Source organism: Malurus melanocephalus, unplaced genomic scaffold, assembly GCF_030028575.1.
Source record: "Malurus melanocephalus ecotype Western Australia unplaced genomic scaffold, MMel_1.1 scaffold_198, whole genome shotgun sequence".
Lineage (NCBI taxonomy): Eukaryota > Metazoa > Chordata > Aves > Passeriformes > Maluridae > Malurus > Malurus melanocephalus.
In genome coordinates, this window is record NW_026623430.1 from 136474 (window position 1) to 208562 (window position 72089).

The following is a 72089-nucleotide window of genomic DNA, read 5'->3' on the forward strand; positions in this document are numbered from 1 at the left end:
TGTCTGCATAATACACGTCAAGGAGTTAAAGGGTGCAAGGGGAATAGAGGTGACATACAAACTGCTTCTATCTACATTAGTCAACTAATTCCATCATTATACCTAAGATTCCTACAGAGACMAGTGTGCATCATGTACACAGGTAACTGCAGCCATTGCTCACATTCTGATGGTTACTGGGTTCTCTTTCTGTGRTTCTGTGAATCACTAGTAATTCAACATTTGCAAATTATATTTGTAAACTGTAACTTGCTCAGAAATCATAACGTAATATATATACTTTCAATTTTCTAAATCCTACCCTAGGTAAGTGAGACTGAAAATGTAACAAATGATAATTTGATAAAGCATTTTAGCACATAATGAAAGAGCTCAAGATACATTAACAGTTGGTTGTAGCTCTGCTGCACACCCCCTAGCTACGGGAGAAAAGTATCTCAACCAGGTAGACACTGTGAAACTAGTCCTTCTCACAGAGATGAAGTCAGGACAAAAGAGGAATGCTCTCAGCCACTCAGCATTACAACAYGCTCCCAGTCAGTTTTCCACATGGCAGTCAACATGTGACAGGTTCTAGCTCCTGTCCAAATTCCTTCTCCATCTCTTTGGTGCTCCGGTGATTCAATTTCCCTTCATGACACTTGTACACAACAGGAGATAAYCACAACTTCAACAGAGCTATATAGAGGTGTCTGAAGGACAGATATGGCTTAGCACCCATGGATTTATATGCAACTCTCAACCCCTAAAGCTTGCTATTAAAGATTTTGACATGCTTTTTTCTTGTTCAATTGAAATATTTATTCATTTACATATAACTAAAAAAAAAAAACAAAAACAACAAAACAAACATACAAAACCCCAAAATCTTCCCCAAAAACWTCAGGCTAATACTTCTTCTGTCTTTAATTACTTTGACAAACAGTAGTATAACTGCATAAATTTTGCCTGAGGTGAAAGTTGGAGTTGAGCCTAATCACTAGCTGGAGACATTGTTCTGGCTAACTTAGGCAGAACACATTTGTACAATATGCCTGGACAATAGTTAGGCACTACAGTTAAGGATTGCTTTGAGCAGTTGTCGATTTTGATTAACTCTTTTCTAGATTATCTAGGAACACAGTTTTTATGTTCTACATTATTTAATTTGCATTAAAGTATAAAGGCCGAGGCAGTGAGTRTGCTGTGAGCTCAGCAGAGTGTAAACATATCACAGAGACATGATTACCCTTCAGAGAAAGTATATGTGACTTTCTGAAGTGCAAACTAGCACCTTCTCCTTACTCACTATACAATGCACACAACGGTACTGGTTTTATTTCCAGAATAAACCACACGTCTTCCTATTTGCCTGTCCTGAAGTAAGGAGTCAAAAGTGAAGCCATGAAAGCATACAAAGGTATCGACATTGAAAAAAACAARCAGCGACAACATGAATGTGAGTAGAATATATATTAAAAAGATGCTTTTCATTTGAGAAAGATTAAGATTCATTTGGATTAAAGATTATTTTGGTCAGCATTTATTGAAAGATAATTTAATTCTTCCAYAAAAGGGAATTATATTTTCTCAAAGTTACATATGGTTCTTAAAATGCCCAAGTCATTTCATTCTAGTGTTTTTTTGGTTTTAGTGTGTGAGTCAAAAATTCTCATGTTATACCACTGTGTAGGTAGGATGTACTTAATTTCAAGAGATCAACAAAACTATCCAAACTTTACTAGAATTAAAACTTTTCACCACCATTGTGACGCCCCAACATCCTTGCAGCATCCTGCACAATAAATCCTTGCCCGTTTCCACCAGTATCTGTTTATATAAGCCTTTAAACTCAAACTTGATGTCCAGTCTTGAACTACCCCTCAATGTTCAAGAGCATCACTGGTCAGGATATATCATAATATGTTTAGAAGTAGTCTGTTCTGATTTTCTAATAAATTACAGAGGAATTTTTCCTCAGGTAAGCATTTTCTCATTTATTTTCTTTCTAAAGTATGTTAGTACTTCTGAAAAAAGCAATTCCTGTATTTCCTCATTTTTCACCACTGAAAAAGGCCTAAATGAAAACCACAGAAGGAACCAAATTTGCAGCACTACTGTGCTGCAGCACTACTAGTGCTAGAAGGCAAATTTAGATCTGAGTTTCCAGTAGTTACTTCATCTGAAGTACAGCACACTGAGCCAATTTAACACATGATGGTTTTGCAGACTGGGCCCATCATATCAAAATCAATGCACAGAAGACGGATAGCAATGAAGGCTCCTATTGGTATATGTAAACATAAATGACAGAGGTCTCTCCCCTTTACATCAAACAGCATTTCAAGAAGAAGGGAAAAAAGGAGGAAACATAAAAGAATTGTGCTTACTAGTGAAGAACATGTCCACTGCTTCCAACACTAAAGTAAATATTAAACATTTTTCTTCTACCAAAAAAGTGTGTTTAGCACTGCCAAAGTCAGCTTAGGAGTCTGTACTGAGGCACTCCAGTTGGAACTCATAGTGAGAGACACATATTTTTCACAAATGCAAATTTCCCACAATCAGTCCACCCTTCACCTCCAAACCTGCAATTTACAGCTTAATTAGTATTTTAAAAAGTGTTTGTAAAAGGTAAAAGGTGACGATTTTCTCTGAGTATTAGAGAACATGTTCTTTCTCCCATTCTTTAGCATTGTTACATCTGGAAATCAATCATTAAAAACAAATAAATGTAAATATAATATAAATATAATTTCAAATACTGGCAAACTTGCAGCAGCATACCCACATATGCATAACCCATACATRCAGCAATGACCTTCTAAAATTACTTAAATTCAAATCCTTAAAAAAGCAATCCATTAAGAACTTTACAAGAAAAGTGCCCAAGGCTAGTTTAGAGGCTGATTGATTTAACTGAGACACGTTACAAAAACAGAGGTTAAAAAATACATAATAAAAATCTTATGCTTGATAAAAAATGTAACGCTATGACATGTAACTTCCAGATAAAATATAGTATTCCACTGTATTTTTATGCCRATCTCTGCTGTTATGCTTTTACTGAACTAACAGGAGTATGAACTCTGTATACTCCATTTCATGTAAAACATTTTAGAAGCCCGTAGTATGCAGCAAGAAATTTTACAGACAGGAACACTGATTCTGTAACATCTTCAGACTCATAGTTCTGTTTTCACTTTTATACACTTTATGGCAATTTTTGGACAAAAAAATACAAAGCACAACTACAAGGACCACTAAAGAACGCTGTCGTAGGTGGAAGTAAATTTGGGAACATGCGAAAGCCAGGGAGACGAGAGGGGTGAGAAGCTGGGTGAAGATTTTTAGGTCCTGGGTGGCCCGAAGTTGAAAGATACGCTCTCAAGCGCCCAAGTGAAGGGGCGGGGCAGGGGGCGGAGGTGAAGCCAACTCATGGGCACGCACACATAGAGGAGGCAGAACAGGAGCAGTGTACAGCCCTGATCTCCCCTTGGTTTTCTGGGACTTTCTTCTGGAAATCTGGTGAGCAAAAGAACACAAGAATCAAACCTCTGTYTCCTCAGGTTTTAGCGAGCACCCTCCACACTGGCAAGCAACTGTATACAGTGCTTTCAAAGGCATATTGCTGTGTAGGAGTGATGACTGAGTGCCCTCCAGGCACCTCAAACGCAATGCTGTCACTTCTAGTCACTACTCAGCAGGGCTAATGCCATACCTGTTATGACAAGAATCAGCCACTTAAAGGCACCACACCTCTGCCCCCACAACACATACTTGGAAGAATGTATGAGCCGTGCAATAATGTTTTAGGTGTTGCCAAGGAGAAGCAATCTTTCCTATAAACACAGCAGAGGTGAGGAGCAAGAAATTTAATAAACTCAAAGGAGGACTTCTTAGTCTGAGTCCAAATAACTGCTATGATTTTGTAGTAGTTCCTCTTGTGTAAGGTCAGAGAAAGTAAAAGATTAAGATGCCATTTGATGAGGCTAAACCAGGTTTTAGTTGTCAGCCTAAACCTGCCATCTGGTGTCAAGATACAGCAGATCACACCCCAGATGTGATCCTTCAAACAAATGGCATTTCTACCCCCTTCCTCTCTTTCTGCAGAGCAAGCAGAGAAGAGAATCTATCAAAGATGCAAATTAGCAGAAGTTTGTTTCTAAATAGAGCAACTGTTAATAAGAACAATCACATCAAGAGGTAAAATTTCACATACATGCAGGGAAAAAAAAAAAAATCAATTACTGCTCACAATCTCCATCTGTCAGTATTCAGTGCCACGGAAATATGTCTGCGGTTGAGGAAGAAGGTATGAATTTCTTGCTAGCAAAATATGCAGGTTGGCCCACCTCAGCCATTTGAAAATCTGAAAAACCCCGTATTTGTTTCAGGGCAGTGTAAGTTTTGAAATCTTTGTCTGATTTCTTTACTTCTTTCTGTCGCAATATCTCATTCCACAATTGGGGTGGAGAAGGGTTATGCAGCGCTATCATTTGCACCTCATTAGTCTTGGGCTGGAGCTTTGAGAAAGCTGATACTCCCTCTAAATTTTTACAGATGCTTCTAGTTTACCAGTTCATGACTGCACTACTAGAAAAGACTTCCTGCCACTAAACTGCTTGCTGGCATGTAAGCTGAATTTCAAAATCCCTGAAAAAAGTAAAGCCCTGTGCGGCTCACTTGCCTGATTCTTGAGGAAAAAAAAAAAAAAAAAAGGTATCCTGAAAAAACACAGTAAAACTCTTCACTCCTAACCTGTGAGAGTAAAGCCCTTGGAAATACTTCCTTAAAATTGCAGCACATCTTGATTTTGAAACTCCCCACAAAAATGTTCATTAACAGGAAGGTATTTGTGGAGGTGTTCATGTTGTAAATTAGTCCTATGACACATTAAATAAGTTGGGAGAATAATTCATCAACAGATACTTTTTTTAAACCAAAATCTATGTATTTTTCCTAATTTCCTACATGTCACATGCATAATCTTTCACTTGGCATTAGGGGATTTATACAGAAGATTCTTCCTTCTCCACAATGTCATGTGCTATACTCCCTTCCCTAAAGGGTGAGAACTCCTTTAGGTGGTTTGTTGTTTTGTTTTGGTTTGCTTTTAAATCACTTTTCATTTTGCTTTGTTTATAATAGTTCTGGAGAGTTTTCTGTAGTTCGGAGCAGGTGACACTGGTCTGTTCTTAATCTTTAGTGCTTTAGTAATGTTAAGGCTAATGACGAGGGACACAAATCCCCTGATGGAACTGAATGCATTCCAAGCTCCCCGACCCACTCAGAGCAGTAATCCCCTGCAGCTGGAACTTACTTACCACCATGCACAGCTAATACATTTTTTAAAAGCTAGTCACTAGTGACAAATGTAAACTGGACTGAACAGCTCTCATGTCCTATCCCCAATCTTCTCTCATAACCCTGAGACTTGCTATTTCAATGATGGATATGATCTGCCTTTTAAAGCTAGCAAACCGAAGTTGTATAGCTCCACTCTAAGTGACTAGAAGGTTTTAAAAGCATCTTCAGCTGTCAGACTTGAACAAAAACAAAAAAGGTCATTCTTTACACAAACATTTCACAACTGGGAAAACCATCTTGGTTGGCTTTATCACTACCATTCTGAACCCACTATTTATTTAGATGTTACATGCAAGCCATCTGTACAACACAATTACACTATCTGCTTGATGCTATTAAGCTGCTTGCTGCTTTCTGTTGTCTTAATAAAACTCCTACTTGACATGGGAATGAAATCCAAGACCAGGATTCAGTTCTGCTGGTGGTATTCTGATGCTAGTAAAAGAGCAGTCTGAAGTTACAGCCTCATAGTACAAATTCTGTGTGCTATGGCATACTTCCATGCACATTCCCTTGGTTTACTGACTGCAGAGGGCTACCCACACTTGCATGTGGGCAAATTATAACAGAACCAATTTTTCTACATATTCCTAGGATGGGGAGGATGTTCCCAAATAAGCATCCTCTTCTTACCAGCTTTCATAGAATTATACAACTGAACAACCCAACATTAAAAGTATGTTCCAAAGAAAGCAGTGAAATTAAGAGGGAAAGCTGAAGTCTAAAGATGAAGAAAAAGATTAGATCACTTGGAGGAAAGGAAAAAAAAATTCCAGTGATGACATAATTATAACAAAATATCCCTGACAGGAATGAAAATAGAAAGGGCTTGATGGTAGTTTAATTGTTTGATATAGCTTTTTTTTCTTTTTTTTTTTCTTTTCTTTTAATAAAGTAGAATAGTACTTTATTTCTGTTTGCTAAATTTCCCAGATAACCAGCATTAATTACCATGATTTAACTGGTATTACTGATAGGACTTGGAAATAGCTACCAAAACACTGACTACAATACCTAAATTTCATTAGGTTTAATTACTGCAAAGTTACATCTGGTGAGGGAAACATAATTGTCTCGCTATCCTCAGCATTCTAACTTGAGTTCAGCCTCTGCATATTACATACTTAAGTATCTAATTTAAATCCTAAAATTCAGTGCAGTTAATAACGTGTAACTAGCAGAAACATAAAGAGACAGTGACAAACAGGTCTCTATGAATTAAAATCAGGTCTAATTATGTGACCTTTCTGTGTCCCTTAGAGCCCTCCTGAGGGCAGGTATTTCAAGCAGCCTTAGTGACCAGTCTCAACAGTAACCATGTAAATGGAATGTGTAAGATGGGGAAAAACCAACTCCAGTTCTAATTAAGAAAGCGTTTGCTTTATAATCTAAGTTTTGTTATATTTTCTTCCATCTCCTTCTGCATGTGACTGTCTGTCATATTTCTCTAATTTAAAAGCAATCAGACAGCCTCCAAATAATTAAACAAAAACCTTTATCTCTCTAATTTTTACTTTGAATACAGCACCRTGGGATTTCAACATAGTGCATGCAATTATAAAGGCACACACTTTTCTTTGCATGTTGTTACAGTCAGAAATTAATCCAACACCAACACAAGGTTTAGAAATGGACTGGACTGCCAATATGCTAATGATGGGTAAATGGAGCTTTATGGCAAGAATGTCCCCACTGCCATGGGCAATGCTGTTTGTTAATATTGCTACTTTCAAAAGGATTAAWAGTACCAAACATTTTTAAGGACTGCTTTCTCAATTTATGGTAACATGTACACGTTTATAATTCCTGTCATGATCTTGGATAACTTATTGTAACCCACACACACTCCTCACTATTACACTAGTTACTAATCAAAAATAAAACCTGGCATGAAGTTTATCATAATGGAATTGAGCTAAGGCAACAGCATTCTGTAAGTACAGAAAAAAAAAAAAAAAAAAAAAAAAAAAAAAAAAAAAAAAAAANAAAAAAAAAAAAAAAAAAAAAAAAAAAAAAGCAGTTCATATCATATTAGAAAAACGAGATCAAAGTAAACTTGGAATTTTTTGTTAACAAAATATAATTTAAAAATAGCATCCAGTGTTCTCTTTTTTATCCGCAGTAAAAGTGCTAATGTAAACAAAATAGAAACTGTAACAAGTTAAAAAAATGTAGGAAACACTCTAAGAAAGCTGAAATGTAAGATTTTTGTAGAACTCACAACTAATATAAACAAAGACGTGTGAAAAACACGGATGGCTCTGCAGAGTTCATGTACTAGACCAGTGCTAGCTGACAAGAAAACCCTCAAAGCTGTGACTTTACTAATAATCTTCTATATGTTTCTGAGTTCATTCAAACTCTAAGAAGCAGATTTACAGACAGTCACAGAGTACAAAATGGAAATTCCTAGCCCTGTATGAAACCCCACACCGCCACTGGCAGACCTTGTGTGAAATGAGCACTGTYTCTTTAAGCTCCAGGACCTGCTACACTTAAGCAGTCTGCAGCCAAGGAAAAGTTCTGAAGTTAAACTCTCAGGAGCAAACATTTTCTACTTGTGAAGTAAACTCTGTTGAAAGACAGCAGACTATGGTCCCACCAGTAAAAACAGGAAAGTTTTCAGCCAGTGACAGCTCTGCCTACAGACGAGGAAAAAAAATAAAAAAAACTGTCACAGACTCACTTTATTAAACCATATGCTCATTGCCCTGTGAAGAAAGCAGGGTCACTAATTAGTTCATTCTGTGAAAGAAGCCCCTCCTGATCCCGTTGACTTTTGTCCCCCTGGTTAGCTCAAGCTATTTCTGTCATGCAACTTGAAAATCACTGGAGGGAAGAAGATCGCCATAACAACCGCTGAAATGATCTTGTGGAATGTGTCTAGTGGCACTGGAATAACCTGAATATGTGCTCCAGATGTGTCGGCTGTCACGGAAAAAGTAAACACATCTGATGGACAACGTATGACTGGATGGCCTCACAGTTGACTCCAGAGAGTTGGGATGGAGGGGAGGGAAAGGAAAGGAGGCAGGGAAATGGAGTCAAGGGCCAGGCAAGAGTCACCCTGTGGACCTGTGCAGCCTGGCAGGCTGAGAGGGGCGAGGACTGGGCTTGATTGTTCCATTTCTGTCCCTCCTCTGAGTGGCCTCTGTGGGACTGCTGCAGCCTCTGTGCGTTTCTGTCTGGCACAGACTTGTGAGCTTTTGGGAGCAAACTGAAATATGAACTTCTAGGGGGAGGGGGAGAGGAAGAGGGGTTTCATGATGCTTGCTTCCTAAAGCTGGTGTGTCAATAGATGGTTTTATTTTTTTTTTTAAGGCATTCTGCTTCTTCATTCCCGGTCCCTTCTCGCAGAAATAACTTGGCCTGTCGCCTTCACTATACTGTAAAGCAACACATTTTTCATGTTGCTGCAAAAAAGCAAGCCTGAAGATAAGTTGGATTTTCAAAATGAGTTTAAGTTGTCCCCTCAGCACAGATAGGTTGATAATGTGGGGGCCTTTCTCAACATTGCTTTTAGTAAGTAATAAATACTATCTATTAACAATTATCAACAGCACGTATATTTATTTTTAAGAAAAAGAAAACTTAAGGAAATAATCTTGGTTGTCCTTTGGGTTTTCCTCCTGCCCCCCTCCCCCCCAAAAAAAAAAAAAAAAAGATGGAGTAGCTGATCAACAGTTAAGAGTATATATGTAAAGGCAGTTTCTACTATTTGGCCTTTATGATCCCAATCTAAAAACTGTCATTATCATGAACACACACAAAATCTTCAAGGAAAATCATGCACCTGTGTGAGGCACTTATGAGGATACCATAGACTGCAAAACAGTCTGCCTGGGTTAATGAAGCTGTGGCATCAGGAGACCAGAACAACATACTGCTAAGCCAATGTTTTGCCATAATTTCACAGAAGCGCGAGTAATTCATCRGCAAAACATCAAGAAAAGTTGTCTTGAATTTATTCTGTACARTCAAGATGGGCTCAGCCCAAGACTTCAGACAGGAACACACACAACCTCTGCTTTTGGAAGAAGTACTCTATGTTCAGGCACTCTGGAGCTGGATAAAGAAAACTTACAGCTGGGGCCAATTTTTGTTAAACTCAAGTGAAATTAACATGTCGTAGGGATTCCTCCATACATTCCATAATTTCAAGAGAGAGAAAATAAGTATTAAATTTTTTTTAAATAAAAATCTTATGTTAAAAACATTACAAACTCCATAATACAGTCATAAAATAAATCCACATGGTCTTTTAAAAAATAGTTATCTATTTGTTTTGCTAAAAGTCTTTAAAATAAAAATTTAAGTACTGCAAGTCATCAATTTTATAATCATGCCTCAATTATAAATTTACAAAAATAGTGCATACTGCCTGCTTCCTTATTTCTTCATTTATCTTGGTTCACAATCTCTCAGACAATCTAAATCTGGAAGAGAAAACCAAATGTCAACTCCCTCTTCCAAAAAACACATTCCAGAAATTTTATTACAAATGTATAGGAAACAGAATATAGTTAATTAGAGATAATTGCACTTACAACTAACTTCAAACAATTCCCAGTGCTTGTTTGAATAAAAATGAAGCAGGTTTTTTCAAAACTCAGTATTTTAATTAAATCTTGAGAAAAGATCTCATGGTGGCACTTCCAAGATAGCTGACATGAAGAGGTTCCAAATGTTTTGTCATAGCCTCTTTTTGAGTGAGATTTCAGCAAATTGATGACAAAGAAACATTACCAGCCTACAGTAATGAAAGTCRTGGTGTACTAGCTTTGATAAGCAGCAAATTAGTAAATCTTCAGCAGGGTTCCCTGTTTCCATATTTAGGCATAGTTTAACAATATTGCCCAGACAACCACAGAACTAATCATTTGGAAAGATGTATGGCAAGAAGACAAAGTTGCATCACTGCTGATCTCGCCACATAATCTTCCACATAAGGGGACCTCATTGGGAAATTACTGCAAACAGCCAAAAATCTGCCTTTCACAGGAAACTCTTTGCCTTTCAAGCAAATACAGCAAAACATAACATTGCCAAACAGCAAGCCAAACGATGTAAAAGAACACAGTCTTCTATTAGTTAATGACYATCTGAGAAATAGTACATAACTCAACCAGAATAAAAACTTTAGAAGTCTCTCTCATGACTTTTTTAGCCTCRTATTGTCTAATGTTAAATTAGAATCATGGCAACAAGGCCTTAAGGCCCTAGATACCATACAGCCCTAATGGGTTAGACTCCCACATTCTGTGGGATAGAAATAAACCACATTTTTTGGTATAATCTGGAGTACTGGATACTAAGCATGGAATTTTTATTTAGCCTACATTCACTGCAACAGTTAAAAAAAATCTTAGTTACACCAAACAGTTCCTCTTCTTATAATCAGAGAACTCTTATGCTTGGTAGGAACGGGATTATGGTTACACCTGGAGTACTGGAGTATCTATTCCAGTAGATATTTGGCTGAACCAAGTCCTAAGTGAGGACCTGTATTGTTGAAAACCATACCTTCATAAATCTTTTTTCTTACACACATGCCTGGCTGCACAAATTCCAACATCAAAATGGTTATACAACAGACATACACAATTTTTGGGGGCAAATTTAGATTCTCTCCATATTAATTGGTGTGGGCAGCCAATCTGTAAATCGTGAAAGTGAAGGGATGAGTCAGAAGTTTGCCAAAAAACCCAGCTCATATACACTGCCACCACCACAAAACAGTAGAAGTTCACAGATCCTCAATCTTAAAAGAAAGCATAATGCAAAAGTACAAAAATTAAAAATACTTMTATTGCCTTACTCATCTGTCAGATTGCTTTATTCAACTTGTGCTSATGTAGTTGTGAAGGTGTTGGCAATGGACAGGTTGCCAGGTTGGCTCTGTGAGAAGAGGTCAAGGGCTGCCCTGTCCAATGGACTCACCACAGATGGGTGGTGTCTCAGGAAAAACATACTTAAGAGAGAGCAAAACACACTGAAGGGAGAGAGTGGGAAGGAAAAAATACTGAGGAGGAGCAGTGCAAACTCCAAAGTCAGAGAAGGAAGTAGAAGAGGTGCCCCAGGTACCAGATCTCCCTGTAGCTCAGGGGGACCATGCTGGAACAGATGACAACCCTACAGCCTGTGGAGGGCCCCAGACCAGAACAAGTGAATAATCCTTAAAGAAACCAAGGCCCGTGGAAATGCCAGATTGGAGGTGATTTTTTACAAAGATCTGCAGCACATGAAAGCATCCATGCTGGAATGGGGAAAACTTTGAGGAAGGAACAGCAGAGGGGAGCTGTTATGGGCTGACCATAAACTTCCTGTTATCCATCTTCCTGCACTTCTTGTGGGGAGAAGTCAGGAATGAAGACATGAGTGAGCAGCTGGGTGGGAGTTTGGCCCTTAGCCAATGCTAACTCATCAAATCAACAATGTAATAATCGTCTCAYGGACTGAACGAAGGGCAAGTGTGAGGTATCATCTTGCAATAGGGTTATTTAGTTTTTCCTAAACAATTCACAGAACCCATCTATCTAGGTTGCATTGTTCTGACTAAGCACTTCTGATACCCTGCACAGTCATTACTGGCAATCATTTCTATCTTTAACAAGCAATGGAAAAGTCTTTCAATTAGTTAAGTGGGATTGATAGGAATGAAAGTTTCATAGTAACTTTAAGTCTGAACTTTCAGTTCAATATGGCTAACTTACTTWATGTTACACTTGAGCATATTTTGGTAACCTCACTGACATCTTCATAGCAAAACTGAGGCTTACTCTGCAAAAACAATTCTTCTAAGGATTTTCACCTAACCAAAGATAGCTTTCAGATAATGTATAGAATGTTGGGAAAAATTTCCATTGCTTTTTACAGACATTCTGCAGACAACCTACTTTTTTCACCTCTTCAGTTTTGGCATGCATTTCCTATTCAAAAAAATCATGAAGGTGGGTTGATTCAAAGTTTAGCTAGGACAATAAAATAAGAAAAAATTACTCTTCAAATAAAACACCTATTTTAATTAAGAGTTCCAAAGAAGCACTTGAGCGTGCTGAGAGGCACAGGAGAACACTAATGCTATTAAACTAAGGCTCCATCTGGTGAAGGAAAAATTTTCATGTACAGAAACCACAGCACTAGCTAGTTGCATCTTATAAATCCATGTGCTATTTTTTTTTCACATGGCATAACAAAACAGAGCACAAGAAGTATGTGCAAGTTCATGCAGCACCAGAAGTATAYGCAAGTTCTAAGGAGGTACATACATGGTATGGCTTGGCAAAGTTCTAGGGCCAGATACCAATCTCTGAAAGTATTGGAGAGAAATTTGTATTTATATTAATACACTGACACAAAATCTGTCACAATACTCTATTTTAGAGTATTTTATATCGATTTATGGACTTTATTTGTTGGACTGTTTTTATTTTAATTTACTCTGACTTTATTCTTCGTCTCAAACCAGTGAAGACACTTGCTCCTGCCTGCACCTGTTGAATTTACTATGGTTCATTTCCCACTGATATAAATGTCCAGGCTTCAGGAAAGCACTGTTTCATTTAAAATAAATCCATTAGATGTTCCATGTCGCTAATTTGGTTTGTTCCTGCTGCCTCTTGCTTATTGACACCTGAAGCTTGCTCATCTCCCTCTCACAGCTCATCATTTATCAGAGGGGATGCAGCTGGAGTTCAGGCACTCCAAAATACTAAAGATGAACAAGACATATTGTAGTCCTCTGCAGATCTTCAGAGTAAGTCTGATCACTCATGGAAGCAGATGTTTTGTTATCTCCAAATTAGGCACGGACTTCATTTTGCTCAGGGGAGAGGCTTCACTTCACCATCTATCATGTTTCTGGAATCCTTACTTTCCAGTTCAGACAGCACCAATCAYGCTTCCGAGTCTTTTCACAACTGAACTTTTATTACTGTATCACATGTCTGGCAGGCATTTTTSGGAATGGGAAAGGGGAACAAGTATTAATGCAGAGGATCCGACCCATGCCCACCTCTTGAGAGATTACTGATATGATACTGATATTCACAGAATAATACATAACATAACCTCTTTGTGCACGATTATGGACAAAAATATATCCTTTTAGCTTCAACATAGCTCTTGAAAAATGAGTGTAATATGGCTGTGATACCAGAAAACAAAATAGTTACATGCAGTGACTGTGTCAGAYAAGTTCTGGATAGCGGTTCTTTCAACCCTTGCAAACACGCTAGGGACCTAACTCACGGTGAATACATCTCTTCATCTACATGGGATTGTTTCCTCTTGATATAACCAGAGCAGATAAAAACCAGATGCTGGGGGTCTAGTTTGATGGGATTTTGCTTTTAGGGATTTTTGCACAACAAAATTCATTCAACTTGGTGGAGCTTAAAAATGCTGTCTTCCCAAGAGGCATAACTCAATAATACGTTGCACACTAGCAAAAGACAACAGCACTGCCAYACACACGAGTCTTTGAATCTTCCCATCCAAGCTTTTTTCATGTACATTAGAAGAAGGTATTATTTGCTCTCATATTTATACACCGTGAATACACAATCAGGAGTAGGATGTCAGGATATTTCAATGTTTCACTACTTTTTTGCATGTGTTATAAAGGATTTTAAAAAACTAATAAACTTGTTTTAAAAGTTATATGGAGGGGAGTAAAATGTAAAGTATTGCAAATTAAAACGTTTCAAAATAGATACCAACACATAGACGTTTCCTCTGTGTGTATTAAATGTTGTTCAGGAACTTAAATCTGAGACAACAGACCAGCAGTAAACTGAACAACTTCTAGTAAAACACATCTGAATTTCTGTTTGTGCCATATTCTTAAGACCAGTGCTGCAAGAGCTTATTTGGTTCTTCTGTTCTCTTAACTCCAGAACTAAGACAAAGGCCACAATTCAAGTCAATCCCACTTCTCCTTCCTGAATCCATTCTGATATGCCTCATGCTTCCCTCAAAACCAAACTATATTTGTGCAAATTAAACTGAGTTCTCCTTTTCATAAAGGATCTTGCCTTATTCTACCCTGCAGTAGAAATGAAAATTACTGCATATCTTACTATCTTTGAAGTAGCTAAAAGAAGCAAAAAACTTGAATTTTCATTATTGCAATTATCAMGTCTTTGGATTTATAATTAAAACATTGGAATAATCTAACAGTGATAATGAATAATGACAAAATACTTCTGGTATTCATGTTGAGCTACATGTTACAGACAATCCAACCACAGACCAAAATTTCTTCTCTTTCCCTGTGTTGTTTTACATGGAAGAAAAGCTTTTTTTTTTTTTTTTTTTTTTTTTTTTTCCCAGGCAGCATTTCTCTGTTTGTTTTAGAGAGTTTAATAGTTTTACATTCCTGTCAACTGCCAGTTAATTTACCGATGGAAGGGCTTCTGTTATTTTCAAATGGTATTTATTCTACCAATACTGCTACTGGATGTTTCATTCTTTCATTCTGATTTTCTGTATAGAAACCTTGAAATACATTAATTGTCAGGACTTGTAAACCTCTCTCAGATTTGTGGGCAATCAGGAATTGCTTTAGGCAAGGGTCATTTGTTTTTAAGAAATCCTGAACTTATACTTTGAATTTGAGTCCTTGTGGTGTGACAGGCCTCCCAAACACTGAATGAATGGAAGCGATGCAGAATCTTATCTGATCCTCCAGACCATTAGCTCCATGGCCCTCGGTTACCACTATTGCTTGTAGTTTTGTCTTTATTGACAGGATTTCTGTGACCAGAAATGAAAACTCTCTTGGCAGTTCCTCAGTGATAGTGCTCTGGAAACCTTGAGTTTTTAGAGAAAAGACAGACTTAAAAATCAGAAGTTTTGGGAGAAGACCATAAATATCTTTCCTGTCCAAAAGCTAGAACAATCACATTCAAAGCAACTGAAAGATAGGGACAAAACTGTCTTCTTCATTTACAGCAAGCAAAGGGAAAGAGAACATTTCTTTCCATGAGGCAAAGAATGAATGATAGAAACAGAAGATTAATWCCCTGGACTGGGATATAGAAAAATACCCAGCCTCCTTTCCTCCTCAGTGGCTGAGTAAGATGTGGCTGTTTCTGAAGACAATTCTACCTCCCATTTTCACATTTAGTGTTTCAAATCCATGTATGAGTAGAGAGTTGTAAAAACAGAAAAGAAAGAAAGATAATATAACACCTTAAGTTCAAATAAGAGAAATATTTTTTAATACCCCACCCACCAAAATCCTGTATATAAAGTATGCTTTTTTTATATTGGTAAATAATCCTTTCTTTTTCCTGCAGAAATTAGGATACTAAATTTTTTGCATATATTTTAAAAAGAAAACTGAAATTTAAAAATCACTGAAAGATCTTACTTGCAGTACACTAATTTTTCTTAGTAAGGAATATTAACTCAGCTGTGACACATATAAAACTGGAATGCAGGACAGCGTTATACTTTCCCTGGTCAGACTGACCCAGTCTTCTTCCCTGAGCCCTTCTAAAAAATGCCAGCTGTGGAAGAAAGTGGAAGATAAAACTGTATGACAAGACACTGGAACKGTTTAAAAACACACCAAACATTTTGTTGTCAAAAACTTTCAAAGGAAGTGATTTAATTCACATTAATTTTGAAGATGCCACAAAGTAACAACCTTATTTGACAAAACCATGCTGCTCTCTTGCCACAGAGCTAACAGGCAACACAGAAAGTTACATAACYAGTAAGTTATCTAAGAAACCTTTAACTGGAAAAAGAAAAAGTAACTTAAATTTTGTTTGAGAGGAGACAACAAATTATTTCCTTATCAAACAAATAAAAATTAAGCTTCCCTTTTAAAGCAATCATCATTATAACAAATATACCCATTATTTTTCTGTATTATGGAAAAAAAAATTAAATAGGCATTTTTGAGAATTCCAAGCACTAGTGTTGCAGTTTTAGTACAACAATGATACATACTCTATAAAAGTAACAGTTTTTAATGCACAACAGCAAGTAGCCATGAAACTCCCATAAAAATGAGGTCTCCTAATTCAACAAAAMCCAAAATCAGAACAGCCTGACAAAACTGTAATCTATTGTTAGCATTAAATGCTCAGTCCTAAGACTTTAATTGCAACTAGATGTGAAGCTCTGAGACTTAAGACTGGCAAGGTCTTTATTCAGCAGGCATGGACAAGGAGCACATACTTTATACATGCTGGTGTGTATAAATCATTGTTTGCTAGCCCAGCTCTAAGCACGCAAAGAAAAACTTCGCGCATAACCKCAAGACTCCTTCTTCCCTTCTGCCTGCACCTAGGAAAATTTACAGATACACAAAGACACATATGTGTACACATACACACGAAACATAGGACGCTACAAAGCAGAAGATGAAAGAAATGTTGCTTTTCCCTCTAACTTCCATGCTTTCTTACTCATAGAGGGGCCGATTTCTTGCTCCTTTTCTTTTTTCCCTTTGTGAAAGTAAGAAATTGAAAACASCATTGCAGAACTTAGCCAAGCACGATGTACAGACACATTTTTTGGAAGTTCAGAACCACCAAACAAAATTTGCAGAAAGGCAGCGATGGCAACAATAGGCCTTCATCTGAAGTGGAGATAACAGACACTTCAGAATACCGTGATTAAAAAGAAGTAGGTTATAATTACTACTCATGCAGAGGTACAGTTCAAAACCACCCTCTCCCCAGGTTTAAAACAAACACACACAGATGTCAAGAAACAACCATGAGATGATGCACTTAAAATAGTAATATCTGTTTACAAATTCAAGTTGCTGCTTGGTGRAAACTTGATTTCTGTAACATGTCCCCAAGATACAATCTAATACTAAAACTTATCCTGCGGTAGGTCTACTTTCCAATTACTAGAAGTAAGCATACAAGGTGTATAATTAGTTATGACACTGGGACAGGCATACATGTTTCAACACAGACAGAGCTCTGAACAAAGTTTTTGGCAGTATATGACAGAAGACTTAAATTGAAAGCTCAAAGGCAGGGTATACTGTATTATAGAAAAAAAAATAAACCACCCTGTAACTTAAAAAGTTCTCACACCAAATGATTTTTAAAGGTATGAGTATATTCAGCTGAAACACCCTTCATAAGCTGGAGAGAAAAAAAAAATATTGCCCTGAAGCACCAAAATGGGCTATATTACAAATTAAGAAAAAGAAACTCAATCCTTTGAATGGTTTCTTTTCTTTTAGTGAAAGGGTGTAATTCTTCCCTAAAGACTACATTATGACAAAACATTTATATAAATCAAAGAAGATTTCTTTAATGACTGTGGGCATGGGATCTTAAATCTGGGATGAAACACCAAATTCTATCAATTCTAAAATAAATTAGGCAAGGATTATACAAGTAGTACTTATCTTGGCATTAGAAAAGAAAAAAAAAAAAAGAAAAAAGAACATTACTGTCAAAGACGCATCATCAACATGCTTTCAAACAGCAGTCCCTGGAAGGGCCTTCAGGACTGACTTCAGAATAAGAGAGTTTTGAGCAGTTCAATTAAGTATCTAGTTTCTAAATGTTTTCATTTAAACAACCAACAGACACCAAATGAGATGTAATGGCAATGTCCATATGGATTAACCTTATGGATGTCTTGTTTGATTCTACAGAAAGAATTAGACTTCAGCTAGTTTAAATAAGCTTTCTCAGATGTTCGAAATGGTCTTCTTGCTCTGCCATGTTCCCTACAAACAAGGACTTTAAAGGTCATTTTTTGAATAGGATGCCCATGATTACAGGTTTTTTTTTTTGTAACAGGAAACACTAAACCTGTCTGTAAATTAAATTCAAAGTCCATAAATTTGTGATGCAGATATCTTGGAAAGTTCACCTTAAGCTAAAACAATTGTAATTGACAGGCTTTTCCAGGCTGAAATTTATTARGCTAATATTTGCATAAGACACAGTAGTAATTTTTTTTTGTTTTGTTTTCCCATGTTTAGAAAACAGTTTACATATTCTTGATGCACAAACAAACCAGATACTTCAATTTTGGTAACTATCTTATTAAACATACAGCATAACATCTTTAATTTCACACCCTTAGACAAACTTCAAGCAAAAAAGTCATTGCCTTCCTAAAATGAATGTACTAATGCTACATCCATGCTCTCAGATTAACATTAGAGAGTTGATACAGCACTGTTGGCAGAAATATTTCTTTTGTCAGTGTACACCATGTCCTATCGAAACAAAATCTGACAATAACTCTCCTCTCCCAGCTTCAGATAATTAACAAAAAACATGGCCTTGCTGAATATTTGGAAACAGTTTGCATGTGACATCAACACTATGTTCATATGAAAAAATAAATAAATTTTCCAAAGACTTCAAGAGCACACAGTATCAGATGCCCATTCCTTCTGAAGCTGAAAGAGTTAAACATTCGTTGATTACAGTTAGATAGTAGAACTAACGGCACTTAGGATTAAACCATCTAAGTCTTCCTCAGGTAAAACTAGTACTTCAAACWTCATCCCAGAAACAGTCTACTTAACCTGCATCACAGCTGGCCGGGCCACGTTCAGCATTAGTTCCGTTCATGAATATTGCAAGAAGATAAATAACCTAATCTTGGGGAAGGAGGAAACAAAGTTGGCAGCATGTGGAGACATCCAGAAGTGTCAACCTGTGTTAGCCTTTTGTATCTTGTGTCTGCCACAGCAACTAGAGCTTTACTTCTCAGCCTTATAAACAAAACAACACTTTTCAAAGCCTAGCTTCATCTCAAGAGAAGGAAAGACTTCATCTTGCATACTTTGTGGGCACTGATCCTGCACGCAAAAAARCACTGGTACATTTTAAGTGCTATAAGTAAGTAATAGCATAATGCYAGTAAGAATAAATATGAAGAGGCTCAATTCAGTCTACTCCAGAGTTACAGCGCGTTCAGAAAAACAGATAATAGCATAAAGCATTACACTGATCAAGCAGACTAGTTTTTGTCTTTAAGAAAGGTTGGACCAGATGATCCATGAGGTTCCTTCCAGCCCAATATTCAGTGACTGTGAAGTTCATCCATTGATTTTGTTCTATTTAAGTGAGACTTTTGTTTTTTAAGCATTACAATATACTATAGAATTACATTATTATCCACATTTTCTTTCTTCACAATCAACATGTGAAGACATGCTACAGATGATAATATTATGCAGGCCATACATTTAATGATATATATTCAGTTGAGTGGTTTTTAACTCTGGAACTATCACTTACAGTAAAATTGCTCCCCTATTTCAGTTCTTACAAGTTGCTACACTAGAAGGATGACTGGACTTCTGTTCCAAACAATTTTTTTTCCTCAGTTCTACAGGATTTTAGGTAATTAGCTTGGTGACTCAGATACTATTCAAGGAGTGCCTGCCTGTCTTTACCATGACATTAAAAAAGCCTCTCTAACGTATACCACAACTCAAGCTACCATGATCCCTTCACAACAAAGCACTAATACCATGGCCCTACTACAGAGTTTTCCAGCTCTGATATCTGTGACTGGACAGTAAACTCATGAAACCCAAAGGCAAAACACCCATGAACTATTAGAAAGCAATTACACAAGGAAACCAGCAGGTGACCAGGATACAGACTCACAGTGTGTGTGTTAGCTTTCAGCACATCATGTCAATTTACCAGTACAGAAATGAGGTAAGCTACATATGATCAGGACACTGCAAACCAGCTGACAAGCTTTCACCTCCTACTGAAGGTCACTTTGCAGTAAAAGTCTTCAATAGTTATGTTCACAAAAAACAGGAACTGACAAAGGCAAAAGTATTTTTCAAGTTGATGTGAGATCTGGGACTGGCTGCCTTGTTGAGGGGGGATCTGTTCCATCAGCTCACCCTAAACAGGAGGTAGATGAAGTTTGTTCACTCCTGAATTGTCACATATCTGCCATGTTTCTTTATGGGTGAGGTCCTAGAATGATATCTGGCTCAGGTCTATAATTCACGTTTGTAATATAYTAAAATCTTGGGCCAAAATTCCAATAAACTAGATATCAGAAATTTTAAAGTACCAAAGGCGAGCAATGAGTATAGCACAAACCATCTAACAAAAGACCCAATACTGCCACTGAAATTATGTAACACCTCAAAGGCACCAACATCCACATTGCCTGAAATAGAGCTAAACAGCACCTGTGTCAGTTTGCACTGGACTCAACAATTTTGYATCCCTATCACAGTGGGTGGCAATACTGCAATTACATGAAAGGCAGCAAAAGGAGTTATCTGTTAAGTAGCATGGTTTCATTTCAGCTGAGTTTCATTACCTTTCACATTACTTATGAACTTCTATGCTTTTTCCCACTGTGGCAGTGTKTTTTGTCAAAACCTGGTATTTCCCATTGTTTGATGTGTACCCCTCACTTATTAATACTTATTTTGTTAAGACTATCTTACTAGGAACAGCAAATTCCTAGCATCTTGATAGTYCTGAAGCTTTTTCACAGAAAATACAGAGATACTTTCTATGATATAATAAAAACTAACCAAAYATGCACCATATGAAAACACTCCTATGACAATATAATCACAGTATACTTCAATGTACATTTATACCAGCAATAGAACCCAAGATAAATGCATTGAAGAYCCCCTTTTGCATGGCAATGAAATGCCAGACCATTTTTGGTTACTCTTCTTTTATAATGTATTACAAAAGGCATAATGTTATGCTTTTTATGGGATATTGCCACCATAAGTGGAAGTCATCAGATTTCCTGGAGGAGAAGAGATACTTAAATTAAGTAAAAATCTTAGAAGGATTCTTCTATAAATCCCACTCAACACTGCTTTCAAGACAAAATACCCACAAGAGCTGGCCCTTCACAGAATTAGATACCAGAGGCTTGGTTGTTAGCAGGTCTCATTACCATTACTATAATGTATCTATGAGACACAGGTTCACAAATACTGGCTTTGGTTTAAGTAATATTCATGAAAACATATTCAAATCACAGAATAAGGTAATTTAGTATCTCAAAGGAAACCCAGTGCATWGTATGAGAATGTTGAGAAAGAGGGTTTATTATATACAGGACAAGTAAGAAAGCTGGAGAACAATGAAAATTAGAAATGCAAAAYTCCACACAGRAACSAGTATTTCCTAAAATGTCACCTAARATTAAAGGAGGCACAGCATTTGGTGTCCCTTTCAACAGTGCAGTAATTATCACAGACAACTTTTAGAATTGATCTATATCTTACTTTTACTCAAAAGCCAGAACTATCCATAAAAGTTTCCTGGTAACAAAGGTCCCAGTCCATAAAAACCATTACGCATATATATATATAGTATATGTATGTATATCAGTGGATCAGAATCACAAAACAGGTAAGGTTGGAGGAGACCACCGAAAGGGTCATCTGTTCTAAGCTGCCCATTCAAGTACAGTCATCTCAGAGCACATGGCATAGGATTGTGCCATGGTTCTGGAATATCTCCAACAGAGAGACTCCATAACTTTTCTGGGCACTTTGTGCCAGAGCTCGGTCACCRGCACAGTAAAGAAGTTCTTCCTCATGTTCAGGGAGAACTTCCTGTGCATTGGTTTCTGCCCATTGCCTCTGTCCTACTCCTTAGCAGCACCGAGCAGAGCCTGAATTCACCCTTTKGACAGCCCTCCCTTCAGATAATTGTGTGCACCAGTGAGGTCCCTGMTCAGGGATGCACACAAGACAAATTGTCCCTTCTCAAAGCTGAACAGGCCTAGCTCCCTCAGCCTCTCCTGATAAAAGGATGCTCCGGTCCCTTATCCTACAAAATTTGCTCCAATCCCTTAATTATCTGTGTCAGTCTCTGCTGGAACTGCCTCAGCAGCTCCATGTCTCTCTTGCACCGAGGATCCCAGAAGTGGATGCAGAATTCCAGACGCGTCCCACTATGGCTGAGTCCAGGGGAATATCTGAAGGCATATATGCACATAAACATGTGCTGTGTTAATACAATGTGTATGAGTTTATAAGGAAATGTTGTGTATGCATTTACCACAATACATTGTACAGATACATACACACAAACACACAAAGAGAGAAGTTGCAGCAGAATTTCTGAAAGCTTTTCCTTCCACTCCATCTACAGCTCATCTTTTTGTATCAGCTACTGGTAAGTAATTTTTTCACAAAGCATTAAATTGCTTTTTGAAAAAAAAAAAACCAAAAAAAACCAAAAAAACCTGCATTAAACTTAAAGATAAAATCAAACTCATTCTTGCAGCATGAACAACGAAAGAAACATACATATTTAGTGATAGCAAGGGCCCTCTGTCAATGAGTCTGAGATGTGCTAGCCACACTGAATGCATTTGGAGACTTACAGAGACGACATAGGCACTTCTGAGGCAGTAACAGCCAGCAGGGAGACACGAGAGAAATATCTCAAAGAAATAAGGGGCTACTTGGCCAACAACCCAGCTCAAGTGCCACTACACCAATGCATGCAGCATGGGCAGCAAACAGGAGGAGCTGGAAGCCACCAAACTGCTACAAAGTTTTGACCGAGATGCCATTACTGAAATTTGGTGGGATGAATTCCATGATTGGACCCTCTGGGAAACTACCCTCAGGGACAAGGAAACAGAACAGAGCTGGCAGATCTTTAATATGAGACCTAGTGACCCCCATGAACAAGAATTCAGGCAAATAAGGCAWGAGGGGGTGAAATAGGGAACTGCTGGTCAAACTAAAAGGCAAGAAGGAAATGCAGAGACAGTGAAGCAGGGACAGGTTGTCTTCCTGGGAACAGCACTGGGGTGCTGCCTGCTTATGTAAAGATGGGGTGACAGAAACCAAAGCAAAGGTAGCTTTCACSTTGGCAAGGCACACAAATAATCACAAGGGCTTCTACAGGTGTGTTAACCAGAAAGAGAAGGTCAGAAAAGGTGTACCTGCACTGACAAACAGGCTGGAAAACTGGTGTCCATGGATGAGGAGAAGGTCGAGACATCAACAATTTTTTTGCCTCAGCCCACATTGGCAGCCTTTCTTCCCGCACCTCTCGAGGAGATGGATCTCACAACAGGGATGGGGGAAATAAAGTGCTTCCCACTGTAAGAGCAGATCAAATCTGTGACCACCTCAAGAACCTAATCATGCATAATTACATGGGATGAGATGCATCCCATGCTCACGAGGAAATTGGCTGGTGTGGTTGCTAGGCCATTCTTCATGATATTTGAAAAGTCATGGCAATCAGATGAAGTATCAGGTGACTGGAAAGTGGGGAACACTGAACCCACTCTTAGAAGGGTAGAAAGAAGGACCCTGGCAATRACTGATCTGTCATCTCCCCTCTGTGCCTGGAGAGATCATGGAAAATATCCTTCTAGAAGTTCTGCTAAGGCACATGGAGATCAGGGAGGTTATTCAAGACAACCTGCACTGCTCCAAGGGAAAATCTGCCTGACTAATCCAGTGGCCTTCTATGATAGAGTCACTATATGACTGGACAAGGGAAGAGCAAGGATGTCATTCATTGGGACTTCACATAAGGCCTCTGACACTATTTCCCACAACATTCTTTTCTCTAAATTGAAGAGATACAGATTTGGTGGGGTGGGCTCTTTTGTGGATAAGGTGGATGGCTGCATTCAGAGGGTTGTGGTCAATGGGTCAGTATTGCAAGAGACACCAGTGACAGTCCCTCAAGAGACAGTACTGGAATCAGTGTCATTTAGTGTCTTCATCAATGGCACAGACAGGGGAATCGAGCACACCATCAGCAAGTCTGAAGGTAACACCAAACTGGTGTGATTGATGCACTTGAAAGACAGGCTACCACCCAGAGTGCCCGGGACAAGCTCCAGTGGGCCCATGGGAATCTCATAAGGTTCAACAAACCCAAGTGCAAGGTGCGGCACCTGTGCCGGGGCAGCCTCCAGTATCAACACAGGCTAGGAAATTAAGGAAAGAGAGCCTTGAGGAGAGGGACTTGGGGGACTTAACATGGATGAAAAGATGGACATGAGATGGCAATATGTGCTTGCATTCCAAAAAAACAGCTGTATCCYGGGCTGCATCCAAAGCAGCRTGGGCAGCAGGGGAGGGAGGGGATTGTGCCCCTCTGCTCTGCTCTGCTGARACCCCACCTGGAACACTGCACCCAGCTCTGGGGTCCAGCACAGGAGAGACAGGGACCTGATGGACACAGTCCARAGGAGGGCAAACAAGTTGATCAGAGGATGGAGAACCTCTGGCATGGGGAAAGGCTGAGACAATTAGGATAATTCAGCCTGGGGAAGAGGAAGCTTTGGAGTGAGGCCTTCCAATATCTGAAGGAAGCCTACAAGAAAGATGAAGAGAGACTTTTCATATGGAAATATAAGGGGAATGGTTTCAAACTGAAAGGGGGTAGGTTTAGATTAGGTATTAGGKAGAAATTCTTTGCTGTGAGGGTGGTGAGGCACTGGAACAGGTTGTGCAGGCAATCTGTGGATGTCCTGCCCCTGAAAGTGTTCAAGGCCAGGTTGTATAGGGTTCTGAGCAATCTGGTCCAGTGAAAAGTGTCCCTGCCCATAGTAGGGGGCAGGGGATTGGAACTGGACAATTGTCAGGACCCCATTCTATGATTTTATGATTTGACTTATTATRAGCTAAATTTTTGTTTCTTTATTTAACAGACTCACAAATCCTCTGTAGCACCCAGGGGCTTCCAAATACTGCATGGAACTAGCAAAATCTCAAAACTCATCCCACCCTACTTGCTACACCTGTGAATCATTTAGCAGGAAAAAAGACCATGAAATTCYACATACAAGTAACATGAGAGAGCAGGAAAGTTGTGCATAGTTGGAAAGAGGCAAGCCTCAGGTCCTGTAGCTAAGGTGACTAGAGATTGAAGCCTGTTCAGGTTCTTCCAGCATTATACCATCAGTCTCACCCACCTGCTTTCCTGCTATCACCAGCATCACAGAGCCTTTCTCATATTTTTTTTTTACAAGACTACTACTAGAGTATTCACAAACGCTATCCATCAATCCACAGGAGATRGGGAACACTTTCTTCCCATTTTCTGACCCCCAGAGCCAAACCACGAAGAACCCAGTAGTTCCCTCCCATCCCTGCTGTCCTACTGACACCACCATTGCGAAAATATCCACTCAGGCACTGTAGAAATTCTTGCTTATGAAGAATCATTTAAAATCACAAATCCTTTAAATATACCATCTGATGAGATTCACCACTGATATGCAAATTAGAACAAGTAACATGTACATAAGACAAAATAGAGAAGATTGTAACTTACATTYCAAAAAGCTAAAAAATAAGCACCCTTTGAGTGAAGGAATAGAAACCTTTAAATCACACATCACTTATCTGCTATTGCTTCCTSTTCCTACTTAACTTTCTTGCTGTGTTACCATGTGAGTTACATCAGCATAGACTTAAATTCACTTAGAAGCTTTTAGTTACATAATGTACGCAATTTTACACATTGCTTTTTAGTATTTGCACCAAAGTGAGAGGAAAATCTTAATGCCAGTTTGTGTACCGAAAATCATAAATTACTCAGCCTCTTCATGTTGCTCGTATAACCACTTAGCCAAGTGGCTTGCAGTGTCATTTATTTTGATCAGGCATATTTTATGGGATATCAGAAACAAGGTATCTTCAAAAGCTGGCTCCAAATACAGCTGCTAACTKAAATAGAACTATCACCTAGCACAAAAGTTGAAAGTTTTCACTTATACTTATGCAGTATTTGCTATTTTTTTAAATAATTCTTAGCATCTCTAGCACAACAGCAAAACATTTTCCAAAATGCTCTCTAGGATTCTGTACAGAATCTCATTCTGAAGACTTAAATATTATCAGTAGACTTTTAGAATCATATAATTGGCATTAGAACAGTATTTGCTCAGCTGTACTGTAGACTATAAATTACTATCCATAATAATAACTTTTCAAACATACAATTGGGGTATATGCTCATTTGATCAGTATTAGGAATATACCTGCAACTTCACAGTGAGATGAATAACAAAACTGTCCTTTACTAAACCTGGCACACTGCCACAACAAAGTCAATGGACTTAGACCAGTAAGAGTCTATCAAAACAACTACAGAAGTAATTACTTAGCAATGAAATTTGACATGTCTTAACAATAAAGGGCGATAAAGTACTTCCAGGAAAATATGTCCCTTAGTTCAAAAATGGCACTAATCAGAGGTTCCAAATCAATTTACCTTAAATTTATTATACCTCAATTCAATTTCAAAGTAATTTTATTGCAAAAAATCACCAGGCTAGTTACAGTAAGAGAAGTGGTTCATCATGCTGAGCACATCTTTGTAAATGTCAAATGCTACATTTCAACAGGAAAATTTATTTGATTCCTAACTGGCCCTTTCATCTTTGATTTGGAAACCATGTAGTAAGTTTTAGACTCATCAAAGCTAATATCAGTCTAGTAATGAAAGGATGTTTTAAACTAAGGGCACTTCTATATTTGTTACAGCTCATGTCTGAAGATTTTGTTCCATTTAAATATTAGTCTAATTCAAATTACAAAATACAACAGCTTGTCTTTTAATTTCAGGAAGTGGAATTAAGTATCAGTGTTACAAATGTTTCCAGTGTTTGAACAAGAAAAATAAAGAGACTGCTTTTGCTGAATTTTCTCCTGAACACATTTTTCTTTGGATTCACTTGTYCTTACAAGCAACTGTTATACTGCTGGTCACTCTGGATTCTACGTTCTGAATTAGAGCAAAAGGTGCAGCCAGGCTTCACTTCTTTAATATCAAAAATATAAAGAACTAAAAAGCACAGAATTCCTATTAATAAATGATGACCACTCATACTTTCAGATGATGCTAATCTAAAATGTTCATCTGAAATAARGAAGTTGTAAGATTTTTCCTGCAGACCACTAGATTTATAATCTTCAAAATCCTCTTAGCATGTTATGAAAAGTGCAAAGGAGGTAACCAGACCTTATTCAATAGTTTCATAAAACTTTAACTCCACTGGTTTCAATGGCTTGACTCCCACTTTCAACCTTGCTGTGAGCAAAAGCAATGTGAGACCCTAATGTTTTACATAGAACTAAGAAGAATTATTAAAATTATAATTTAACTATAAATCTGTAGATATAGTTTTGGCCAACATCTCCTTATGAAAGCAATTTGAAGTTATACATGATATTGTTATAATGCTACTGATAAAAATGTAACTAAAATGCATTCTAAAAGGTCAACTATAGGGAAGCCAGGAATAAGCATGTATTTTTTCTATTATATAAACTGAGAGCTCAGAGTTCCATTAGATTTGGTAACCAGGATAAGTAATAGGGGCTTCATGAAACTTCAGAAGCAAAATGTTTGTGAATAATGAACTGCATTAAACGGAGGATGCGCCTCAGTAGAATAAGGAAGTTGCATCACAATTAGTAATTTTGGCTCTTAGGGTAGCAAATGAAGAATAAACTACTGACATGCACCTAGATATTCACGGACAAATTTACGCCTCAGGAAAGACCATGACAATGCTTTTACAACACCAACAGCAAACTTTTAAGCTTTACTAAGAGGAACATTTCAAAACGAATTGCAATTCATATTTGCAAATTTTTTTTCAAGTGATTTGAAAGATTTGCAGGTTTGGATCTAAAAACAAATAGAAACAATAGTGATAAAGTGAATTRTTGAGACAACTTCGAGTACACTTTAGCCTGGCAACTTCGAAAGTGAAAAGCAACACATTTTTAAGTCGAACACATTTTTTCCTTGTAAATGGCACGTAAATTAAACTAACATGATTGACAAGTACCTCGCAAGCAAGCCTTGGCAACACTTAGTGCAAGTCCATCTCTTCACCATTTTGAGAGAAATTCCTTCACAACTGTTTGTCTTTGCAATAACTCCTACAAAGCTCATTAGTGCCAGCCTTGCTTTATCCCCCATGTTGTGCATTTATCTCTGGGATGCATTATCAACATGTGGCACATGTCCTTGACATGCACAGAAGAGTTGCACCCCAGGATAGCAGCATGCATGACAATAGTGTTGACTCTTAGTCCTTTATGGTTGCTGGGATGTAACTGAGAAATCTAATAACTGTGACAGTAGGCCTTTAGGTTTCTCCTTGCCTTTCCAGACAGTGAAGCTGCACAGACACTAATGAAAGGTTAAATGAATAGGAATAGCTGACAAGAGGTACAATAAAGAAGGGACTTGGTAATCCACAGACACTGAGCAGAGATCCTTGGCTCAAGCCGAGAAAGGACAGCACATCGTCGAGTCACAATATTTAAAACAGCTTGCTATACACAGAGGCTTTTGTGTCTGGGTACATGTCTGGCTTTGGAAGGAAAAAAAAAAAAGATACTGAAAAGAAACTTCAGCATGGGGCACTTTGGCAAATGTCAGGTCACAAAAAGGAAAAATGTTTTTTGTTTGCTGTTACATCTTTGTATTCAACAGTAAAGAGTATTGACTAAGAGCAAAATCAAAAGTTTCAAAATAATACATATTTGACAAATATAATAAAGTTGCAACACTAATTCAGTGGGATTCCAGCTGACAGCATGACGGGTGTTGTGCACACACCCAGCTTCATTTACAGCTGATAACAGTAAACAATACGCTTTCCATACTCTCTGAAACTTGCCATAGCTGAAGATTTTCTAAGAGGCCTAGTTTCTACAGTTTCATATGCAGCAGAACGGTAGACCTAACCAATTGAAATACTCTGCAAAAACATAGCTGAACTTCCAGACAGTGCACCAGACCATGGTGACTCTGAAACTTTTCAGTGGTTAGCTTATGGCCTTTTGATTTCACTTGGCTTGTGACTTACAAATCAGCATTAKGAACATTCTGGTTTTCATAATGAAAATATAATTGCAATGCCCAGAGTGGTATTAAAACTTCTCTAGCTTTTTATAGTTTTCTACAAAAATGACACTTAAGTACATAGTAGGACATTAAAAAAATTTAAAGAAAGAACTCTCTAAAGTAACAAATCAGAAGCAAATCTGATTGTTACCTGAATTTGTGTGAGTTCTTTTTACATAATATTCCAAAAGTACTGAAACAGATGCCAGAGATGGAAAGAATTCTCTTGCAAAACCCTTGATTTACCTGGAATAAGAAAAAAAGTATTTACATATCTACCTGGAGTATTAAATATACATATTTATAATATGTGGTGAGAGTATTATGGGAAGATTCTAAATGAGAGAACCTCTTTGAACAACCACATTAAATTACAGCAGAACTCCTGAGTGTACTAAGATTCTAATAATCAACAGATAAAGGGTTTTACTAGCACGGTACATAATAAGAACTACTGTGTGAGAGATAAAGGAGACAAATCTGGTACTTTATGTCACTGGACTATATAGATTACTGAAATGGTAAATAATTTAGTCCAAAGTAATACTCATAAAAGCTGCCATACAAATATTAAGCAGAAATTATGATCAATGCATTTTCAGAAAAAAAAGGTCAGAATTTAGGTGGGATGAAACTGACACAAAATACAAGGTTTAGACASATGCTTTTTATTAAGCCATGTTAAATGCTATTCTTCTAAATTAAGTACAAATTTCTGGCTAGATTAGGAAGTGATACACATTTCCAAAATGATGGATACACTCTATTTGTTTTGTATTTTATGAGGAACCTTTTGTATTTCCAGACATGCACATTTTTTTCCGAACACATACTAATAGTAGACATTMAATCAAATTAAATCATTAAATCAAAAGCTCTGTGCAAACCTGCAGACTGAAAGTCAGGACTCTCATTAAACAATATTCAGCGATGAAAAGACTTCACATTCTAGTGACAGTGTCCAAAGTGCAAAAGGGAAAGGGACACTGCCAGAAACGCCCATCTTTGAGACGAAAGAAAAATAAATTTGGTTTTTGTACAAAATCCAATGTTTTACTTGGACTTGTTTTAATGTAATTGCTTTGCTGTTGGTCATTTCTGCTTTGTTTAAAATTCACAAGATCTGTAGTCAGCCACAAATCCTACTGACATACACGGATACGTAACATAGAATAAAGCTACCTCAAGGTCTAATTTCTASATCTTAGGCTCTGAAAAAAAGTTAGTAATGAGCCCTCCCTTTTGGAGGATATTTTTCCCCTTTTCCTCACCTATGGTATATCTAATAAAATCCAGAAGCTCCCTCCAGCTCTGCAGAGGAGCTTAAGTGACCAATGATCCTTTATAGTTCCTTCCCATTTTCAAAAYGAATACTAAAACAGAGTGAGAGCAGTATTTTCCTTGAGTGTTCTTGTTTCCATTCAGCAGTGTTTTCAATTCTACAACTTGAAAGGAGGTGGATTATATGTGAGAACATCTGCTATGAAATACAAAAAGTTAAATACTGCTTAGTACTGTGTAGCATACTAAAGACCCTCTTAATCATTTCCAACTTACACTTTATTTACCGAATTCCAGTTTGAAATCTTACACTGTTTGACAACCTAGCCAAGTATGTATTTAAACACACGCACACACACACACACAAACACACCTCCATTACACCTTCCAATTACCAAGTGCAAAATCATGTAAAAAAACCTGACAGATAATACTATAGTTCCATGTAGAACCCAGATCTAATCACAGAATGTTAGTTAAAATCAATTTGTTGGTATACACTGGTTTTTCAGAGAACCAGCAATGCCAGTGGTAATTTGCTGACTGTATTTTCACCTACCATAATATTTACACATACCATTTGTAATGGCTTTTATTGTTTAATCTCCACTGCATTTCAGTATTGGATACTATGGAATTACAGTTATTTAGCAGGCTATAAATAATGTAGTTGGCATGTGCAATTGATATTTAAAATGTCTTACAACTGTAAAAGCCTCATTACAGACTAGCAAATCATTTCTAACAAGCAAGTTCAACTGACAAACACCAAAGCAAACCTGCAGTCTATGCTGCAAGCATGTTTGTTTTATTTAAATGATACACATTTAATGCAGTGTGCAACGGACCATCGGTACAAACTTTATTAAAAGAAAAAAAGAAAGCGAAGTTCCAAAGTAATATCCTTATTTTGAAGTTTTTGCAAATGAAACTGTAATAATAAAAATAAAAGGAATTCTCACTAACAACAGAAAGAATAGCTCACTTTCCCCTCCCCCCTCTATGAGCTAGTGTCCAATTTCTTCTTTTCTGAACAGCTGTATTATCCAACTTAAGTTGCTCTGCTAATTTCAGTCCCACAAGGACTAACTTGGAAGGCAAAAAAGTACTAGAAAAGATCAATTTGCTGGGAAAGATCAAATGAGAAAACTGTGGGGACAGCACCAGGTCATAGTATGAAGAACTAAGCAGACCTGTTCTTCATTAACTTAAGCTCTCTAGGGACGTCACACACTACCTGTCCATAGGCTTATTGAACCGCCTAACCCTCATCTCTGTACCATTCTTCTGGGCCCAAGTGAATCATATCCTGCTGCTGACAAGTTAGCAGGGGACTGCGGCTGCAACATGAAAGTACTTTTCTTTCTTGTCTAAATCAGGCAGATTTTTGAAAAGAGGACACAGCACTGACTCGTGACATGGCAAGATGAAATGAGAGGTCTGGGCTGGTCTTCGAGCTGTGTAGATAAAAGTAATCAAATGACACTCCTGGAATGCAAATTGGCATTCTTGACTGCAGCAATTGCACAACCATGAAACATCTCTGACAGCAAGCAAGATTAGGACAAAATGTTATGTAAAGCACTGAACTCAAAAACTCACTAGAAAATTCAAACTGTAACATTTACATTTTAATACAGCAATAGCCAGCTCTGCTTTTGTCTGTTTCTTTACTTTGTTTACTGCAATCACATACCCGTCCTTCTCAAATGTCTCAATAATAAAAATGTAAGTGTAATTAAAGGCATAGATCTGCTCCTGAAAGTTTTTTCCCCTAAAATGTCACACTGTTGTCTTTTTACAAAACAATGTAACCCAAGGCAGGTTTTTTTCTGTTATGTGTGCAAGACGTGTGCATAAGAACACTTTCATAATCACAAAAAAAAAAAAGCAGTTTCAAAGTTTGCTCATAATAAATAGTTTATAATTTACAGTTAGACTTTTCTACATGTGAATYGGGTAGAGATGAATCATTTGAAATATTTACTAAGTTTTAAAATTCATGTGCTTYAGGATTTTAAAGCAGAACATACATAAAGCTAGTTGGCTCACTAATACTGGGCAGTATAAAATGAAACTACAGTGTATCAGAGAGCACACAWATTTAAAAAATATTAAAAATATTTTAAAATCTTGCCATTTTTAAGGGCAAGGAAAGTTCCACATACTTTTACAGGAACTTGGTATTCCTGTGCAGATCTGCTGATCAGGCTTCTAAAATATTACTCTCTGAAATTAACTCAGTAATTAAACTGTGAAGATTTGTACTCTGAAACTATGACCAAAATAATTTATCTACGGAGATGGGTTATAATACAGAGGTGAAAATGGAAGATAATGAGAAATATAAGTCCACTTCCACTAAAAATTATTTCAACAATTACTATTTACAGCTAATATGCAGATTAAGAAAAGAAGTAATATTCTGCTTTTATTTCATACTTAAAAAAATAGCTTCAAACCATTTTAACGGTCAACCAGACACACACACACAAAAAAGACACTCGTTGCCACTTTAATCCTGGATACACCAGATTACTACATGATGTCTTTTGTGCATCAATTTTACAACAGCTTGACTCTAGGGTAAATGGGAACCATCATAAATCGCATGCTGCTTTCAAAACCACTTTAATTTCTGTCAGTGTTACTGTAACCACAGTCCTGGGCACATGCTGCTTTTTCCCCCTCCCTTTTTTTCCCTTTTTTTTTTTTCCTTGTTGTCTGCATTTGACAGTTGCATCTCCTACACTCGAATTGTGGCTTTGATCACTGAAACAAGACATGTCATGTTAGGGAGAGAAGGGAAAAACACAAACCCTCCATCGTAAACTCCCTTCATTCACACAGACGTACTCTATCTACAGTTTTGAGTGCTGTACAAACGTACATACATGTACGCAGCCATAAACATACACATATGTAAGTATACAGAAATACAGATATACATGCACACTGTGTGTGCGTGTACATGTRTGTGTGTGTACATTCCAGGCACAAAAGACAGCTCTGTAACATCCTTGGAGTGAGGCGACAAAAGCTGACTGAAAGCAGAGCAGTTGTCAAACAGCAACTGGAAATACACTAGTTCACTGAATATGGGATATCGTTCATCACTAGCTGAGGTCGATCCACGTGTTAATGCGAACAGTTATCATTCTACACGTTAAGTGTAGTCACGGCTTAAATGAGCTTGTTTTTCGCAGCTGTTCAACCTATCCTCCTATCATAACCCGGACAAACGGACTTCAGTCAAATGAGGTCCTTGGCCACTTCGACTTTTAAATTTTAAATTTAAAGCCCAAACCCTGTTTTCCAAAACCCCTACTGTAATAAATGAGATGTGCATTTGAACAGCACATGAAATAAGCAGCAAAAACTTGTTCAAAGTTGGTTTATGAGGGGTTCTGCCTTCCCTCCTACAGTCAGGGCATCAACATAACTCTGCAAGCTCTGTTAGCAATCGCTGATTGGAGAGGTGCAAACTGCAAGCACATGCACAACAAAAAGAAAAGAGTTTCGGGGGAAGGTGGATTTACACTCCTGTCTCCCTGCCGCAGGCGTTGTTTCACACGCAAACACACAGCTCCTTCCCGCTCTCAAGGGCTACCTTCACATTGTGTGCAAACCGTACTCATTTCCGAGCAGAAGGTGGTGGCCCAAATAGATCAGACCACCGTCTGTCCGATTCAAGCCCACTCTACCTTCACTCTCCCTCCCTCCATCAGCAAACACTTTTCTTTCACACTAGCTCCTCATCTTTTTGAAAGGAAGGAGGCGGTAAAAAGCATGTGGCCGTCCCATTTCAACCCCGCAAACTCACTTAAAGTTTAGCACAACCTCTCAGGCATTTTTCCCCCCAATCCACGCAGCACAGAGCTGATTTATTTATTTATTTTCCGCCTCCTTCGCCTTGCCCGGCTGCTTGTTTCTTTGAAGGCTGAAACACCGATAGCGAGCAGGGCTGCTTGTGTTGCTGTACAATTTATTAATCAAATCAAACCAAAGTAAAGGCTAGAATGAAAACGAAAGGCTGCTGGAAACTTCTTACCATCTCTGCATGCTGGTTGTCAAGTGCACCCCCTGTCTCTCGATCTCCTCTCAGCGGCAGTGCCTGCACCCTTCCTTTTGCCTCTGGGCTCTCAACAGTACACTCTCCCTTTTCCCCCCTCCCTTTCTACTTCCCCCCCCCCCTTTCGCCCCCGGTGATTTGAACTAAAAATTGAGATTTTAAAAGAAAATACTTTTCCCCCTTCAAAAACCAAACCAAACCAAACAAAACAAAAAAATAAAAAACACCAGTAACCAACCAAAAAAAAATAAAGAAAAGAAAAAAAAGCAACTGCAGCAGCAGCCACAGTTTCTCCCCCCTCCCACCCTCTCTCTCGCTCTCTGACTCTTTCAAAACTTCAGCCCCCAAAGTTCAGCCCGAGCAGCAGGGAGAAGGAAAGAGAAAGAGCTTTCAGCGGAGAGCTGGAAACGATGGGAGGAGGGACCCAGGTTCGGGTCAGAGCCTCCACAGGTTGGTTTGTTGTTGTTGGGATCTTTGGCTGGGGAAGGGGAGGCGGGGGGTGGGGGTTGGGGAGGAAGGCTGAGAGCGGGTCCGAGAGGGCAGCACTGCTTCCTTCTAACCCCGCGCTCTCGGGCGAGGGCGGCAGGCAGGGAGGCAGAGGGGGTTACTTTTTCACACACACACCCCCGACTGCTCTTTCCCCTTCCCTCTGCCTCCTCCCTCCCTCCCTCGCGAACTTTCGGTGCCAGGCGGGGGCCGCGGCAGAGGCCGCCCGCGCCCAGCTGTCAAAAACGCCCAGCGGCCGCCGCCAACTTTGTGGCGAGGGCGGCCGGCGGCGCCGTGCGGGGCTACCGCCCCTCTGCCTGCTCTGTCCCCTTTCGCCTTCCCGTCCTCCGCCCCGCTGCTCCTCCAGCGGCTCCAGTCCCTCCCGCTGCTTCTCCTCTTCCTTATCGGCTCCAGGCGCCGCTGGAGCGAGCGAGAGGGAAGGCGGCAAGGCGAAAGAAATCTGGAGGGAGGGCTAAGAGGGGGCAGAGAGACGCCGGAAAATGGAGCGTAGTCCAGAGGAGGGGGTAAGGAGCCGGAGGGGAAGAGGGAGAGCGTTAGTAAGGAAGGGAAAAGTTAGGCAAAGTTTTTGCTCGTGGTGACGGTTTCCCGCTTCCCACCCATTGCTCCATCAGCGCCCRGGGCTCTGCGGCGGCGGCGGCGGCGGCTGCTGCTGCTCGGTGTGGGATCTGAGGAAATATTTTGTAAAAGGGTGGGATTTTTTTTTTTTTTTTTTCCTGTGTAAGGGGGGGGAGTAAGGGAGGCGGGAGGAGGTGAGCCGTCACGGTTGTACGTTCGCAGGGAACAGACAAGAGTCACATCTGTGTGTGACACGGAGCCAAACCGAGCGAAACCCTGCCCCGGCGGCGCCGTGCAAGCGCAGCCTCCCGGCGGCCCCGGCCGGGCGCGCAGGCACACGGCGGCCGGGCGGGCGCGCTCCCGCGGGGCGCGGGGCGGGGCGGGACGTTCCGCGCCCTCCCGCGGCCGCCGCCGGGCCGGGCCGCTCCGCTAAGCACGGAGCCTCCGCTCGGCCACCGCTCGGCCCCGCCAGCCCCCGCTGTCCCCTCGGATCCTGCCCTTACCGGTTCGAAGCGCGGTCTCCAGGCGAGCCCCGCCGAGCGGGTGGCACAGCCGGGCCGCGCCGCAGGGGCTGCTCGGCCGGGGGACGGTGGCCGAGGGCTGTCGGCTTCACCTGCGGCCGCCCAGCGCGGCTGTCCCTCGTGTCCGGCCTCACAAGGCGCTGAGGGTCGGTCAGTGCGGCCGAAACCGGCTCCCCTCGTCAGGCGCCGTGTAAACACGAGGCTTATACACGAGGTTTGAACACAACCGCACCGTTAAAAAGTGAACATGAGGAGAACTTAGCAGGCGATGCGAAACACAGATAGCACATTTTGCTTCGTTTTGGTGTAGCTGGACACTCAGATGACCTAGCAGGAATTGGRAAAAATTGAGATGGGAGGTAGCCGTCTGCACTCCTGATTTTTCCTGCATCTGCCGTGGACTGAACTCACAGTAAACTTGCTGTAATGAACGGCATGTCCCCGTGAATTGCCAACTTCCCAAGCTTGTTACCATATTTTGGCATCTTTGTTACTTGTGCAATTCCTATGCCTGTCGGAAGAGAGAAGGGTAGATTATCTGTGCTGGTATCAAAACCAGTTTTTTTATAAAAACCGATTTTATACATTTCAGTGTTTCTGTGGAAAATTCRTTCCGTTTTCTGGGTATTTGTCGGACGCCTTCATTAAGCATAATATGTATCAGCTTACGGACAGGATTTGCAGTGTCCACACTTCATCGGGATTAGTTTTGATCTTTGAGAGCATGTTTCAGACTCTAGACGRCGATTCAAAAGGATTTCACATTCGTCAGGATTTTGCTTTTTTTTATGCAAGTAGCCTGACGAGTGAAGATTTTGAGTAATTTATGGTGGTTCTGAAAAAAAAAAAAAATCACAGGACTAATTAAGCCATGACTTGGTGCGTTTTCTGACAAAGGGGAGAGATAAGAAAAACCTTGTTAATTATTTCAAAGTCACATTTTATCGTACATAAAAACGCATTTGCCCTTTTGAACCAGGGAAGGGCCAAGAAGTTGCCAAAATATTGTGTTCACACAGCCCCCTCGTGGTCAAACCCTTCAGAGCCTCACAACCACCTCTACTCACATGAGGGAGGGAAGGGTCCACGCAGACTGATGCAAATTAAAAATGAAGTGCTGCAACCTTGATTCGCAAAAGGCATGGTCACCTGCTAKAATAAAGATATGCCATGCCCATTATAAGGCTAATCTTTACTGTGCAGTTTCACAAAAGTGAATCAAAGGTTATAAATGGTTACAGCTTTGTGAAAGGAAAGTATTAGACTAGGTAGATGGTAATTCAACTAAATTTGAAACCAGTTTCCTTACATTGGAAAACTTTTTTTTTTTTTTTTTTAACTGGGGCCAGTCATTTGAAGGATATATTTCTATATGTACTAAATGAGTAGATTACAGTGATAATAACCTACATCAATAAAAAAATTATCTAAGATCTGATCTGTCATTCCAGGARCCTGTAAGTATAGCACAATCAAATCACTAATAGCTTTCATTTACTTTATTTTTAAAGACTCTAATTTTATATTTAAACTAATAAAGCCCCATAGAGTTACTCCTTTGTTATCTTGCTTGATAKTTGATTCAGCTTTTTTAAACCTTTTTTTTTTCCCCTGTCAATAAGCCAATGTATTTTGTATTGGCAATATTATAGCYTCTTGAAAGCTGATGAGGAGGTAAAATAGCTGGAGGCAAGTTGGCTGTTGGGAGTTGTGATTCTTGGGTTGACAGTATGGGATTACAGGATAAACATCGTGGAATAAGACACTTCTGCTCATAGGATCAGTACCAAAATAACTAACTGGTGACATTTGAATACAAAACATCATTAGCCTTCAGACTGAACAGGCTCCAAGTGTTTCTGAAATGTTGCATCTTTCAAAGCCATGCTTTCAGTCACATACACAATAGTATTTTAAATTTCCATTGGGTTCTTGCTTTCAAGTTTGTGGTACATTCTGAGATAAAACTAAGAAGATAGGCCCTTATTAAAATACTATACACATTTGTACAGTGATTTTGTTTCTTCATAGTGCTGCAATGACTGTGAAATCAGCACATCATTGCTATTGCAGGAAATGACAACACACCTTTATGTGTAGTTCAGTGCCTTAAAAGACAGYGTACAAACTCGTGTCTCACAGGACTGTCTTAGGGCTTCTCAAAATGTGTAATTTTGGATGTCTTATGCAAGGTTTCAGAGAGTAAGTGCAAAGCCTAAACTTTATTTGCTCCTTAGTCTAATGATATTTTTTCATGGCAAAAACAATGTCTAACATTTCAGTCTCATCAACAGGGATATAAAGAGGAGAAAGGTTTTTYCTGCTATAATTTTCCTTCAAAACAGCTATTACCACCATAAAGAATTAGTTGTGCTTCTTGCCTGAGATACATTTGCCTGAACAAAGTTTAAAGTAAAATAATTTTCTTCCGGTTTTTTGGTGTTTGTTTTTTGGGGTTTTGGGGTTTGGGGGCAGTTTAGGGACTTTTTTTTTTTATCVGTTGGTTGGTTTGTTTTTTGCTTTTGGGACTTTTGTTTGTTGGTTGGTTTGTTGTTTTTGTTTTTCACAGATTGGAACACCAAGATCCTTCAAATTAGAGTCTGAATAGTAACTGTAACTAGTAACTGTAATTCTTCAACTTGGGAAKAATGGAAACACAATTTGTGTAAATTGTGATGTCTCCAAAGTATRGTATTTCTCTGCTGTCTTGATCCTATCCCTCACAGAAGGAATTTATGGTTCACTTGAACTTTTTGCCCATTTTGCAAACCTGGAGGTGCTCTCCAGAGGATGTGCCCAGCCAACAGAGCAGAAGGGGGGACATAAGGCACCAGAATCTTGAAAGGAACACCAAAYTGAAATCTTTAATATTTTGATGGGTGGCAAGGTAAGACAGAACACTTCTAGTGAATGATATAATTGAAATGTGAATGAAAAAGGAGTTTGCTGTTGGAAGAATCTCCAGTAGAGAAATTATTACCAGTCCTAAATATGAAACTTGTTTTCTGTAATCYACAACTTACACTGGGGCAAAGAATCCAATCCAAAAATACTTGTCAGTATTTTAAACTAATGCCATAATGAGGTCCTAACTTGATTATTCATTTTATTTAGAAATATGGCTGTACCATACTTATACATACTGAATATTTTTCTTAAGTTCCTGTCCTAAGTATTACTTGGAACAGCGTGGCTTATAGTATGATTTAAGATAGGCTTCTACTTGCTATTAAGAGATTTTGCTTTTCCCATTTTTCTTTTTTTTTTTTTCTCTTTTGAGACATTTTTATTTGAGCTTTATGCTAATCAGTCTATCAGATTGTGATATTTGGGAGAACCTCAAACATTGTCAATAATCTGATTCGAAGAGAATATCTGAGCACTTATTAGAAAAATGGATCTAGAGGTTTCTTGGGCAAACTTACATTTCCTGACAGAATTTGAAGTTTGACCTGATGTTGTCGGAGTATCAAGGATGCTACTTCTGAAGGGTTTATCTAAACATAGCTCTGAAATCCAGGGCCTGATAAATGGTATGGAAAATGAAGCAGGAATATTAGGAAAGAGGATCCATTCATTATAGAGAATATCATCCTTTCTGTSTACTTGATACAGACGTGTCTTGCAGCAAGAAATCAGTGCACGATCATACCATTTCAGACACCCTGTACTCACCACATTGAAGGGCTGAAATAATGTTGTGCAGACACTTTAATGATAACATTTCTTAACTTCTGAACATGTAACTTTCTAACCCCTGCTAGCTAGCTGTCAAAATTCAGTATTAAGTTCATGAAACTATGTCAAATAACAATACTGATACTGTAGTGTTCTCAGTCAAAAAGTATTTTTGTCATGAAAGAAGTGAAGTGAGAGTAGCTAATTATGTTTCCTTTGCCTCTTGCACTAAAATATTGAAGGTGATTCGAAGCCTTTCCAGCACTTAAGGTTGCTAAGTCCTCCCAGTCATAATGGTAGTTTTGGGGGATGAGAAAAGGTTGTCTGCAACATATCCATCTTTTTTTTCTCTTTTTGTACCATATCCTCTGTACCGAGTCTCTTTTAACACTGTTTTAGAGGTTGCTACCTCACACTTTGATTTATCCTAAACTTTTCCAAAAGCATTAGCAGATGTTCTTAAAGACAAATATTCTTCCAGTTTTGTGTGATCTCAGCTGAAAGAATATATATTAAAAGCAATAYATATGGATGTTACTTTGTTGTTCTACAACAACTTTTGTAAAGGAAACTGGAAGCTTTTAAACATAAGCAAAGAAGCAAAACTGTTTAACCACTTTAGAGATGGATAGAATACGGTGCACTAAGTTTCAGCAACTTGATTAAAGTAGTAAAAAAAGTAAAATACATGTTTTGGATCTCTTTTCTGCTTCTATTATCATCCTTTCTCCAATAAGAATACATATGTTTACATTTAGAGCTCTCCAGATTCGAGTTTCTTCTTTCTCTGTTGTCACTTCCAATCTTTGTCCATCAAAATTGTTTTCTGTAACTTAGTAATTGCTAGTCAGAGACCACACGTAGTGTTCTATATGCATTCTGGAATATGTTTCAGCTTATCTCATGTAACACTTGAGGGTATTTTTCCCAAGTGAATCTCAATGTTTTTCAGTTCTCTTAGTGTTTTACCATTTGTTTTCCTTATATTACACCAGTCAAAAATGATTGCCTTGGAGAGTTAGTTGTGAGTATGGTGGGAAAGTCTCGCTTTTTTCTTACTCACTTTAACTGCTTTAGTCTTGAAATCTAATTGTTGATGGGGTTGTACTTCTTTCATCCGGGTATGTTAAAATGAGCATTTGAGCACTTGATCTCATAAAATAGTTTTAACAAATAACATGTCTCAGTCAGAGCTAATAGTGACTGCTGTCTCAGTGTCTTAAAAACAACAAAAATGTCAAATGTAACAGRGCAAGCCACAAAATCTTTCATTTCCAGACTTGAAAGATTATTGCTAAGATTTCCCTACTGTTAGAAAAACTGTTTTTCTGCTATTCACACGTTGCTTAAACGATAGCTTAATGTGGATGTGGCAACCTGAGCTGAATATGGTACAGAGCATTAAAGCAGGCTTTAAATGATGTGGCATAAAGATACCTCATCCATCATATTATATATATCCATGCTCTATTCCTTTTTATTTTTATTTTTTAATAATTGCTTCAAACTTTACAGTACTATTTGATCTTCATGTCAAGAGAAAGAAAAGAAGGCAGAAGAATTGACAGCTTGATCCTTGCCTCCTTACAAAAGACCAACTTTTAAATTTTGACCTCTCCTAGAGGTGGATTCAACTACTCTAATAGCAGATACTTAATAGGTCTTGTTTGAACTTGAGCTTGATTTTAAGCCTCACATCCAAAGATATAGTTAGAATGTCAGGTACTCTCACTGCTTTTATTATAAACACTTCACTAGGGACATCTAATAGGCTTCCTGTGTTTGTTCATTTTGGCAGGGTACAATGGCAAAAAAGAAGGTGTAGACTTTGCTATTGGCACTACTTTAAATCTTAGGAACCTGGAGAAAATAGGATATTAAAATGTGTCCAAAAACTGGTTTCCTTTTTGAAGTACTTTTTCATCCATGCACTTCTACTGCTGTATCATAAGCCAAATACTGTTTGCAATTGACAGTGCTATCCAGCTAAGACTCTCTCTGAATTTCTTTTCTGTTTTTTGGCTGCTCCATTTTCAGTGAGTTTGATTTCACATCCAAAGAGTTGGTCTTCGACATTATACCAATTTCTCCAAATTTGTGACCCCATCACTGAGTGTGTGTATGTATATATATATATATGTATCTAAATATATATATGTATATATACATATATATATGAAATTAATATGAGATGATTATGAAATTAATATGAAATTAATATGAAATTAATAAGAGGAATTTATTACATGTGTGTATTGGACAGACAAGGAGAATACGGGGAAATAGTGAACAGTTGGCTAAATGGTTCTTTTTGAACCCTCAAAATATTTTGGAGTCAGTAGAAAATTCAAATGTGAGTCTTTCAACATTGGTAACTTGCAGTTTGTGTATTTAATTAATTATGCAGGGCAAGAGAGTCTTTCAGTATATTTGATTTCAAGGTGTAAAAATGTGACTTTCTACTGTGAAAGTTACTTTGCATTTATGCAAGTCAGCCTACTAGTGCTGTTAGGGAAAACCTCTGTTTGAAGCGGAGCTAGARGTGATGAGGACATGGCATTGACTCTAAGGAACAAACAAAGGAAGTTGTCTTTTGAAGGACTGCAAGAAATTATTCTTTGTGAAGTACTTTTATGGGAAAAGTGGGTATTCTTAGAGTATGACGGTGAGTCTGCAGCAGCTGAGATTTTCTTAATAAAATTATGCTTTATATGCCTAGTATTTTAATTTTATTCTCTTGTTTGTGATTTCTTGGTGTATCTCTAAAGCATGTATCCTCTGACTTCTGTAAACAAATACACTGTGTACATGCTAAATCCATTTTATATTGGATACACATAAATAAAAGAGGTTGTCAGTACTCTGTTTGCCTTTGTGATCCAGACAGCATAAATTTTAAATTTTAAGCAGTTCTACAACCTGTCCAATCCAAGGTGGCAATATTGTTCCACAGATCACTTTGAAGTCAAGTTTCTTCTGCCTGACCTGTTACTGTAAATTAACGGGGATTACAGTGGTAGCAAAAACGTTGCTACTAAAGAATTTCCAAAAGAAGCTGTGAGATAAACACTATGACAACTCCTACAAATTTAGGAGTTCTGTGGTATCTTCAGTTCAGTGACATGTCTAGCAAAATAGTTAAAATATTAGGCTTGTTATTCTTAATCACATAATTAATTAGCTGAGTCTTCAGATAGTATAGCAGATACAGACTTGTGGGTTTTGATGGTGTGTAAAGCACGTGAATTCAAGCTTTTGTCCTTGCTTGCCGTAACATTGTTGSTACGTTGTTGATATTTCCTGTTTAAATCTTTTATAACATCGGATAGCTTAGGGTTTCAATATATTTTCTTCTTTTATTTTCTTCTCCCTAAAAGTTTAAATAACGGTTGAAATAAAGTCCAAGTTCCATTTTCTTTTTGAAAGTGAACTGCATAGTGTAGACTCTTGTAACTAAATTCATGTATTTCTCTTATAAGACAAAAGATACATCCTTGTAACTTCTTCAGCTTCTTTTGTGACTTTATTCCTTTTACAGACCAACCACAAACACACACACATACACGAAAGCATTGCTTAGTGCTTTATAAGTAATGTTGGTAGAATTGAAATAATAGCTTTAAAATTAAAGCTAAAATAAAATGCCATATTTGAAAAGAAGTATGATCTTTAATTGGAGCGTCATATTTATGAAGAGTAAAGACATAGATATCTGGTCCTCCATGTATAGTTTTAGGAAGCATTTAATCAGGAAATCTGTATAGAAGCATACCACTAGATACATTTTTCCAGACTCCAGAGTAAAATATTATTCATCAGGAGTGCAACTAGCTCAGAGCCTCATTTTGCAACRAAGGGGCACCAAAATGTAGCAAGCCCCTTCTGTATCTTAAAATACTTCACTCACTATTTGTCTTTTTCAAAACATTCTTACTTCCAGCCTTTAAAATACTTTTTTACTCTAAAGGATAAATAAATAATTTGGGTTCTAAATTTATTTACTTACACCAGGAAAAGTAAATTCATCAAAATAAAATAGCTGTAGATTCCTACTATCATGCCTTGTACTTGAAAACAGGTATTGTGATGGTGAGCAGGAGACACAAACCACAGCATCTCTACTGTGTATGACAAACAAAGATATGCTACTTCATTTCAAACTGGATCTATGCAGTCTGTATGTCACCCTGAATTCATGTAATTGCAGAGTTCTGAATCTGGAATAAATCTCAGGACTTGTAATCTATTTTGAACAAGATTATTATGGAGAACATCTCCRTGACATGTTTCAAATTTTTCCAAAAAATCCCCCTATACCCTCTATAAGTGGCTACTTACTCTGCCTTGAATGTTAGATTTTCCTAATAGCTAAATAAATTTATTTTCCAATAACTAAGCTGATTCCTTCTTGTCCTATCCTGGCAGACTTCATAGCAGATTTTTGAACACACTGGAAGATCTTTCTCACATTTTTTTAGTTTAGCATGTTCCCCAATAATGCCCTTTCTGTCAAGCATTTTTCATAGGTTGAATGTACTTCTGAAAACGGTTATCACTCTTGTTACTTTTCCCTGAGTACTACTCAACTTACCACAAATGCCAGCCAGTATAATTGTCTCATTTGCAAATAATGCTCTAGCTGAAGCTTCATGTGATCCAAGACAATSGAGTAATTGCCTAGTGTATTTGATATAAAATATTTTTGGAAATGCAGCTCAAAATGGCATTTGCCTTTTAATACCACACTGATCTATTCCATTTATGTTCCACTCTCACTTGACATCCCCATCTGTATTACTGTTATAGCAGTGTCCAAGAAGCTGGTCTTTCTTTTTGATTATTTTTATCTTACTCCATTGTTCTTTGGAGTTGCCAGCAGCTTTGAAACAAACCTTTCTTAGCCTCTTTAAGTCTATCAAGATTGTATAAAATATGCTCTGTCACTAAAGTCATTACTGAAATTATGATCARCCTTATAATCATCAAACTTCCTCTGCTCCATGCCATGTGTTTCAAGACAGCTGAACCAAGTAGTTGTGACTCTCCTGATCTAAAGATTGTAGCTCAGTTGCAAAAAGAGTACAGATGTTATCCARTAGGAGAGAAACCAAACTAATAAAAGCTTTTCCATGACTCTTGAAATGCATTGTAGATAGCTGTACTTCTGAAGAGAATTAGCTTCTATCCTAAAAATCTTAGTGATTCAGGTTTGACTACAACCTTGCCAATAGGTTGATAAACATTGATAAACCAGTAAAGACTTGTTGAAGACTTCTCTGAAAACTGCTGTGTAAGGCCTATCTAAGATAACAGTTTCTGAGGATGCTAAGGACTCTGGCTTGACACAGCGCTATAGATTAACAGCATTAGTCAAAACTAGATCTCCTGCAATGACATATGCTCAAGTCTGAAAAATTTATTCCAAATTTCTTGGTATATCATGCACAGCTTCCTTCTTTGTAAAATSACCCTAAGAACAACACCTCAATGTTTTCCTGTAGTGTGTCTTCAGAGAGTCTTGGATGAAAGCTGTTATATAGGCATAAACGTAGCTGTTTGGTAAAGTGAGTGAAAGCAGGGATGTCTTTTTCACTGTCTTGCAGACCACTAACCACAGTAAAGATATTTGGCTGGCCCAGAAATAACATGTGATACTTGARTCATATCCAGGCTGGGGATTTTTTAAATCATGGTATCCTCAGGAAGCAATAATTTTAGGACTGGGGGCAGAATGATTTTTTGGTTTTCTTGTAAATCTTTCAAGATGTTAATTGTGATTACAGTATGAAATTGGAGATCTATCCAGTGTGATATTCAGTAAATGCATTTCATATCACAGACAAAATTAGAAATTTGTGAAGCTTACATGACTGTTCAGAATAGAAAAGTATTTGTTTGCAGAAATGGGGTTTTGTACAAGAATAAAAGTCAAACAGCAGAATCAGACACCTTTCAGGTCTAGGCTGCTCAAAGGTAAATGCACTTGCAAAGCTGCAAAGATTCGAGGTATATGAGATGAAATTAATTTGTCTCACACTAACAGTATTAGATATCTGAATTTGCCTTTTAAAAATTGATTAGCATATAAAATTGGCTGTAATATTCTCTGTTAGTASAGAGGCTCCAGAATAAATGCTTTCCAGCAGGGAACACAAATTCTGGACACAGGGAAGTGTGGGTCTGCAAAACAAATCTGTTAGGTAAGTCAAGAGTGTTAAATAAATTCACATTCTATTTTAATGTAGAATTCAGGCAGCAGGGCATACAAGGAATGGACGTACTTCTTCCCTGCTTGGTATTGTAGTGGTGTTCACCTATCTTGAGAACTTCCCTCAATCATTTGTCATTCTGCTGGCAGTCAGGTTTCCATGCTGAGAGCTAGGAAGGAAAATATTTATGATTGAAGAGACATGCAGCTGCTATTACTGATCCTGAATAGTTTATTTTGGACACCCTAGATTATTTCTTTTCTTTTTTGCACACTTTTGGGTAAAAGGTTGGGTGTGTGCTTGAAAAAACAAATCCCAGATGAGGGTGGAGAATGCCCATTTGTTATCTATTCTGTGTGCTGTTTAGGCAATGTAGTATATTTGAGATAAACAGCAAGATGGAAAACAATGTTACAGTTGTTACTTTAGACAAATAGGTATATTTTCTTTGATTTCCACAAATGTAGGTCTCTTYAGTGTGAGGCCCCAGAATGAAAGTCAGACCAGGTTAGAGTCTGTACTTTAAAAAAAATTGCAGAAATTTGCTGCATATTTTGAATATCTTAGTTTTTGTGGTATATAAAACTAAATTCTGTCTTTAGTACCCCTAAATAACTTTGATAGAAGGTCAAAAGAGTGGAAATTGATAATATTAAAAATTTTGTTGAATGCATGAAATGAACAAAAGTACCTGCTTTCAGTTCACTTAGAATGAACTAAGTGAATCCATCTCAGGAAGTATTTACTTTTCAAGTACATCAGGGAAGTTGATATTGTCTAGTAATGCAGTTTACATTATTCTTAGCAGATCAGCTGCAAAAAGTGGTTGATCAACAAGCAAAATTATACAAAAAAAATACACTGATGTTTAAGCAGGCATTTTAAAGAACACCAGTGTACACCAGTCTTTCAATTCTCAGTACCTGCTAGTACTGACAGCTGTCCTTCCAGACAACTGATACGACTCAGGCACGTCGTTCCATCCTACTGCAGTTTCTTTGGTGAGTACATGGAATTGCTCAGAATGCTTGTCCCAATGTATTTCCCTTTGGTACCAATCTAGTGCTTCCAAGGGAGTTACTTAACTATGTACTTCTTCCTCTTGTTCTAGTTGGGTGGTTTTCTCATGGTTTCCTTGGCTTCTGCTTTTCCAGTCACCATAGACAGCTGTATTYTCAAATTTTCTCTACTTCTTTTCCTATTAGATGGTAGAATCTCCAAAGACTAATAATGTTGAGTACAGCTTCTCTTTTAATCCTCACGCCACATATCTTTCACTCTCATCCCTTCTATCCTGAGATACAATTTCTTCCATCATTTRAAAATAGGGAAGATGATGAAGTATTTAGATTAAAGAAAATAAACACAGAAAACTATAAATTACTACATTAATTTTCCACATAAAATAATTTATATAATGTATGTGACATTAGTAAATGTACTTCTTACTTTGGAATGTTTTTTATTAGTATCAAGCATGTTTTCTGGATCAAATATACCATCAAGTTAACATATATTATAAATTCTTTCTATCAACAAAAATATTACTCAAGATGGCACTTGTTTTTACATATTGAAAAATATTTTATTTACAGCTAGAGGTACACGCTCAATCTGCAAATACTAGAAGCAATTACTCTAGAGGAGGAATGTCTCTTGGGCACACCCAGGGATTCTTGAGAAAATTGGGTTCAACTTTGTTTTCCTAGATTTTTTTGTGTGACCTGAGCCAATGAAGCTCTTCATAGTTCAGTTCCTCCTGTGTCACATGGGTGTTACAAGAAGTTTCCAACTCACAGGAGTAGAGATCTGTATACTCAGCTGAATGTATGAGATTAAGACAGCACTCATTACATATATTCCACTGGAATACAGCAGCTTTTGACAAAAAGAAAAGCTTTTCATCTGCACAGGATATCAAGCTTTCGTGGAATTCTGTGCAAATCTTGCCAATTTCTGCTTCAAATATGTGGTGCATTTCCTGTCTTTGTTATATCTCCTCTAAACATAGAGGAGGAAATATTTTTATGAAATTATAGGAATATTCTAAAACACTCCAGAGTACACTTCTGCTGTTAGGAAGAGCACAATAAAGATAGAAATTACATAGCAAAGACACTGCTGAGATGCAATAGTGAAAAGAGTAAGGAAAAAGCTCAGTGTACAGAATCCATTTAATRTCTTGTAGCAAAGGCAGACAAATGGTGATTAAGGTGCAAGGCAAACTRATCATGCTTGTGATAAATGAAAGGAAAAAAATTGAACATATAAGGAAGTATAAAAGGTGAAGCAAAAGGAATAGACAACAGAGGAGGAATCTCTGGCACTTATTCCAAGTTTTACTTTTCACATAATTTTTCCAAGTAAAAAGTAGTATCTGATCGCTGTTTCTAATATAGTAACTTAATCTTTTTCCACAATTCGATTTACACATTTTCTTTCCAAATATGAAGCATTTATTCACCTCTCATTCAAATCTTGTACAGAGGATTTTTTACATTGTGTCTTGTTTTTCACTGTAATCTCATTTTCTTGCCCTCAAACAACTTTTTTCCAATTGCTTCCAAGCCAATCTTTGATGCTTTTAAATTTCATTTGCACTTAGTTCTATATGTTGAAGAAATATTTCCCTTAAGATTTTAACACTATCAAAAAGCAAAATATGTACAACATAGATATTTGGTCAAAGCAATTAAATTATTTTGTATTGAAGAACTAGCATGCACAGTGCTATGAGTTGCACCACGTAGTAAAATAAAATGCCATGGCAATGGTCATGATGTTTTAAATGGTCATGATGCTTTTCTTCCTTCCCTAAAAAATATGATTAAAAAAAACCATTCAAATCAAACTAGCAAACAATTTGCCTTTCTAACATTTGGAAGCAAAAGGGGTTCCTGATCAATTTATTRTCTACTTTAGGACCATTTACTTTATATTACTTCAGAATATGACTTCAGAAAAAGACTTTGCATCAAAAGACATCAAAAGACTTTGCAGCAATAGAAAGTTTTCTAATAACTTCCTGAATAATTACTGRACTTCCTTCCTTCCTTCCTTAATGAAAGCCAGTCTTTCATACAATACTCAGAGAAGGCACTGAGTACATAGYGGACAGTGCCAATTCACCAAGGCGAGTGAAGAATTTGGATATAAAGTCATTCAGTCTTAGGRGAAAATCTGCAAGGTGGCAAATTTCAAGTGGTTAGAAAGAGAAGTATCAATAGAAACCAGCAAATTTTAAGAAAAAACATGACAAATTTTCAAGGGGATGAGGAAGAGAATCGGGGCCCATCAGGAATAAGGCAGCTATTGTCACACGGCATGGATGGACAGGAGACACAGAGAAGACACGGATAGGCATTTTGTTAATTGCTGAGAGACTGATACTGGTAGAAAAAAGATTGTGTTAGGATTAGTTGTAGGGTCACCAATTATGGAAAATATCTGGAGGACAATGCAAGTGGTGAAACATTTAGCCTGCTAGAAATCCTAGAAATTTKTAGTCTCTGTTTCAAAGAAGCTTTTTTCACAGAAGTTATGTACTCCCTAAATATCAATGAAAAATAGCATGGAGAGACCAAGGAGCTACCACAAACACAAGTAGTAAGTAATGCAGAGGGCACCAGAGAAGAAAAAGCTCAGGCCTGTAGAAATCAACTGAGAGTCAGAGAACTCAACCTGAGAGGGAACCCTAGAAGACAGGTATAAAATCCCATGGAATTTGTTATGTATTCTTTCATATTGCCTATGTAGGCATGAGTTGAAAGTATTCCTTATTTTATAAAAGGTCATTCCATATCTTTGAAGTTGGAAAACATTACACTAATTGAAGAGGTTAATCGCTTGTTAGAAACCCATCAAATGTCAATGCTGCATTATGAGAAACAAAGCTTCAAGGACATAAACTCTCAGGCTTTTGCTATTCAAAATAGGGCTGATTCTACTCCTCAGGATGTCAAATTGCTGTGAACTACTATTTCCTTGGCTAAAAGACCTGGTCTTGATAAACTTCTGTCCTCCTGGTTAATTTTTGTGTCCCTGTTCTTCCCCCTCCCTGAACCTACTACTTTTGTATATACCTTAAGGCTGGTTAGTGTCTAGTCAGAATAAGTGGTAAGGAAATGGAAACAAGGATTTTTCTTGCGTGCTCTGCTCAAGGTTTTCAGGGAGTGGTTGAAAGTTCTCCCTGTGAATATCTATAGCTGTGACCAAGAGCTCAGGTATATTCCGTAGTTGCTGTATCCTTCATGTCTTTGCACACTTCCCAGCAATATTGCAATCATTTTTTATTCCAGAAGTGAAGGTTTGTCACCACAGGAGGGTCTTCATTTTTGGTGAAGAAAAGTGGGTTTAGTGGAAATCTCACTGATCTCCTGGGCAGAGTGACATTCAGGCTTCTTATGTGGGATTAAACAATAAGGAAAACAATTATAATGACTGAAAAAGCATATATATCAGAACTCTGMGTGACTGACATGAGGCCAACTGCAAAAAATATCTGGTTGTGCTTAAGAAGAAAAGGCTAAACAGTAAAATTTCTTTAGTTACAGTGGATTTTTTGTCTTTGTTTACTCTTGATACWGGCTAAGAAAGAATAAAGAACGAGTCAGGAAATTGCTTTCCAGAAAGAAAAGGAAAGGGGACATCTTTGAACATAAGTACAAGATCACATAGCCTAATCTGCCTCCAAGAGAGCAGATATTTCTAGGGGAAAAAAATTCCTCAGAGATCCYAATGACAAAGATAAACCTTTTTTAGAAACTTCTGTTTCTCACATCAAAAACTAGCAAGTGGAGTAGCAAGAGAGGCTCCTGAGTAAACTGAGACCCCGAATGAGCAGTATCGAGACTGTTCAGAGAGAAGTAAAGATCATCCAATTCAGTGTGCCAAAGCATTTTTAGCTTACATCCCAAGTTTCTTCTTTGCACTCTGCTGAGGCTTTTGCCAAATCCCTCCATACATTAAAAATACTAACCACACTCCGTACTTGCTTGACGGGCTGCCTATCTGTAGAGAATACAAATTCAGCCTGGATTCCAGGGTTTTGCAGCACATAAAACAGTCATATACAAGGATGACCAGTAGTGATTAGGCTATGGTGCTACACAGAAGTTCCTCAATGTGATTTGAATTAATTGATTTATTAGTAGCAAAATAGCCGGGTGGGTCAAGCTAATTAAGACTATGATTGCTAATTGCCAACACTGGGGACAGTATGAGCTGCAGAGGCAATAGATACAGTCTGTTTGTAACAGCTCAGCTAAACAGAAAAAAAATAAGGAAGAAGATGTTGCTGAGAGGAAAGTGTGAGTAACAGTAGACCCCTTTCAGATGAGGTGAAAGCAACCAGTCCTATAACGAAGTTCTGTCACTCCTCATCTAGTGGCCTCCAAAGTGCTGTGAGTACAAAATAATCCATGGTGCAGGAAGAAAGTACATTTTGTACCATTAATAAATAAAAATTAAATATTTAATTTGTCTTTATATCATCCTTTTAAAATTTAGATTTTAAAGTATTTTATACATAATGTATTAATAAAGTAGTGCATGCATATAATTATAAATTATATAGGGGTGCATAATCCAAAAATTAGCTTAAAATTCAGAATAAGCTTTTCTCAAGTTTCTAGTTTTCAGAGTATTTCAGTCTCTGCTATTCTGGATGATTCCAGGTAGTTTGGCTCCCAGGTTAGGTGTTTAAAGGAAAACAGAAATCCAACGTGGTTCGTGTAAATCTGACATGTATGTACATTTAAAATTGTGTTTCTTTATAATGCTTTATAAATCATACAATACAACTGTAGGGCCAAATGGACCCAAATGATTTTTATTGTCAGATTGTCTGACTAAATGCCCTGGAGAAAGTGCTGAGAATGTACAATCTAAATCTGGAAAATCTATTTTAATATGTCTTTATGACCATAGCTGTATTAASCCTAAAACAATCCAGATAGGATGTAGTTTGTAGAAGGCTGAGGTTTTAAAAACTTGATTTTTTAGATCAAGGAATTAAAAAACCCACAACATATTTCTAGCTATGGAATTACTGTGGAAAATGTTCAAAAGCAATACCAATGTTGTAGTTTTTGAAACATCTCTTATTCTGAACCCAGATCTTTTATGATGAATTAATTTCATAACATATGCATATTTTATACTGAACATTGGGTTCTTCCCATTTCTTTCTTTAACAAGTACTGCATAGTTCTGGATGTTCCTGTTCTTAATGTCCCTTTCCTTTTTTCTCATTATGTATTCCCCATACTTCTTCTTTATCAAGCACTACAAAGTTCTGGAAGTTCCTGTTCTTAATGTCCCTCTCCATTTTTCTCACCAGCAAATGAACCAGCAAATTTATTCCTTTTCAAACAAGATTTCTATTCCTTCCAGTTTGCCTGCCAAAACTGATAATCTCCTTGGACGCTGGCAMATGTGTTTTAGAGTGAACCATTTTCCAGAACTTACTCACATGTTGATAGTGACACTCTGAAAATGGGTGTTATCTTTTGTTCTCTTGTCTCAATAGCTTGACTGAAGTTTCAGATAAATATTCAAATTCGTTCTAAAAGAAAATTTGCATGACCATTTTTTTCTTTGCCGTATCTTAAAAGCCAAATGTAAAATGCTATGTCGGGTTAAAGGAAATTTGATTAATGATAGATTCTAATGAATAAAGATATTTGTATCATTGCTTACTTAAATGTAATTCAATCTSTATCACAAATCATTTTTTCCAACATGCATGGCAGGTTTGTGGGAGGCATCTTTATTTCCCATTTTATTGTATGTGTTTATTTGGTGTTTTTGTAGTTCGTTTCAGTTCACTTAGCTGGTATAGGATCTTTCCTCTATGGTGCCACCCCCTCATTTAATTTTCTCAGTGAGAGAAATTCTTATCCTGAAGAAACTGCTAGGATCAGAGTTTCCTCAGCAGTTTTTTTTTTTTTCTGATTCTTTATGTGTTCTCTAACAACACATGCTTTTTGTAGTGACTTATAGCAACTTACTTATAGAAACATTATTTTGTAAATAATAAACATTTCAAGGATTATTTCTTTTCAAGAGAGGTTAACAATATTTGACAATTCTGTGGAATTCTCTCTGCCTTACCTTCAGTCTTATCTTTATTTTCCTGAGCATAAAATGCTAGGCAAGGTTCTTCTCAGTGAAGTTCCTGTGGGATTTTTAMGTGCATTAATTCACTAACCAAAGTAAATGAAATTTATTATCTGTGTAACCTTTCTATCCCAAAACATTAGTTTTCATCCTTTTTTTTTAATCTTATTTTGATAGTTTGCTGCCAAAGGATCTGTGTATAGACTTTCCTGATCTCCCCATATGTCATTATGTTCGTGTTTCTGTGCTGCCGCACAAGTTGTCAAAGATGCCACATTTTTTTCAATTTCTTCCTATTTGACACATCCCTGGCATTTATTTCTCATTCTGTTTTTTAAAAGGCTTAACTAGATGTCTTTTTTAAGCTACTGCAGTATTCATTCCTCACTTGATGGATATTATGTATTAGTTTTTACCCCTTCTGTACTGAAAATAGAAGAAATATAAATGTCACTTTCTGACCTCATGTCAAGACCTTATGGTTTCTTTTGACTTGTTACTTCAGAAATATTTTGGTTTTCTCTTTAGGATTTTTGCTTCCATTAGGGATGCACTGAGAGCCTGAACTCTCTGCTGWTAAGCTGAGAGGGTGTTGTATGCTTTAGGAGCTCTGTAGGTACTGATGTGGACTGCTTTGAGATATCCCCCTGTATAAGCTCCAGCTTGTTCAAAATGCTCAAAGCAGCATTCTTACTAATGCTTTGGCCTCASACAACATTGCTTAAATAGTGGTGTAGGCAACACTTTTTTCTACTCTTGCAAGAATATATTTTGGCTTGAAAAACAATGGTGTGACATGGAACATCCTCTCTCCAGGTCTGCTGATTGTGTGCCTGCGTTCACCTCCTGATGCCTTAGAGTGCTGACCTGTGGCCTGACAACTCAGATTTGTTTGAAGCTTTGTATCTCTCTCTGTCTTTGAGCTACTACACTCCTCCAAGATAGAACTGAGTGTAGTCTATGAAGGGATAAGATGTATCAYGTACTTCAGGTTTAGATAGAGCTCAAACCTCAGTGGATCCCTTTGGCTCAAGCTGATTAACTGATCTCTGTGATTAATACCTGCAAACTGTCTTGGCAGACCCATCTGAAAGGTGCTATTTAAGTATAATGGGCATTATRCATGCAAAACTGGTTCAGGATTGTTTTTCTGTAGGAACAAAAAATATTGGATTTTTATTGTTATATATAGTGGAACAGAGTACAATATTGTTCTATTTGACCTCTGTCCCCTAGTGAGCTTTCTTTTTTTTTCTTTCTTTCCRAGAGAGTGACAGTTTCCTCTTTAGACTTTTAATTATGTCTCCAAGGACCTTCTACATTAGCAATGGTGGTGGCCATTTACCATTCTACCCAGCTAGATTCTACACAGGCTACAGCAAGTTTTGTAAAGAAGATTTTTGTATACATTTAAACTTCTATAGAGTTTGGGGCTTTATTTGAGTAATGTAATGTCTGAARTGGTCAAGCAATTCTTTTATCCAGCTACAGAAAAAATTGACACATGATTGTGTTAACATGGTCTGTTCAGGTCATGGATCTGAGCTCAATGTGTAAATTAAATTGTTTCTCAACAAGTCTGCTAATGGCATTGTCTTTGTGAGGTGATCTGATCAGGTTCCTCTCTCTTCAATCTCTGCTATAGTATTTGAGTAGCTCATAAAATCACGCACTTCAGGTATCTCTTTTCCTCMTCTTTAGGATTAGCATGAAGAGTTCTGCATTAACTTCCCTTGTATCTTCTTGCTTTCCATTAATTCTATCACTCCTTTTCATTGCATYTCTAGATACCTTTCCAAGCTACATGCTGAGAAAAAATTGTGCAAGGCATGCATCTTCCTTTTCACTCAAAAGTGCTTCCTGAAAGTCTATTCCCCCCTGAAGTCCAGACAGAAAATGTCAGACATTCTTCAGACTTCCATACAGCRTATTTGCCTCACAGCAAATTTGTTTGAGGTTTATAGCAAAGGTAGTGTTGTGCAACATTAAAAAAAAATAGAATTAAATATAGAATCTAATAAGATGGCCCTAAAACCTATGAGTAACCCTATTATCTCACTATCAAAACATGTCCTTAAATTCTTRTGTTTTGAGTTCCTCTTACCTCTGTGTCATAATCAGAACATAAGGTCTAACGCAGAGTAATTTTTAAGGAATTTCAGGCTGGTACTGCCTTTTCAAGGTTGTTATGAAAAAACATACTGTGCACATGTAAAAACACATGGACTTAGTGAAGGTGCTTTATTTTGTAAGTCACATCTGAAATGCTAATTCCTTTTATTTAAAAAAAAGTTTCAGTCTGGACAAGCTGTGAAAACAAGGGTAGTTCCAACCCAAGATAGTTACTATGCCCAGGTAGTTGTGGTGAAAGAGAAGACCCCCCTCTTCTGGCATGAATTGGAGTAGCTCTTACCAGAAGATGATAAAGTWTGTTCAAACATATGTTTTGATCAGAAATAGGAATACACCTAATATTAATATCTGTGTAAAAAATATCTCTTCCTCCATCATGTTCTCTGAACTTTTCTCATTTCACGCTTACACAAACTTAGTCCTCCACACCAGCTCACTCCATGAGCATCAAAAGTGTTCTAGCTTCTTTGCTAGACATTGAACATGCAGTGTGTCATGGACAGATTATTTTTGCATATTTGTTTTCTGGTTCAGGACAAAACATCTGAAGAGCTCTCTATTCCAAGCACAGAGTGAACTGAGCACTGACATTAAAAATATGCCCTGCAGTCTTGATAACTGTAGAAGGAAAAGCCTTTTGACAGACAAATTGTCTTTATTCAGGCAATATTACTTGCTTCATTCTTCCCTGAAGGTGACCAACAATTCCAGCCTCTGAAAGAACACTTTTGCTAAAGATGTTCAGAAATCCTTCTGTACCCAGCATTTCAATTGTTCTGTAAGTGCAAGGTTTTCTCTATGATAAATGTGGCAGTGAAAATTCTGTCCCAACCACATTTCAAAACARATAACTGTTTGTGTTTTTATCATTATCTCTTTTGCTGCCAGTAGTAAAGAAGCAACATTTACAAGGTTTCCTTTTGTTTATTTTTAAATTTTGTGTTATCTTTTATTTCTCACCAGCCTTTACAATTCTTGAGTTAAATGTAGGTAGATGGAATTCTTCCCTATTAGATCATATATTTCACTCTTTGTAAATTCAATATAGGCTAACTTTCTCTACACCCTAATGGTTAAAAAAAACAACAAAGCAGTGAGAAACATTCACATTCCTCCTGTATTGCTGGATGAGCAGCTATTTTGCTTTAGTTTTAAAAATTGAAGTCATAGATGGAGAGAAATGTAATGCTGTTTAGTGTAATTCATCTGTAAGGTAGGATATTCCCTGACTGAAAAATGGGATGACTTTAAAGACCAATGGTGTATAGTTGCCCCATTTCTATGCAGTAATACACAAAATAATATATTTCTTTCCAGCACACAGTTAAGGTGTAAAACCCAAGCATTGGTACTCAGGTAAGTAGTGGAAATAGAATGGCAACCATTATGGCAAATACTGAAGTGGCACGGAAATTTATCTTARAAGAAATAGAAAAACCCCTGGTTTTCAGCATATCTCTTCTGTATATCAGAAAATTCATATAGTTTTTATATCTATTATACTTTTTAATTCCTGATTGCTATGTCAAGTCTAAATAATATGAAATTACTATTTCCATTTTTCTGTTCTCAATGTTTTCACTACTTTCACTTYTATTATCCATATCCAAATAATAACTAATCTTTGTTTGACTTTCCTATGTGAAATCTTAACAAAGAAAGAACAAAAATCATAAACATCATCTCTGTGACCCTTCTCTAGATTTTTGTCATGACTTCTCAAATTGTGAGTACAGTTCTGMTTCTTAAATCTATTGTTTAATTGGTGCAGTTTTCAACCACTACAAAAAAGGAATTTGTATTGGAATTGCTATGTTAATGGGTAAGATGAGAACTTCATTTTCTTCTGAATACTTTCACACTTTACTGAATTAATCCACTTTGTCCCAAATAAACTCTGTTTTTGAAAGAAAGATTAGATTTAATCTTGAGAATAAATGGCTGTTATATCAACCMATGTCTCTCTGAAGTCTTCAATTACAAATGCTTAACAGTTGTAGTTGAACTCCAGTAAAATTAAGTCAGCCACAATTTTGGAGGGGTAAAAGATTACTTGGAGTAGAACAGTAAGCCAGAAAAGAAATCAGCTATGTATTTCTAATTATTTCAAAGCATGCTTTGGTTAAGAAGAATTTTTGCCCTGGGGAAGCCCATGAAGGACAGACATACAGTRTAGAGTACAACAAAGATGATAATGCTGCATTAATTAGGAATCTGTCATAAAACTGGAACTATGAAAAAAAGAACCTTGATCCACAAATGTATTAAAACTAATTGTTAGAGAACAGCAGATTAGTAATTGATTGTGTCTACAGTTCATTCATCTTCATCTTCTGGAGTGTTTTTGTGAAGAMCACATTGCACTTCTGCCTGCAATATTTAATGAATTGTTCATCAAACCTTTTAAAAGCCATTAGAAATGTATAAAATTACTTTTTACTTGCTTATCTAATGTTAGGTCAGTTTTTGATTTCTCAGTATTATTGCATGTTTGAAGGTGATTGTGAGCAATTCTCAGCAGGTGAGTTAAAGAAGTGTTTTATCTCCTATGAGAATGAGGCTAAGCCTGTTGTGTTGCTAAACAGTTTTAAAAGGTTTGAAAAATATATTCCATTTTACTGATGACTTCAAGTGACTTTAGCTGTTTTACAGCTTAGTTTTTAAAGGTCTTCTGCATATTTCAATGGATTCCAAGGATTTCAATGGTTGTTCAACACCAAAATGCTTCAGAAAATGAGTCCTTATWGTGTGATGTCTTTAGTTTACTTTCCGTAAACATCCTGCTCTAACAGGTGTGCCAAAAGACCATTGTTATGTATATATAGTAGTATACACAGTATTACTATATTAATACAGACATTAGCCTGTGTGATGTTCAGTTTTACTAAAAAAAGAGGTTTGTAGTAATTAAACAGACTGAGGTTCTCTCAAAACAACGAGAGTCATTTTCTTTAGGACTTTGAATACTCTAGAATGTTCTTATTCAAGACAAGGAATTCAGATAGTCACACAATTTGCCCCTGCATGAAAGAAGGCAAGTAGTGTCCTCAGCTGCCTGAGGAGGATTGTTGTCAGCAGCTGGAGGGAGGTGATCCATCCCCTCTGCTAAGCACTCTTCCTAATGCACCCCAGGACACCACTGGCCTTCTCGGTCCCCAGGGCACACTGMTGGCTCATGGACAMCWTGTTGTCCACCAGGGYYCCCAGGTCCTTCCCCACAGAGCTGCTTCCCAGCAGATCAGCCCCAGYCTGTGCTGGTGCCTGGGGCTGTTCCTCCCCAGGGCAGGACCCTGCATTTGCCTTTGYTGAGTTTCAGACAGTTCTTCTGTGCCCCTCTCTCCCCTGTCGAGGCCCTTCTGCAGGGCTGCTCAGCCCTCTGGGCTATCGGCCACTGCTCCCACTCTGTGACACAGTGACCCTGCTGAGGAGCCATCTGCCCCTTCATCCAGCCACTGATGSARAACTKRMACAATATTGCACCCAATATTGACCCTGGGGACACCACTGGTGACAGAGCCAACCAGACCCAGAGCCACTGACAGCAATCCCCYGGGATCTGCTGTTCAGACAGTTCTGACAGGCTCCACCTCACTGYCCCYYCSTCCAGGGCACACCTCCTGAGTTTGCCACTGAGGTTATWGTGGCAGACAGTGTCAAAAGCCTTGCTGAAGTCCAGGTAGGACAATATCCACTCCTCTCCCCTCATCCATCTATCCAGGCAKCYGTTYCAMTGTGGAAAGAAATCAGTCTGGTCACACAGGATTTCCCTTTGCTGAATCCATGCTGACTACTCCTGATCTCCTTCTTGTCATCCATATGGAAAGAGACAGCCTCCAGAATGAGGTGTTCCATCACCTTTGCAAGGATTAAGGTGAGATTCACTGCCTGGTGATTCTTTGGSTSTTCCTTTTTGCTCTTTTTGAAGACTGGGGTGACATTTGCWTTTCTCCAGTCCTCAGGCAYCTCTCCTGATCTCCATGACCTTCCCAAGATGACTGTGAGTGGCCCAGCTGTGGTCTTTGCCAGCTCTGTCAGCATTCATGGATGCATCCTGTCAGGATGGTTGATGCCAGGATTGCCTAGGTGTTCCCAAATTTAATACTCCTTGATCCAGGGCAAGCCCTCCTTTCAACATTCTTTTACTGTGGTCTCCTGGTTCAGAGATTCCTGAGGGCTGGTCTTGTCTAGTTTATGATTTTTAGTCTTACTATGACATGATTTCAGGAAGTATGAATTGATTAATTCTGTTGAATAGAAAACTTGAGACTTACCTTTCTTGTAACATCATTCAATTCTTTAATAAACATATGAATAAAGATATGACTCAGAATCACACTTATGAGTACTCAAAATTTAGTGTCACTATATGGAATCCAGAATATGGAGATGACAGTATCGTCACAATAAGATAGTGAGAAAAAAGAAAAATTGTCTGTTGGGACTACACACAGCTAAGCATGTCAGAGAGTTAACTTGAGAGTATCTTGATGACTTTTTAAAGCTTACATACTTCAGAATTGTATTTTCTGTTACCTCAGATATAGTAATTTTTTTTTAGCAAAATTATCTTGGTTTTGTGAATAAGGGCAAGAAAAATTGCACTGGACAATAAAAAAATTCTGATAATTCTTTTTCTCATCAACACTGTGCATTAATGACTTAGAACCCAACAGAAAACTGACCTTTGCTTTGGAATGATTATTATAATATAATATAATATAATATAATATAATATAATATAATAGTATATAATATAATATAATAGTATATAATAGTATATAATATAATATAATATAATATAATAGTATATAATATAATAGTATATAATATAATAGCATAGCATAGTATAGTATAGCATAGTATAGTATAGTATAGCATATTGTTATTTATTTCTTTTCTTATCTTGAGGTGAAGCTCTTGAGGACACTCAAGAAGGGCTCTGTCATGACATAATGGAATTTATGAAGAAGGAATTGGGTGCTGATGGACAGCAGAAGTGGAAAGAGGAAAGACAGAAGAGGTTAGAACAATGACTGCAGTTGGATCTTGAGGCCAAGGCTGGAAAAGGAGTCCTCCATACCTCTTCTTCTCCCAGTGTCCATTTCTGTGTTATGGAAAGAGAGATTGCATCAACAATAGTCTGCTTAAGAGCATGATCCTATTAAACAACCTGACCACCTGTTTCGTGAAGGAATCAAAAACCCAAGCAAAACTAAAATAAGATGAAACATGAGTAGCGCCATCAGCAATCTTTGGCTCAGTAAGTGCAGACTGCATGCCTAAAAAACTAGAATTATCATGTTTAATTGCCCTGGAGTTATTGTGTTATTCTGCACAGGAGCAGCATTGTAAAAGTTTGTAAAACACTATTTGCTAACAGGTTTCATGGTGTTTACAGAGGACAGAAAAATGCAAATACAAAGGGTATAAAAATATCAAGTTCCATTTTTGCCAAGACCCATCCTTTGCTTTCACCTAATCCTACCATTTCTGGCTTTGAGTTTTATTCATTCCTCTATCATGCATGCCTCTAAACAGCTGTCTGTCTCTTCATCTGTAGACTTTCCCCTCTRCTACTGCTGCCTAAATTACAAACTCTGAACGAGCTGAGTTTTGCACCCCTGAGCAATGCTTCCTTCCAAGGTCTGCATATACCTATCCAAATCTCTTTCTCTGCAACTTGTTTTCTGCCTGGCTTCTGTAATGTTTTCTTTTATCTTTCTTGCAGTGAGTTCTATTTTGACCACTTACCTTTTCCGATTTACACAGAAAGAGGCATCTGGCAATGCTGCACAGATATACGACATTCAGCTTCAGTTACTGGCTCTAGAAATGCAAAAGGAGATGCGTTGCTTGGCCCAAGGTTTGAATATACCCTTTATAGACATATATAGTAGGTCTGAAAAGATATTTAGCCAGTTAGTTAGAAAGGTCTAATGGGTTTCTCTAAAAAGTGTCCACCAAGCATATGCTTYTTAAAGCTTATCAATTGCCACTGCTTGGAAAAAAATGATAGACTCCTTCTCTAAACCGTGTATGACTGAAGCTAATGGCAGAACTCATGTCTTCCCAAAAAAGTGAATCTGATAGTGAATGTCATCCTGGACGGATGGCGGAAATTAGAGTGCAAACTTGTGCGACAGATAAAATGGTATTTAATTGCATGAAAAAATAATGCATTTTTGTAAAAATAATTTAGTTTTTGCCKTACTAATAGCTGTTTTAAAAACAAGGTTGTAGTATGTGCACATGTGTGTGCTTATGGCCTTATAATGAACTCTTGCCTTTATTTTTTGCTGTGTGGTCTGGAGTGTACATTTCCCTTTGGTTGAGTTTATGGAGTACTGTGTAAACAAACACTCTTTTAAAAAATTGTTCTGAGAACTGTTACATTCTCAGCTTTGCAACTGAACTTTGTCTTCTTGAGGCTGTAATATTGTTTGTGATGAGAGTCTATGCGGGAACAAAAAATAAACCCAAACCAAAACAACATAACAGCTTAACTGTGGTGACTGCAGGCAGCTGTAACCCCAGTGGAAAGGCACTCCACACACAGAGCACCTGTGGGCAGTCTGTGCTAAGACTTCTCTTGGAACATTTAAATTACTCTGACTCAAATTCTCTCTCTTTTCCATGGAAAATTAGTTTGTATAAGATGGATGATAGTAAACATTTTGTATTTATTTAACCATTTATTTAGGTTATTGATGACCTAGAAAGTATACCAAACAGGGAGAATGTGTCAGGCTGCAGGCAGGGACAGATGCTCCCTGGCTCACAGAGGCAGCACCCAGCTGTGTTTCAGGCAGGGACCAGGATGGGCAGGGCAAGGATGGGACATCAGCCCAGAGGCTGGGCAAAGCAGGGCTGAGGGAGGCTGGTGATCAGCTCTGCTGCAGCTTTACTGGGACAGGAGCTGGTGGCCCTGACGGCTGACATAGGGCATTGGCTGACATAGGGCATTGGCTGACATAGGGTGCAACTGGGCATCGTGCAGGGCAGGGCGAAGCACAGGGAGAAGGTAGACACTGCTGGTAAGCTCTGTCAGTGCTGTGAGGGCCCTTAGAGAATAGAAAACGTGCTTTAATTTGTATTGTAAATAAAAACAAATGCATAAYAAAGTTTTTAGGAAGGGAAAGAAAGTCCAGAGAGACAACTTTTTTTCCACTACCTTTCTTGTAACTACTGAATTTCAACAAGAAAACTAAGTGTTTCAAAAGTCAGATAGAATCAGTATTCACATAATTATTTTACTCATTTAGAGAGTCAACCTTAAATTAGGAGTGCATATATGGAACATATATGGAGAGATCAGACAATACTACAATAAGCACTGTGTCAAATCTAATTAYGTACCAAATTTTTAAATTATGGATTAGTCTTTCTCTGCTGTGGGTGAATGTTCAAAATCAATGGTTTACTGTGGTTGAGGAAAATTTCTATGCAAGTGCCAGATATACAGGAAATTATACAATGGTGTCTAGAGACCTTCAGTGTATACTATTCTTTGCAAAAGAGCATTGAAATAAGGGCTTGTGCAAGTTTTACATTTATAAATCCTTAGTTTTTGTACAAAGAGATACCTGCTGTCTAGGAATTCACAAGGTTGTCTTAATTCTTCCATACAACCRTACAACCACAAAACAACCCAGGTTGGGCGTGCCCTCAAAAGATCTCCTGACCTTCATGGGAAAGGGAACATGGAATATACAGTATCCTGTTCAATCATGAGACATTTATTTCTTTTATTATTTGGGCCACACTGTCTTTCATTTCTTTTCTTTTAAACCAACTTAAGTGATTATTTTCATAGTGGTAGTGGTAAAATCGTGGCTGATACGGCTAGTTGATGGCAGCTTTGCATTGTTTCCCTAARGCTTCACAGAGGACATTAATTTTCTATACAAAGTCGTGTGCTGAGTACCAGCAGAAAATCTAGACTGAAAACCTTCTATCTTATTTGTTCACATTTAGGAAATATCATTATTTTGATAAAATGAAATCCTAATTTAAGAAAGAAACATCTCTGAAAGGAAAAGACTGAAGTGTTTGTTTAAGATCAAGCACTTTAGTTAAGTGCTTTGCTGAATTGGGTCATGGAATAAGAAATGCTGATTAACTTGTGTCTATCAGCAAGTGCTTAGAGCCTGTGCAGTAAATTTAATATTCTCAAATAGATACATGTCTCTGCTCAAATTCTAACTCACTCATTTCAGCAATGGACAAACACATGATACACTGAAAGCAATGTAGAAGAAATAAGCTGTATGCCAGCTACATGCCAAGAAAAATAGTATTGGGTGTAGAACTGACCTCTGTGCATATGAATAAAATACAGAAAGCAGGGCTGAAATCTACTGTTGTAAAATTATATCTATCAATTCTTGGCAATGTAATTAGAAATTGTAGATGKGGGTCTTGATTGCCCTCTATGCCATGGTATGCCAGTCTAGGTTCTTTCTACAGAAAGTAATCTACTAGGAAAAGAAATTTTTAACAGGGTTTTTTACATAGTAAATAAGCAACAGATCATGTAGATGGAGTTCTTAAAATGCTTTGTTCTTATATAAATTCCAAAGACAGATGTCAAAAGCAGGAGAATTTGCTGTATTGGTAGCATTGTACATACAATATTAGAAAGTATTGCTTAGAAATCACAGACTAATACATTTTTATTACTTCTGTTTTACAAGTAGAAAGCATGTCAGACAGATACATGGAAAATCATTCTGGGAGCTATATTGCATGTGGCATGCAAAGATTCTTGTGGGATGCCTTCAATAGATTTAATTTACTTCTGTGACAATAAGTTACATTTTAAACTTCAACAATTTCTTCCTATTAAAAAAATGATKCTGTTGAGATGTGTTATTACTGAAGTCTGCGGTATTCCTATAATTTCATGATCAAATATGATGGAGAAAAACTACTCAGTAGAATAATCTCAAGATCTCTAATATTTTGAACTAAGAGAGAAAATAGTGAAACTTATGGCATCCAAATTCAGAGAAGAAAATGTTAAACTGCACACCACCCATCACGTTTAAACAGAAAAACTTCCAAGATTTCTATCATAGAGATAATAGTCTCTTTAATACACTTGAAGTTAAGAATTATTAGTGTTCAAACCAGCTCTGCTCCTGTTACCTTTAGCAGCTGCAAATGCAGTTAATATTTGGCAAATCTGTTCTCATTTCCTGGTCCAAACAAACATAGCCCAGTGTTTAAAGCTTACAGYTTTAAAAGATTTTGGCACAGGTCATTGTTCTATTTTCTCAGTTTGCAGCTGTCCATGCTGAGTTTTTCATTCTGCAAGGAAAATATAATTTATGAAATAATTCAGCGAATATATAAATAGATCATCATGAAAAAAACCCACAAACAAACACTCCCCCCCACCAGAACAACAGACGCTCAAGTGGAAAGTGCTGATTCTAGCAAACTACTTCCTTGAATACTGTAAATAATCAACTTTTGAGAAACTACATTAATTGCCATATCACAGCATATTGTGATGAATTTATTCAGTGTTCAGTYGTCCCTCATTTTCAGCTGATAATTCCAAATTATTTTTTACCTTCAGATTGAACTTCCATTCCATTATCAAGCCACTGTCAGTGTGGAATGTTACCACGATCCAATAACAGGTGTCATCTAAGCAGAACTTGACTTCAGTCATGTTTTTTTATCTGGACTGTAAACTTCTTTGAATGTAGAACAACTTCAACTTGTTTCTTCCTCAAAGCATTATAAAGTCTTAAGGTTATAAGAGATAAAATAGTTCCATTGGAAGGGACCTACAATGGCCTGGTCCAGCTCTGTGATGATTTATGGGCTGATGATGAGGTGAGGCACATTATTAAGGGCATTGCCCAAATGCCTCCTAAACATCGACAGGCTTGGGGTATCGGCCACCTCTCCAGGAAGCCGATTCCAGTGTTTGATCACCCTCTCAGTAAAGAAAGTTTTCTTATACCTATTCTGAACTTTCCTTGACAGCTTTGAGACCATTTCCATGTGTCCTGTCACYTAAAACCAGGAAGACAAGCTCAGGAACTCCTTCTCCAAAAGCACAAGAGAAGGGCTTTGAAGGTGCATAATATCCCTTTTTGGAAATTGAAGTATCATTAATAATATCTAATAACTAAAATTGCCTATACCACCTTCCCAGGTGCCCTGGCATGAGGTATGAGGATCTGCAAGTGAATCTGAAGAATAATAATTATGATGATTCATCTAGCATGGAAATGTTGTCAAGGTTTAGTCAGCCCTACACCCAGCATTAAAACTGCTTCCATGAAGAAAAAGCAGATGATCATTGTCACAGAAGACTCCAATAGGAGCAGGGGACCCAACATGTAGAGTAGGCCCACTTCCTAACTTCCCTGCTCCTCTGGGACAGAAGTTAAACGTGTGAAGAGAAAGCTTCCTACCGTGGTATGGCACTCCATTATTAATTTTCAGTAGGCAGTAATGAATTTTGGAACAAGAGGTCTGACAGCAATTAAAAGAGATTTTAGGACCTTGAGATGATTGGTTAAGAGATCAGAAGCACAAGTATGTTCTCTCTCCTTCCACTTGCAGAGAATGATGAGCGAAGAAACAAGAAGGGCCACCAGATTGACACTTAGCTTCAAGACTGGCATCACTGGCAGAATTTTGGTTGTTTGGTCATGGTTTGATCATGGTCATGACACCAGACCACCTTGCAACAGATGGGGGTACACTGTGTCAAAGCAGGGAARAAGATCTTTTCACAGGAATTAGCAGGGCTTGCTGAAAGTGCTTTAAACTACGTTTGAAAGAGGAAAGGAATAAATCCAAGCACACCAAAGACCTGGGGATCGCATGTCAATGTTTGAGGGATGGTGTAGTAAGTGGGGTCCTTCAGTCTGTTGTCTCAGTGGAGATAGAGGATGGAAATCCATGCAGTAGCAAAGACACAGGTGTTATCAATGTGTTAGAAACCACAGAAGAGCATGAGAAGAATCACATAGAAATTATAGTTTCTGCTCCTAAAAAAGATGGGGTGTGGCATCAATAGTCCAGGTGAATCTATACCAATGTAYGTAGAAAGCTCTGCCATAGCTGCCATCACAGAAACATGGTGGGATGACTTGGATGACTGGACTTCTGCAGTGGATCACTCTGAACCCTTCAGAAAGGATAGGCAAGGAAAAAGTGATGGTGAGGTAGCTCTGTATGTTAGGGAGTGTTTCAAATGTCTACAGCTCAGTGATAGGGTGAAAGTAGGGTCAAGTGTTCATGGGTAAGGATCGGAGAGAAAGCCAACGAGACAGAAATCCTGGTGGGAATATGTTATAGACCACCCAACTAGGATGAAGAGGCAGATGAGATATTCTATAAGCAGCTGGGAAAAGCCTTAAAATTGCTGACCCTTATTCTCATAGGGGATTCCAACATACCAGATATCTGCTGGAAATACAACACAGCAGAAAGGGAAGAGTCCAGAGGATTTCTGAACTGCAGAACATGCCTTGATTCATGTGTGGAATATGCCCTGATATTCCTGACACAGTGGGTGAGGGAAGGGGCCCAGCTGGACCTGCTGCTCGTGAAAAGGGAAGCATTAGTGGGAGATGTGGTGGTCAGACGCCATTGGGCACAGACACCATTAATGAGAGCTTTCTGTTCTCAGAGCTGTAAAGGAGGCAGTCAGCAGAACTGCCAGAATTTCTGCCTGGGACTGCCAGGGGGCAGACTTTGGCCTGGTTGATGGAGTTCTTTGGGAAGTGGTCCCAAGAGGACAAGGGGGTGCAGGAAGGCTGAACATTATGGAGGGAAGAAACCCTAAAGGTAGAGGASCAGGCTGTCCCCATGTGCTGAAAGAAGAACTGTCTGGGAAGAAGCCCAGCCTGGCTGAACAGAGCTTTGGCTGAAGTCAGGAGAAAAAGGAGAKTTTATGACCTTTGGAAAAAGGGACAGGCAGCTCAGGAGAACTACAAGGGTACTGTGAGGTTATGCAGGGAGAAAATTAGACAGGCCAAAGCCCAACTAAGACAACCATAGTAGACATACATGGCCATAAAAGACAAACAAAATTTTTTCTACAAATACATTCACTACAAAATGGGGTCCAGAAGGATTTCCAACTGCCATTGGTTGGCAGGGGTTGGGGGTCTTAGGCTTCAAGAGCAAGAGCAGTGGTCCTCCAGGTACCACTTCCCCTGAGCTGGAAGATGGGATGGGGAGCAGAACTAAGCCCCCATAATCAAAGGGGACCTGCTACACCGCTTAGACACACAGGATTCTGAGGCTGGATGAGATCCACTCACAAGGCTACTGAGGGCACTGATGGAAGGGCTCACAAGTCAGTTTTTATCAGTCCTGRCTAACTGGACAGGTACCAGGTGACTGGAAGTTTGTAAATGTGACATTATCACCTACAAAAAGGGCTGAAAAGAGGATCAAGGGAACTACAGGCCCATCAGTCTGACCTCCGTGGCAGGGATGGTCACGGAGCACATCACCCTGAGTGCCATCACTCAGCATGTGCAGGACAACCAGRGGATCAGACCCTGACAGCCTGGGTTTGCCAGGAAGGTCCCTCTTGACCTGATCTCCTTCCATGGCAAAGTGACACATCTAGTGGATGAGAGAAAGGCTGTGGATGTTGTAAACATGGATTTCAGTAAAGCTTTTGACAACATCTCCCCCAGGACTCTTCCGGAGAAGCTGGCAGCCCATGGCTTGGACAGGTGCAGCCTTCTCTTAGTTAAAAACTGTCTAGATGGCCAGACTTGGAGAGTGGTGCTGAATGGAGCTACATACGGCTCTCAGTTGGTCACCACTGGACACCCCGGCGCTCAGTACTGGGGCCACTCCTGTTTAATATCTTCATTGACAAAGAGATTACACCCTCAGTCAGTTYGCAGATGATACCAAGTTTGGTAGAAGTGTTGATCTGCTGAAGAGTTGGAAGGTTCTRCAGAGGGATCTGGACAGGCTGGCTCGATGAGCCAAGGACARYRGTGTGAGGTTCAACAAGGCCAAGTGCCAGATCTTGCCCTGGGGTCACAATAACCTCATGTGGCACTACAGGCTGGGGCAGAGTGACTGAAAAACTGCTCATCAGAAAAGGACCTGGGCAYGCTGATCAACAGCAGCTGAACAGGAGCCAGCTGTGCCCAGGTGGCCAAGAAGGCCAATGGCATCCTGGCCTGTATCAGCAATAGTGTGGCCAGCAGGAGCAGGGCAGGGATTGTCCCCCTGTACTTGGCACTGCTGAGGTCACATCTCAAACCCCGTGTTAAGTTATGGACCCCTCACTCTAAGAAAGATATTGAATATCTGGAGGGTGTCCAGAGAAAGGCAATGGAGCTGGTGAAGGGTCTGGAGTACAAGTTCTTTGAGGAGCAGCTGAGGGAGCTAGGGGTGTTTAGCCTGGAGAAAAGGAGACTCAGCGGAGACCTCATCACTCTTCACAAGTGGCTGAAAGGAGGTTGTGGGGTCAGGTGGGGGTCAGTCTCTTCTCCCAGTCAACCAGSAGCAGTACAAGTGGAAAGAAACTCTGCACTTGCTCCAGGGGAGATTTAAATTRGACTGGAGGGAAAATTKCTTCATGGAAAGGTTTATCAAGCATTGGAACAGGCTACCCAGGGAAGTGGTTGACTTTCCTGGAGGTAATACCTGGAGGTATTTAAAAAATGTGTAGTTGTGATGCTCAGGGACATGGCTTATGGCAGCCTTGGCAGTGCTGGGTTAATGGTCAGACTAGGTATCTTGTTGGGAAAACCTAAAATCATTCCATCAGTCTATAACACTGGATAACTTTTAGTCAGGATAAGAATTCAACTTCTGGGTTCTAATGATGATCAAAATTAGGAAGGAAATTTTTTTTTGATGGAGTGCCACAACAGTAGGAAACTATGGATTTTGGCTGGGCTGTGGCATCTAACCTTCTCCCTCCATGGAGCCCTCCAGRTTATAAGAACATACAATACGACATTCAGCATCAGGTGGTCGGTGTCTCAGGTTCTGTACCCTGTCATCTGTAACAGCAGTTAGTGCTGAGCTGCAGAAACACAGAAGGCCCATTCTACACAAAACAGCTGATAGTCCACAACTTCCACCAGATACCAACGCCGTTGTGAAATACAGAACTTTTTAGGCAACTAGTCCAGGTCCACATGAAATTTGACTGCCCTAGTGTTAGAAGGCAACACCGTTGTTGTGGTTTAGGATTAGTATCCCCCAATGCTTTCATCAAATACCCATGTATGAGGACTTTTGCCATGGTTCTCTTCTGTCCTGCATTTTTAAGGTCATTTCTGACTGTGTTCTGTGATTTCCATACTAGAAAAAAAAGAAGATTTCTATACTAGAATACTATTTTGGGGCACATTTCTAAATAACGAAAATGTAGGCTGGTAATGTATGGTTGTAAAGCCACTCCTGTCTGACTCAAGTCAAAATCCTAATAAAAATATGTAACAGCTCAAAATATTTTTCCATTACTCATCAAAATATTAAAGGAATTATAATGAGGACTACAATAAATATAGTTCAGATTTCCTGGGAAAAATAAAAACATTTATTTTGTAAGCTTTAGGCTGGAAATTATTTTTTTTAATGACTGGCTTATTTTCACTGGCATGTTGTTAAAGAAAAAGGAAGGCAAATCTTCTTAACTACCACACCATAAGGGAAAAGAAATACCATGTGTATTACACATTTATAGATACATAGACCCTTTGTAATGCAGGAGGTACCCACACTTTGCTACTTAAAGAGGCTTGATTTAGTTTGAATTCCCACCTGAGTCACACATCGTGACCCTCTGATCCACTGGTAGCAGCTGCACTGTTTCCCTCAGGGTCTGATGAACTCTTTGCTTCCATTTACAAATCTTTAATTCCACTGGCAATGTGGCTGCATTTTAAAGCAAGTGGCCACTGAAAATTAAACTCTTAAAAGACCAAAGAAGCAGGAAGGGGAGCTCCACTCAGGTTTTGGTTGTGTTGCAGACTAAACACTCCTTTTCACTATAGAGAGGTAAAGTTAACAGCAGAAAACCTCAATTTGTTCTGTCAAAGGAGTTCCTTTGCCTTGATTTAGCAATTATGGCTTCATGACTCAGACCCTTAGAGGGGCCAGCTGCTCTCTGAAGGCTGAAAGGGATTGATATCCCCATCACCTGAGAAAAGACTCTTCCTTATTTCTTTAACACTGCCTGCAGCTGCTACCTGAAGCCTCCTTTGACAACTGTCTGTGCTGAATTCTCTCCAAGGAATGGAAAAACTAGCACCCGCATTTGCAGTTTGAAGCCTGGTTCACCTTCAAATTAAGACAATTACATGCGGCAGATCTTTCAGTTCTGCGTGTCAGGAGCTTTCTGTCATTATTTCTACTGCATTATTTCTATTTCAGTCAGGCTGCTGCACTAAACCCATACACAAGGCACAGAATCACTTACCCGGACACTCCTTAAGAGTCTTGCGCGCATCTGACTGTGAGTCCACCTGAGTGCCAGGGTTGGACAGACAAGAAGATTGGGGCAGGAAATCAGGGACAAGAAGACTGGACTTTCAGCAGAGTTGAACTTGACGACGTTGGCTGCACTCGGTTACTGTATCTTGTTAAGCCCACACATACATCTCTGGAAAGTTGCTGTACTTTTCAGCCTCACCGGCTTACTATTAAAAATCTGCACTGCTGTGTGGTTAAAATGCATACAGTGGGTGTCTAAGCATACAGATCTCCTGAGTACAGGGATGAGGGCTGTATCTCAGACCACAGAGCCTGTAAAGGTTCGTGACACATCTGTATGGGATGGTTTGGCTACTAGAGACTCTTCACCAGAATCTGTGCCTCCAGCACTATCTCCAAGGGTGATAGGCACTTCAGTCTAAGCACAAGTGTTTGCAGTTGCATGTGCCAGAATGTACTATATGGGGCTTTTCTCATTACTTAATGGTTTATATGAATTTATACTGTTCTCTCATATTTTTGTCCTGACAGAATACAGAGGAAAATAGGATTGTCCACCACTAYCTGAGTGCACACACATGATGTGCTGATTCTGTTGGGACCCATGGAGGCAAAAGCATTGCATACCTCTTGGTACAATGTTTGTATAATTATCCTGGTATAATCTGTGGCTATCTAAAATTTTCTGTGTTCACCAGATGTCTTGCTGATAAATATATTGAAATATTTCACCCGAAGTTTTCCTTTGATATCATGGAAATAGGAGACATTTTGGTGTATACACAACGAATGAAACATTTGAAAGTAAATTTCCTAGAAAATCAGCTTGCTGCCTTTGGGAACAGAAATAAATTGGGAAAAAGTTAAAAAACATCTCCAAAGTAACACAAAAGCACAGGCTTTATGCTGGTGCTTTTCAAAATCCAGAGGGCTTTTACATGCTGATGGCAGCACAGCTTCAATGGTCTTATGAAAATAGAGCAGTTAGAAGACACTGAAGACTGCATGATGAAAGTACAGCAAACTGAATTTTAATATCCTTCACCTCTTGCCAGCTCAGAGGAATCAGAAGCTCAAAATTCCTCCTTTGTGGGCTAGCAGTAGTCTTGTGTCTTGCTCCTTGTCATACAATGGCTAAAGAAAACCTCTGTCAGTATCTTTGCAGAGTTCTGCTTTTATGAAAAAGAAACAGGAGACCTGGCATTTTAAGAGCCGCAAACTGTTAAGGCTTCTTTCACAAAGATCTCTCCATACCAGTGAGATTCTGTGACTATAAACCATTCTCTTCAGCCAGGCATTTTCAGGTAAATCTGAAAATGTCAGTGGCACACAAGTTAGAAGTAAA